The sequence below is a fragment of the Sus scrofa genome, chromosome 13 (assembly GCF_000003025.6).
Source record: "Sus scrofa isolate TJ Tabasco breed Duroc chromosome 13, Sscrofa11.1, whole genome shotgun sequence".
NCBI lineage: Eukaryota > Metazoa > Chordata > Mammalia > Artiodactyla > Suidae > Sus > Sus scrofa.
In genome coordinates this window covers 131,087,231-131,158,377 of record NC_010455.5, presented here as the reverse complement: position 1 = coordinate 131,158,377, position 71,147 = coordinate 131,087,231, and the positions used below count along the sequence as shown (strand labels likewise).

At 49.0% G+C, this 71,147-nt stretch overlaps 1 protein-coding gene and 1 long non-coding RNA gene across 11 annotated transcripts; one reads left to right on the top strand and one right to left on the bottom strand.

Annotated features, from left to right (window-relative positions):
- Nucleotides 20,513-22,408, bottom strand: HES1 (hes family bHLH transcription factor 1). The gene is given in 4 exon segments (NM_001195231.1): nt 20,513-21,067; nt 21,710-21,797; nt 22,051-22,146; nt 22,294-22,408. Coding segments are annotated over 4 exon segments (843 nt in total). The 5' UTR covers nt 22,402-22,408; the 3' UTR covers nt 20,513-20,516.
- Nucleotides 22,799-61,398, top strand: LOC102164131. Of its 10 annotated transcripts, XR_002337824.1 has the most exons (10): nt 22,799-23,866; nt 25,385-25,524; nt 26,040-26,153; nt 26,330-26,428; nt 27,539-27,609; nt 27,680-27,756; nt 28,280-32,957; nt 55,595-55,841; nt 57,633-57,742; nt 57,873-61,398. It is a non-coding gene; the product is annotated as an uncharacterized LOC102164131 (long non-coding RNA). The 10 variants fall into 10 exon arrangements; XR_002337820.1 differs by lacking the exons at nt 26,040-26,153; nt 26,330-26,428 and adding an exon at nt 47,388-47,406; XR_002337825.1 differs by lacking the exons at nt 26,040-26,153; nt 26,330-26,428 and having other exon boundaries at nt 27,691-27,756.

Sequence of the window (71,147 nt, the reverse complement as noted above, 5' to 3'; positions counted from 1 at the left end):
CCTTAACTGTACCCAGGGACACTCTTCAGAACTAAGAAGACTAGCCTCCCACAGGACAGAAGGAAAGGGGACCAATCCTACAGAAGGGTCACTGTCCAGACCCACAGGCCCAGGCTGGCCACTCTGTCCATGGCCCGGGGGGAGGGGAGGTAAGAGGGAGCTCCCTGACTCCCTTGAGGTGGGTGACCTCCAGGTCTGAGCCTACACTGGATTCCATAACAGCCTCCCCCAGCTCAAAGAAATACAGAGCCACAGGGAGAGGAGAGAAGCTGACCCGGAGGTGGCAGGGAAATGCCTGCTGCTGTCAGGTCACCTGAAACCCAAAATCCAGTCACTCAGCTACTCACATTGTATGCACCTATTGACTCTCATTCAAGGGGGGGCAGGCCTCTGGGGAGGGCAATTCAGGGGATTTGGGGCTCCAAGTTGGAGGAACCCCAGGACCACATCATTCAAAGCTCCCATTTTACAGATAAAGAAACTGGAGTTCAGTGAGGGCAGGTGACATCGCCAAGGTGACCAGGAGTTGGAGCAGTGCCCATCTCCAGGTCAGCTTTGGGCTCCACCAGGCCCCCTCCAGGGAATTTAAAGAGGCAGCTTTTCCTGGACAAGGATTGACTCAGGGCCGTGACTCATTAGCACATGAAACCAGTCAGACCTGGTCCTTCTCTGCCTTCCCACTGGAAATCACACCCAGCCCTGGAGCCTCTTCTAACCTCTTCTCTTCTCCCTCTGCTCTCATCTGCCAAACTGCCTGGCATCCCCAGCCTTTCAAAAAAGAAGCTCTTAGAGTTCCCGTCGTGGCTCAGTGGAAGTGAACCTGACTAGGGTCCACAGTGGAAGTAAACCCGACTAGGGTCCATGAGTACCTGGGTTCGATCCCTAGCCCCACTCGGTGGGTTAAGGATTGAGCATTGCCGTGAGCTGTGGTGTAAGTTGTAGACATGGCTCTGATCACACATTGCTGTGGCTGTGGTGTAGGGCACCAGCTGTAGCTCTGATTTGAGCCCTAGCCTGGGAACCTCCATGTGCCATGGGTGTGGCTCTAAAAAGAGCAAAAAAAAAAAGCAAAAACAAAAAACTCTTTTTTTTTTTTTTTTGGCTTGAATCCACCTTAGGGGCCCCCTTTAGAAAATTCTTTATTTATACCTAAATTCTCCAGCGGTGGAGAGAGCAGCATCTCATTCATCTGTCTCTTCACAGTGATGTAGTACAGCACATAGTAGGTGCTCAGTAAGTTTAACGTTGGAAGTATGAAAAGATGGAGACCAGAGACCAGAACTCTAGGCAGCCAGGAGCCATGAGCTTTCGAGCTTCATTGGTGGGTTTTCTCAGAAAAGCCCCAGACCCTGGGGTCTGGCAAGGAGAAGTGCCTTTAGACACTTGATGTACCTGTTACACGAGCAGAAAGTACTATTAGGCCTTAATAGACACTCAAATATATGCAAACAGCAGAAGTAGGCTCTCAAACCAAATTAGAATCAAGCTGGATCAAGTTGATAGACAAGACTTAGGGAATGAGGACTCCAGCTGGAGCAGACTTGGGGGCCCCAGGCCTTTTAATGTTCATTTCCAGAGATGTGAGCACAGACTTCCTTCAACAGCAATTTATGACTCCGTTCACATCCAGTCTATTTCTGGAGGGAATATTTCATGTTCATAGTCAAGAGCAGTTTTGTGGACATCATGTGAATTTTGGTTTTGATGGCTCTTTTAGCATGGGGTCTGCAAAAAATTATGCATTCAGTTACTTAAATGTTTCAACCAAGGGGAAAAAGCAAAACATGAGAAACAGCCTTCAGCCCTACTTCAAAGATGGCAGCTCAGTAGCTCATATAACATCATAACCAGGATCAAGGAGGGTTTTACAGAAGCCCAGCCTGGGCTTGTTATAGCCTATAGGGTTTCTCGAAATTTCTAGTGATGTCATAAGTTTCTTAAAACACAGTTAAGTTGACTTTAGCTTAAATGTTAAACACACACACACACACACACACACACACACAATGATGTGTGATTACGTTCATTTGCCATGTATCAGTTTTGCTACAAATTGGCTTGTGGAATGAGAACTACCAAGCAATAGTAGGCAACTCATATCTAAATGTTGCAGGTCACTGGAATTGACCTTTTTTTTTTTTGCTTTTTAGGGCCCCACCTGCAACACATGGAGGTTCCCAGGCTAGGGGTCTTATCGGAGCTGTAGCTGCCAGCCTACACCACAGCCACAGCAACGCAGGATCCGAGCCACGTCTGCGACCTACACCACAGCTCAGGGCAACGCCAGATCCTTAACCCCCTGGGCGAGGCCAGGGATCGAACCCACAACATCATGGTTCCTCGTCAGATTCGTTTCTGCTGTGCCACCACGGGAACTCCTGGAATTGTCTTTAAAAGAAAAAGAAAAAATGTTGCAAAAGAAAAACTATCAAATAAGAAAACACTTTTGTACAGAGAGGAAAATGACTATTAAAGGAAAATAATAAATGGAAACCAAATCTTGAAAACGTTCTGTGTTCGGTTACAATCGTTCCATAGTGTTTATGGATATTTGGGGACACGAAACAACATGACTTTCATTCCTGGCACAAGTCATTGGTGCAGGTGAGATGAAGTGGACCAGGCTGGGGCCTGGGTCATAGCTGTGTTGTATGGGGCCAGTGGGAGCCACGAAAGATTGGAAGGGGAGAAGGGGGAAGTGGGAGCTGTGTTTTAGCACAGACATCAGTAGTCTAGTAGTGAGAGATGGTGGAGGGAGAGCAAAGGCAAAGAGCCTAACTCTGAGGACATAGCAATAACTGATGTGCAAAATATTGAGACACTTGAGCTGGGGTGAAGATGATGGGATAGATGTGGTGGTATCGGGAAGGAATTTTCTAAGCTCTGGATGAAAGATGATGGCAGGTCGATGCGGGGGGAATGGAGAAAGGAAAGACAGCTCTGAGCCTGGCAATCTGGGAGGACAGTGCTCATTAGACCCTTCAGTGCTGCTCTGGCCAAGATTATTGAGCACTTGAAATGTGGCTAGTCTGAATTAAGAAGTGTTGTCAGCATAACACAGACACCTATTTCTTTGCATTTTTTTTTTCTATTTTCGTCCACACCCGCAGCATACAGAAGTTCCGAGGCTAGGGGTCGAATTGGAGCTGCAGCTGTGCCAGCCTACACCACAGCCACAGCAACACGGGATCTGAGCCACGTCTGCACCATACACTGGAGCTTGCAGCAACCCGGATCCTTACCCACTGAGTGAGGCCAGGGATTGAATCTGCATCCTTGTGGATGCTACTTGGGTTCTTAATCTGCTGAGCCACAATGAGATTTCTCCAGACACTTATTTCAAAGACCGTAAAAAGAAAGTAAAGTATCCCATTAATAATTTTGCATATGGAGTACATGCTGAAATAATATTTTGAATATATTGGATAAAATAAGATGTTAAAATGAGTATTAATGTTTCTTTGTACTTTAAGAAACATGTGGCTACTAGAACATTTTTAAGTGCACATGTGGAATTCCTGTTGTGGCACAGCGGTAACGAACTCAACTGGTATTCATGAGGATGTGGGTTCCATCCATGGCCCTGCTCAGTGGGTTAAGGATTCAGTGTTTCTGTGAGCTGTGGTGTAGGTTGCAGCCTTGGCTCAGATCCCCCATTGCCGTGGCCATGGCATAGGCTGGCATCTGCAGCTCTGATTTGAGCCCTGGCCTGGGAACTTCCATATGCCACAGGTGTGGCCGTAAAAAGAAAAAAAAAAAAATTGCAGATGTGGCTCACATTTGCTCTCTGTTGGCATCACTGCTCCATGGGTTCTCCATTGCCTTTAGGGTCAGACCCAATTCCTCACCGAGACTGGCAAGGCCCTGTGCCACCTGCCAGCCTTTGTGGCTTCCGTGATGGTCACGGTCCCCTTGGTGAGCATGTTTCAGGCACGCTGGCTTTGCTGTTCCCAGGCACAGCAGTGCTCTTTCCATCAGGCATTCCCCGGCTGTGGCCCTGCCTGTCATGTTCTCACCTGAGAGCTTGACTCGCTGGATCCTTCCACCCTTCACAGGTCAGCCAGTGCCGACGTTCTCTTCAACAAAAGATTCCTCCCCCACTCCCCACCACACTATGTCATCACCTTATTTTATTTTCCTCAGGAGACTTTGTCAATAGAGAGCAACTTCAGCTCTGAGAAAGCTGGGACCCCCATTTGCATTCTTTTGCTTTGTACCTCCAGGTCTGGCACCTAATGGGTGTTTAATAAATATTGGATAAATGAGTGAATAGAGAAGTCGAAAACCATTGAAAAGCAGGAGGAGTGAGGAGTGTCTGCAGGAGTTCCTGATGTGGCTCAGCGGAAAGGCATCCGACTAGCATCTGTGAGGACACAGGTTTGAACCCTGGCCTTGCTCAGGGTGTTAAGGATCTGGCATCGTCGTGGGCTGTGGTGTAGGTCACAGACACGGCTTGGATCTGGCATTGCTGTGGCTGTGGCGTAGACTGGTGGCTACAGCTCCGATTGGACCCCTAGCCTGGGAACCTCCATATGCCGTGGAAGCAGCCCTAAAAAGACCAAAAAAAAAAAAAAGAGTGTCTGGATTGTTTACTGCTGTGTAACAAACCACCCTCAAACTGAGTGGCTTGAGAACTGAAACCAGCTGGCCCCACGATCAGTCTGGACACTGAACAGAAACCATATCTTATTAACATCCCTTTTACGTTGAGGTGACTTTGTGCAATATTTCTGTCTTCATTAGCAGGCCTTTATTATTCCTCTGTCTTCATCAGTGAGACTTTATTTCTCCAGGAGTCTCCTGCCAAAGAAAGTGGTTGGATTGCTCATTAAAGCAACTTCCCATCATTCTTAAATGGAAAACATCGACAAGCAGTTTGTGCTCTGCATTTCCCAACTGGAAATCCTTGCCCTGCGGTATCCGCCAGTTTGTGGATCGTGCAATGGTGATTTTTGCCCAGTTCCAATCAGGTTGCCTTATTGCAAAGCTGCCTTAAAACAAGCCTCCAATTATCACTAAGTTCTGACCTTCCCTTCCCTCTTTGGGGACACTGACAAAACTGCCAGGTGGTGGTCACCCTCACTGCGGTGAGCAATGCCCCCAGCTTTGTCACAGGAACAGCGTGCGTTGGTTTGACTGGGGAGCCAGCTCTAACAGGTCTAAAACAATCACCATTCTAGGATCCCTCATCATGCTGTGGGTTGACTGGGCTCAGCTCTGCTCCACGCGCTGCAGCTATTTCAGGACCCCACCAGCTGCAACACCCAAGGTGGTTCGCTCGCCTGCCTGATGCCTCAGCAGTGATGGCTGAAAGGCCAAGCTCAGCTGGGCTGCTGGGGTCGCAGGATCTCTCTCCACATGGTCTTGAGGCTTATCCCTCTCGGGGAGGTTGCTCCACCTGGTCTCCCCACAGCGCAGCTGATTTCTTTCTCTTTTTTCTTTTTTTTTTTTTTTTTGTCTTTGGTTTTTTTAGGGCCATACCCACAGCATATGGAGGTTTCCAGGCTAGGGGTCTCATCGGAACTGTTGCTGCCGGCCTACACCGCAGCCACAGCAACACCAGATCCAAGCCATGTCTGTGAACTACACCACAGGTCACAGCAGCGCAGGATCCTTAACCCACTGAGCGAGGCCAGGGGTCGAACCCACAACCTCATGGTTCTTAGTCGGATTCGTTTCCACTGCACCATGATGGGAACTCCCACACAGCTGACTTTTTACACGGCAGCTCAGGGCCCCCGAGTGTGCAAAAGAAGAGACTGCCCGGGCTTCTTAAGGTCGGAGCCCAGGACTGACCCAGCAGCCTCTCTGTTGCCTTCTATTCATTAAAACAGTTACAGGGCTGGACCAGAATTAAGAGGAAGAGGAAAACTCTGCTTCTCTCCTAGGGGGATGACAACAAATTTGCCTCCACCAAAATCTACTGGAGGGCTGAATTCAGGGCTTTAAAGATCCTCCTTAGCCATCAAGATTGGGAAGAGAGTGGAGCAGGGCGGAGATGGAGGGGAGGGTTCCCCTCAATCCTCAGGCTGACTTGAATCCTGTTGGTGAGCAGAGGAGCCCAGCAGTGTTTTCTGAGTAGCTACAACACGCCAGCAGGCCCTGAGTCATCTTAGCAGAGGCGTGTAAAGAAAAGCCTCGAATGTCTCTGGGTGCCGTGCTAACAGTGAGAGCCCTGACAAAGACTCTCAGGACCCAGGGAAATAATAATAATTAAATGTTGAGCTGATTGTACCAGTCATTAAGATAGCTGGCATTCAGGAAAGGGAGATATTTCCTCTAAGTTATTATCAAAGGCATTTTTAATGTATAAACATTGAAGCTATACACGTAGCATATTGGATTTCCCTCTGTGGTACAACAGGATTGGCAGCATCTTGGGAGCACTGGGTCACAGGTTCAATCCCCAGCCAGGCGCGGGGGTTAAAGGATCCATCTCTGCCACAGCTACATCATAGTTCGCAACTACAACTGTGGCTTGGATCGGTTCCCTGGCCCAGGGATCCGATCCCTCCATATGCTGCAGGGCAGCCAAAAACAAAAACAAAAGTAGCATAACTATTTGTGGAGTATTTGGGAAACAGGGAAAGGAAAGTAAAACCAGCCATATCCTAACAGCCACTCTGATTGTTCATTTCAGGCTGGTTCTGTGAGTGGGTGCTGTTGATGCCCTTGGGACGCTGCTAAGGAACAGGTGGCTTTATGGGGCTGAGCTGTGCTTACATGCAGGGTTACAGAGGTCTTCTCAGTCCCATGGGAAGGGGCTGGGAGAAACGGGCTTGGGCAGGGCTCTTTGGGGCTCTCCAGTGGCTCAGCAGGCTACGGTCAGTCTCCTGGGCACTTCGCAGAAGGCTCATATCGGTGAAGCCCTGGTGGAGCAAGCAGGTGTCCTGGGGTCTGAGGTCATGCCTGGATGTGGGAAAGGAAGGGACAGAAGGAGGGGAGGAAGAAGAGAGGGCAAGCAGAGACAAAGCTTGCCTCGGAGGCAGGGGTAGGTGACAGTCGCTCGTATACTTATTTGCCTACTTACTCAACTGAGCTTTACAGAGCCCCTACTGTGTGCCAGGCATTGTAAAGGTCCTGAGGATGCAGGGTGGCCTTAAAGGGCAGCTCACAGCCCGTGTGCTATGCGGGTCATGGGAGAAATACCAATGGCAGCATAGCACTCAGTGGAAACTCAACAGAAATATTCATAAGGAGGAGGGTTAGGCGAGGCTTCTGAGGAGGTAGAGTCCAAGGTGAGACCCAAAGGCTAAATATCAACCAAATGGATGGTGAGAGTGAACTGTACACAGGAGACATTTTTTTCCAGGTGAAGGAATAGTAAATTAAGACCTGAGATATTGGGGGAGTTCCCGTCGTGGCTCAGTGGTTAATGAATCCAACTAGGAACCATGAGGTTTCAGGTTTGATCTCTGTCTGGCCTCGCTCAGTGGGTTAAGGATCCAGCAGTGCCGTGAGCTGTGGTGTAGGTCGCAGATGTGGCTCAGATCCCACATTGCTGTGGCTGTGGTATAGGCCGCCGGTGGCTATGGCTCCGATTCGACCCCTAGCTTGGGAACCTCCATATGCCATGGGAGCAGCCCAAGAAATGGCAAAAAGACCAAAAAAAAAAAAAAAAAAAGACACAACAACAACAACAACAAAACAAACCGCTTGAGATATTGGGCGGGAGGGGGAAGAATCAAAGCAGAAAAAGCCTAGGACTGGAGATCTGGGGCCTGGGTTCTAGATCTGGCTGAGCCCCTGGCTAGATCCAGGTGGGGTCCTGGATGATTTTCAGCTCTTTGCCCTCCATGTGGTCCACATACCATGTCCCGCTCTAGAGGGGGACCTCCTTGAAGGCTTTCATATCTGTTCATCTCTGCATCCCCAGGGGTCATATCGTGTACAAGGTGAAGCTCAGAAGACAGCTATGGAATGAACACATGAACACAAAGCCAGGCCGCACCACAGACCCCACCTCTTCTTGCAGGAAACAAAGGGATTGGACCAGATATCTCTGAATTAGCTTCTACTTTGAATATTTCAAGTGCTTCACAAACTGTAGAGAAGGTCTTAGTAATTGTATTGTCGTGAAACAGCAGCCAATGACACTGGTTCTCTGTGGCCCTGTACCACAAACTGTACCCAGGCTGGCCAGAGGTGACATTTTCCACCTTCACTGTCTGGGCCTGCAATATGAGGCTGGGCTTTTTGTTTTGCTGGCCTTGTTGGCTTCAGGAGTCACCGACTCAGTGAGACCTTCTGGGATCATCCATTCTAAATGATACCCCAGCCCCACTTCTGTCCCTTCTATCATAGCACCCGATTTTAGTCTCTTCATAATATTTACCATTAGCAGACGTTCTCTCCTTCATTTCTTTTCTTTTTTTATTGTCTTTTCCACAGTGGGATGTGTGCTCGCTAAGAGGTGTGGCCTGGTCTGTTTTGTTCATTGCAGAAACTGTGGTGCCTGGAACAGTGCTTTGAATGGAGTAGGTGCTACACAAATTCTTGGTGACTGACTAGGCAGCCCCGACAGAGAGCTGTTTTTTGTTTTGTTTGTTTGTGGGGTTTTTTTGTTTTGTTTTGTTTTTTGTCATACCCTTGGCATGTGGAAGTTCCCAGACCAGAGCTCCAACCCATGCCACAGCAGTGACACTGCCAGATCCTTAACCGCTGGGCCACCAGGGAACTCCCAGAGATAGCACAAGCTATATCTGGAAATTCAGCAACTGCTTTGCAGTGGCCGGGGGACACTGCAAACAGCTGTCCTGTATTGGCTGCTTTTCTGGATGGCCTTCCCAACATGGCTGGTGCTTTAGAACCCCTTGTTATACCCGTATCTGATTTTTTCCATTGGTTTCTATGGGTCACAGTGTGATTCATTCACCTATTAAAGAAGGACTCTTTCTCAAACTGGCCACACAACTAGAATCTTCAGAATTGGATAGAATTTATTTTCCCATTCTCTTTCTATGATTTTCGGTTCTGAAAAATTCCTGACAACTCATTTGTGCTGAGGATCATTAAGCTTTACATGTGAAAGAAGCTTGCCTTTGATTGCACTAATTTTTCTGCCACTCAGTGGACAGAAGGAGGGATGAGCCCTGCAGTTTTCACGCCCTGAGAGATTCCATTACACCTGCTAAGGTAGCCAAGCAGGAGTGGGAGAACGGATTTCCAGCTCCTCCAAGTTGGTTCTAGTTATGTATGTAGCGAAAGTGCATGGACCGCAGAGACTCAATCTAGGTTTGTTTGCTCTTGGCCATCATCAGGGAAGGGGTACTCGTGCAACCATAGAGATGGGCTTAGGGAGTGGGGCTCAGTCTCGTCCATTTCTGCAGAGAAAGAGGGAAGTGTGGCACTATGGCCAGAAGATGTGGGTTCTGGAGAGACCCCCCCTGTCACTTTCCAGCTGCCACCTTGGCCAAGCCATCTACTCTCTTTGAGACAAATTATCCACATTTGCTTTGAGGCTAACATTTCCAGTCCTACTCACCTACATAGATTGCTTTGGGGATCAAATGTGAGAAAGCTTGTGAAAACATTTTTTGTGCCTTAAATAAGCATTATTCAAATATGGGTTTTTATTTTTATTAATATTCTCCTTCTTATTACACTACTAACATATAGCTTCTTGAATGACTCCTATGTGGCTGGCACTGTGCCACATGCTGGGAGTAAGGAAAAAAATAGGTTGTTTTTTCTGCTAAAACTTGCACAGTCTGGGTTAGGGAGACAGATAACCAGGCACTATAATCCAGTATCATCAGTGCTATGTTAACTGTTCCAGGAAGGGGCGAAGGGACCGGGAGGTGTCTGAACGGGGATCTGACAGCATCAAGATGGGCTTCTGGAACCAGGTGAATTGAACAAAGCCTTGAAGGACATATCTGTAGGAGATCCCTGGATGGAGAAGTGGAGAAGGAATGCTTCCAGCACAGGGGCATTGTGGGCGAAGAGATGGAGCCCTCACAGCGCTGGTACAGTTCCACGTGCAGGGGAGACACAAACGAGATGCTGCCTTCTTGGAGGGAAGAGGGCAGGACGGTAGGCCAGGAGCAAAGCCTGCGAGTTTCTCCGGTGGTAGAGGCAAGAGGAAGGCTTCGGAAGTTTTCGCTGAGACGTGGCTGTTTGGAATGTGATGGGAATGAGGTTGACGGGCTGGAAGGAGGCAGGACTGAAGGTGAGATCAGTCTGGAGGAGGTGAAAGAAGCAAGACCCACGAAACTCCTGCACAAAGGCAATGACAAAGGGGGTTGAGACTTGTGCAACAGGGAAGGCGGATGGCTTCTGGCGCCCTGTGCAGGATGGAGGGAAGAGACAGGTGGTAGGGTTGAGGAAGACACCTTGAGCCTGGGAGAACAGGGACAGGGACAGGCAGAGAGGGGAACTGGGATCATGACGTGAGTGTGACACCTACAGACTTTCACGTGGAGATAGCCTGTGAGCAGCTGGGTCCAAGGTCTAGAGCTCAGCAAAGAATTGGGCATTGTGGATAGAGGATTTGGGGGGGCTTTTTCATGCTGATGCCAGCTGCTGCTGAGGGGCATGAGAAAAAAGGACATGGCTAGACTTTTCAAGGACAGTGACTTTCATGGGGTTGGCTGAGGGAACAAATCCCATGGCAGCTGTTGAGAAGTTGCCAGCGAGGTCGGAGGAAGTCAGGAGAAAGAGCTGCCACAGGGGCTAAGGAAAGAGGGAATTTTAAGGATGGAGTCTGCACATGGTCAGGACCTCACAAATGTTGACAAAGGAGAGGGACCATCTGCTTTGTTCACTGAGAAAGGGGCATAGAGAAGCCTGGCTGCAGAGATGGCGGTGAGAAAGTGACAGAGATTCCAGGATCCTGGGTGAGAAGGGAGATCAGTCACAGATAGAGGGGTGCAGGGTTGATAAGATGACTTTGAAAGATGGTAGAGAGACAAATGTGTTTCCAGACCAAGGGAAAAATTAAAAAAAAAAAAAAGGTAAAGGAGGTTGATGGAGTGCCTGCTGTGGAGTAACAGGACTGGTGGCATCTTGGGAGCACTAGGACGAAGGTTTGATTCCTAGCCTGGCTCAAGTAGGTAAGGGATCTGGCATTGCCGTAGCTGTGGCTGAGGTCATGTCTGTGGCTTAGATCTGATCCCTGGCCCTGGAATTCCATATGCTACAGGGAAGCCAAAAAAGAAGAAGAAAGGTAAAGGAGGTTGAAAATTAAGAAATAAAAACTAATGTTTTGGGGGCTACCTCCCTGATGAAAGGGAAGCGGAAACAGAGCACTCTCCCTGAGAAAGTAGGGGAGGATGGAGCTTGGCAAAGTTAAGCTTAAGGGGAGAAGCTGGGACCATCATAACGGGAGCCAACTAGGACCAGATGACTAAGGAGCAGAAGAGCTGGGTGGCACCAGGGACAGATTCTTACCTGAGAAGGGAACAGTCATGGATGGTTGGGTAAGGGAATGGGAGAGCAAAGAATACGTCCTCACTCCCCAGCCCAGAGGCCCACACCCCTTAGACTCCTACCCTACTTCCCACCCTACTCACACCTGGGGTGGGCAAAATGATGAGTCATCAATCCAATAGGCTCAAAAGAAAGGTAGAACCAGGCAATGAGGGTTCCTCCTGAGGCTGCAAGGAGAGGGGCATTTATTTCAAAGAGAACAAGTTTTCAGAGAGTACAGTGGAAAGGCTGAGGAGGGACCCATTCAAATGAGGGAAAGTGCAGAGCTGGGATCTGGACCCGTGGCTGGAGATTATATGCTAAACATGAAAACTTGACTTTTTAAAAATTAAGTTGATGGAAGTTCCCGTCGTGGCGCAGTGGTTAACAAATTTGACTAGGAACCATGAGGTTGCGGGTTCAATCCCTGGCCTTGCTCAGTGGGTTAAGGATCCGGCATTGCCATGAGCTGTGGTGTAGGTCACAGACGTGGCTCGGATCTGGCATTGCTGTGGCTCTGGCATAGGCCGGTAGCTGCAGCTCCGATTGGACCCCTAGCCTGGGAAACTCCATATGCCACAGGAGTGGCCCTAGAAAAAGACAAAAAGACAAAAAAAAAAAAAAAAAAGAGATTAATTTGGTGAGAAAACTCTAAGTCGAATAGATACATGTACCTCAATGTTCATAGCAGCACCATGAACATACAATAGCCAAGACATGAAAGCAACCTAAATGTCCACCAACAGAAGAATGGACAAAGAAGATGTGCTACATATGTGCAATGGAATACTACTCAGCCATAAAAAGAATGAAATCATGCCATTTGCAGCAACATGGATGGACCTAGAGATTATCGTACTAAGTGAAGTAAGTCAGACAAAGACAAATATGTAATATTGCTTATTTGTGGCATTTAAAAATAGTACCAGTAAACTTCTTTACAAAACAGAAACAGTCTCACAGACATAGTAAACAAACTTATGATTATCAAAGGGGAAAGGGGTGGATGGATAAATTTGGATTTAGGATTAAAATATACATGCTACTATATATAAAATAAAATAGACAACCAACAGGGACCTACTGTATAGCACAGGGAAAGATACTCAATATCTTGTAATAACCTATAATGTAAAAGAATCTTTAAAAGAATATATATACATATATATATATACTGAATCACTTTGCTGTACACTTGAAACTAATACATTGTAAATCAACTATATTTCAATACATTTTTAAAATAAAAATAATGTTGAATTTCAACATCAGGTTTGCAACCAGTTGCTATATCTCAAGGCGACTGGTTGAAATCCAACTTCTATTTTTAGACCAGTGTATGTAGGTATATACGACTATGACCTCAGGTTTTTGATGTAGGAATTGTGTCAATATTTGAGGCAAGAACAACATTTTAAATTATCCTTTATGAACTTCTCCTAGAATTAAACTGTTTCAAAATGTCTCTTCTTTGGATGGATAATCCCTGTTTTGAACTTAAAGTGAAATCGAGGAGATCACAGTGGTTTCCAGCGTTCTCTAGATGATCATATATTATGCTCTTTTCCCATTGTGACCATCCCCTCAGCTCCAAAACAAGAAAACAAAAATAATCCAAATGAGTCTTTGTTTTCAGAAGTTTTTAGAGGCTAGTCTCCTCTGTAAGGCATTAGTGGCCGGTTCCACAATTACTTTGTCATGTAGGGTTTTAAGGGAAATATCTCCTTGATCCTTCAAGGTTCTGTTTGTATGAAAATAATCATATGGGTCCTAATTATGGAACAGACACAGAATAACTCTGTGTGTTCAAGAGTATTCATTCTTCATAAATCTAGGGTGAGGGAAACCTTTCTTTATGGTTTATATCTTATCCCCAACCTCAGATATCTATTGGGTAGTCACTAAAATGAAGACACGCCTTGAGTATTTTTACTCCTAAATGTCATATATGGTACTTGCTTCTGCAACTGCTTTGACATGGCCTTTACCTTCTCCTGGCCCCCTTGAAGAATAATATTCCTGTTTGACAATTTGATGCCTCAGGGACAAATTTTATGGCTAAGGGGGAAAGCTGATAGAAGAGAAATGATGGAGCAGAGAACATGAACTTTGGTGTTTGTCAACAAAAGGAGAGTTTCTCTGGGCTGGAGTTTTTTGTCAGCCGGACTTATAAATTCCATATCTCCCATCGATGACTAAACTAGCAGAGTTAGTTTAACATGAAAACAGATCACATTTGTGAATAACAAAATAGTAAATTACAAATAATACTCCTTAATTAACATCATGATCATTAAGTGATACTTGCAATTCTGGAGGGGGGAAAAATACATCGATCTCTGCTTTACAGAAGGCAAATTATAACTGGAAACATATCCGGACACAGAAAGAATAGCTTCAATAAAGCTTTATTATTAATTTAGACTCTAATTATTTACTTGGGCTACAATCATTGGCTCCTCTTATTCTTACTATAAAGAAAAATTTACAGTATAAATAATATTGGGAGTTCCCATCATGGCACAGTGGTTAACGAATCTGACTGGGGGTGGAACCATGAGTTTGCAGGTTCGATCCCCGGCCTTGCTCAGTGAGTGGGTTAAGGATCCGGCGTTGCCATGAGCTGTGGTGTAGGTCGCAGACACAGCTCGGATCCTGTATTGCTGTGGCTGTGGTGTAGGCTGGTGGCTACAGCTCTGATTAAACCCCAAGCCTGGGAACTTCCATGTGCCAAGGGAGCGGCCCTAGAAAAGGCAAAAAGACAAAAAATAAAAAAATTTAAAAATAATAATATTGCAAAAGCTATATTTAACCTGCTCAAGAGAATACAGTCTTTAAGTGACTTTAATGCATTCATTTTATGAAAGCAAGGGCTTCTGTAAACTATGAATTCAGACTCACCACAGGTATTTGCCAAATTTACTGCCTTTCCTCTTATCGGGTATTTAAAATTCAGATTTTTCACTAATTCGGACTGTCTTCACTAATTCACTCTTGCTTAACCAGACTGATTCAGTACATTTAATTACTTCAGGAAGTGTACTAAAAACTCTAGCCAGTTGGGGAAATATGTTTCCTAAATGGAAAGAGTCTGATATGCAACAGATCACATTCTCTTTTCAGAAAAAATGTGGGGAAGTGAAAGGGATTGGGTGAGACAAAGTGTTTAGGATGAAGAGGGAAAGTGATGGCATTTTTAACTCTTGCTGTTGTTTTCCAAGTAAGATAAGACACTATTACAGTAAAGGATAGGGTCTCAAGTAGCTGCAGCTGCAACCTATGCCACAGCTGTGGCAATGCTGGATCCTTAACCCACTGTGCTCAGCAGTGCGTCCATGCTGCCACAGAGACAATGCCAGATCTTAATCGCTGTACTACAGCGGGAATTCCCAGGATGCAATCTTCCTTTGACGGGTAATGCAGTGAACGTGATTTTCACTAACATGGCAGGTCTCCAAGAACACAATGAGTGGTCTATTTTCCTGCAACAGTGGAGGTACAGTGCCCATCCTTCGGGTCTGTTTCCATGCCTTTAACTGCAGATGAAAATATTTGGTAGTAAAATCATCCCAGGACCTTGGCTGAATTTTTTTTTTTTTTTTTTTTTTTTTTTTTTTTTGTCTTTTTAGAGCCGAACCTGTGGCATATGAAGGTTCTTAGGCTAGGGGTCCAATCAGAGCTGCAGCCGCCACCTGAGCAATAGCAATAGCAATGCAGGATCCAAGCCAAGTCTGCAATCTACATCACAGCTCACGGCAACGCTGGATCCTTAACCCACTGAGCAAGGCCAGGGATCAAACCTGAGTCCTCATGGATACTAGTCAGGTTCTTTAACCACTGAGCCACAGTGGGAACTCCTGGCTGAAAGTTTTTAAGTGTGCTCCATATACATTCTTGTAGTCACAGTGTGTGTGTCAAAACATAGAGGCACATGGAAGCACACTGAGGAGAGAACCACAGACCGTGGACTTGAGAAGGACTTCAGAGACTTCCGGTCTAACCTTGTCGCCTTGTCAGTGAGGAAACCAAAGACCAGAGACGTAAGGGGACTTGCTCATCCTCTCATAGATGGTGGCCAATATGGAACCAGGATTCCTTGACTCCCAGTCCATTCCTTAACCATATCAAGGTGACTGCTCATTCAGAAGATATTAGTACGTAAAATGATTAATCTTGAAATTCACTATTTGACAATAATTTTTCTTGGGTGGAATCTGATGTGTTGTTTATTTACTATACCAGCACTTACTATGGTCACAAAAATTTATGCAAAGACTCATCATCATTCAGAGGTCCAAAAAGTTAACTGTTACAATGTGTCACCTTTTGTATCACCAGTATACACTACTTCTCTTTTATGGTATTTAACACAGAGCCATTAAATTTTTTTTTTTATCCGTCTGTCTGGCCTATTAAACTGCGAGCTTTATAGCTACAGAGATCATGCCTTTCTTCTCCCTTTGTTTCCATGGTGCTTGGTTCAATAATTATTGAATGAACACGTGAAATTCAGAATCTAGGGAAGAAGCAGTGGTGTTTTCACATGGGGCCTGGTGCAATTACAAGCAGCTCCTGAAATCACTGGGCAAAGGCCAGGCCTGGCTTTCCCGTTTGGTTAACCTTCCTCACCGTGGTTTAGGAATCATAATAGCTGACATGCATTGAGGGCTTATGTGCCAAGCGCTATTCTGAATGCTTTGCCTGCATTCACTCATTTCATCCAAACAACCCTATGAAATACCGTGAGCCGCCGGATACAAACGAGGCACAGAGATGGGAAGTAATTTGCCTGAACTACAACCTAAGTTTCCTGAAGCCAGATCATGTGCTTTTACCCTCTGGGTACTCCAAGGACTGAAGCAGACAACATGGCCCTCAACTTTGACCTCTAAGCTAGTTTATATAATTGAAATATTCCATACAACCATGGCAAACGTCTTGAAATTCCCCCAAACTGGACTTACATATTTACCTCTCTCCGTGTCTTCCCTCCCCTTTCCTTCCCATCTCTTCCTGTTGCACCCATCCTTCGCCAACTCTCTGAAAACTTTACCTGGTTTCCTTTCAAATCAGAATCTCTCTGTTCTTAGGTGCCCTTTGTTGAAACTTCTTTTTTGGCACTTGCCGCATCATGTGGGCATGAGTCACTTGCATGTCCAACTATCTCCTCAGCTAAACCGAGAGTTCAGAGTCACTTGCATGTCCAACTATCTCCTCAGCTAAACCGAGAGTTCAGGGAGGGCAGGAGCCCGGTGAGACTTAGGAGTTTATCTTTCCAGCGCTTGCAGTGGCTTGCCCGGCACTTAGTAGGTGCTTGGGATGAGACTCATTTTTTTAGGGAGTCCCCAGCGGCTCTCTGGCGGCTCGTTTTAGGGGCCAAGGCCGTGGGCTGAGCCGCTTCTGCCCCGCTGCCCCCGCCAGACCCCTCCCTCCTGGGCCCGGCCTGACGCTTGGCAGGGCTCCCACGGCCGCCGAGGGCCTCTGCTGCCCCGACACTGGCCTCGGCCCAGTTTCCCGGCTTCTAAATGCGGCCCGGAGCTACCGGGGGAACTGGAAAAACACTGGCAGGCGGCCCCACCCCCGGGCCCGGCGGGCCGGGCGGCCGCCTTTCTGCGGCTAAGGGCCTGCTGCTTGGGAGGCGCTGGGGCCCCGGGCGGGGAAGCGGGGGAGGAGGCCGGGCGCGGGCGGCTGCCTGCCTGTCAGCGGGAGCGGGCGCGGGCTCGTGTGTCAGCGGCTCCCTCCTCCCTCTCCCCCAGCCGCCGCCGCCCGCCCGCCCGCCCGCCGGGCCTCCCGGCCTCCCGCCGCCGCCGCCGCCGCCCGCTCCCCCCGCGGCCTGGCAGGCTGCCGGCTGCACAGGCGGGGGTTCGCGCCGTTCTCACGACCTCTCAGGTTGCCTGAGCTCATCTGGGAGCTATTCATTTCCTGCCAGAAAGCAGCCGGGCCTGCTAAGCAAACCACCTTGGCCGCAGGGCCGCCGGGGCTGGCCCGGCGTGGCCGCCCCGGCCTGCTCCCCGCCCGGGCCGCGGGCCCCGGCGGCCTCCCTGAAACCCCCGGCGGCCTCGGCGGGCGCGCGGCGGGGGCAGCTCGGCCGCCCATCTGGTTGCACTTAGGAGCCGGGGAGGAAGCTAGCAGCGGGTTGTTACCGGCCAAGGGGTGTGGGAAAAGTTAATTGACTTTAATGACAGGTTTCCCGGGTCGGCAGTGACGATGAGGGGGTCCGGCTTAACCCCTGGGTCCCCACTCCAGCAACACGAGGGTGGAATGGGGCGCGCCTCCCAGCCGCGGCATTACCGCCAAGAGAAGGCTCCCGTCCACACCCAGGAGAGCCCCCCTCTTCCAGTTCAGCGCCTTTCCAGCTCCGGATGCTGCGAAGGGCGGCGGGGCGCCGGGGCCCCCAGGGTCTCCATTGAGAGGCTAATGCGCCCCGTGGCTGAGGCCTGCGGCCCGCATCCGGACGTGGAGCTGGGAGCCGCGCCTTATCTCCCGGAGCCATCGGCACCACCCGGGGGCGGGGGAGAGGGGCAGCTGGGTGCTACCCGAGGCTGTGTAATTAGTTCAGGCCCGCCAGAGGGATCCGAGTGGGGACGAGACTGCAGCTTCTTTCCCTCAACTAATTACTGCAGAAAGAGCTTGGGTGCAGGAGGGCACAAGACCTTAGATATAAACGCATTCGTTTTAAGGACTTGAAAATGTCCCAGAGAAGGGAAATGACTCATCCAAAGTGACACAGTCAATTCGGTGGCAGAGCTGGCACAAGAGCCTGAAAATCCCCATTGGGGCCCCAATCTCCCCTTTCTTTTTATATTGTACAGACACACCTCATCTACTAGCTTTAAGCCAAATTTCAGGAAAAAAGACCATTTATAAACCACCAATTATTTTCAAATGAACAAATGTTTACTTCTTTTCCTTTATCACCCCCCATATCTGTGTACTTTTGATGGTATTAATAAAATCCATTTTTCCAGTTGTTTTCCTTCAGAACAGGAAAGACAAAGATTTAGTTTTGAGTTGGTCTTGTGATTTCAATTTTTAAGAACATGAAGGCACTTTTATAAAAATGAGCCCCTGATGTCTTCATTATTTCTGCCAAGACCCTTTCAGTGCGGCCAGAGGACAGATTTACCAAATGAAGCCTTTGAGCTTGGGTTGAATGTCTTAAAAGAGCAAACGTTAATACGTTTGTGTTTAAACAATAGGGAAATGGCAGAAAAATGATATGATAAAGAAGGGTGTGTGTATGTGTGTGTGTGTGTGTGTGTGTGCGCGCGCGCATTTCTTGGGGGGTAGGGGGAGTATGTTGGACAACTTTCATAGACATAAAATGAGGCGAGTAGGAGCCACATTTTTAAAAGCATCTTCTAAACCTCTCACTCTGGGTCTGAAGCTGGGTGGAAGGTATTTGAGTAGAAAACTGACTGCTGTCTGCTAGATCATTCCTGTGATAGAGCGGCTCTTCTCAGTGGCCTGTGGGAAAGGCCAGCTAGGCGGGGGAGAGGTAAAGCTTTTGAAACAAGACAGAAAATCGTTGGCTTTATCTTTGTTAGGAAGGCTTCAAAGATTGATCTCTCCCGCCTCATCCTTCTCCTCCCAGAAGCCCTTCCAAAAGAAGGGGGGTGAGGGGAGGCCGAGGGAGGGGCCAGGGCCGGGAGGAGGACCGGTGGGCGGTGGGGGAGGAGGGAGAGCCCGCCAGACCCACAGCGCGGCTGATGTGTCTGGTCTCGCAGGGCTCGTGGTTTTCATTTCCCCAACACCTGGATGCAGTCAAACACCTGGCCAAATCTGACAAAATCTGACAAGCCTTTGTGATGGGATTTGGAAGAAATTCCCTGCAGATCCTGGCACAGTTTAAAGCTGTCCGCTTTGAGTTAGGACTTGTTAAGGAGGGTTATGTGAGCTGAAACCCGAGACAACCCTTTTGCTTCTATCTGGAGCCCACATCTTGCCTGGAAATGGGGCATGACCAAGCAAAGGGGTCGCTTGCTGTTTGTATTAAAAGGGGAAGATGGCTTGTGTGCTTGCCAGCACGGCCCCCACATGCTTTCTCTATTAGAGCCAAGCACAGAAACTTATCAAAAACATATGTCTGGTGTTAATCATCTGGACTCAGGCTCCACTTGGGAGTCTAACTAGCTGTTCCTTGGCAGAAGGAATCTGTTGACCTTCTCAGCTTGCTTGAAGAGGGTGCAGAGAGGCATTTCAAACCTTTAGCTGCTGGTACAGGGAATGTCTTGCTGTACCTAAGGGTTGACTACTTAAAGGGAGACTCCAACCCCTGAAGGCTGGAGGCCACAGTTATTAAGAGTGTTTTACCTGGGATGTTGGTCAGCTACCCCTGCGCAGTAGCACTGGAGGAGCCACCTGCAAATGTGCAGTGAACAATAGTCCTGGGTTGATTAACTTCAGGAATTCAGCCCACAACAACCTTCCTCGGGAGCTAGTATGAGAACCAGGACTGAATGACTTACCAACTGCAACTAAAGAAGTTTTTCAAGTCCTTGAAGAGACTGACTGACCACAAACTGATCAGAGAAGCCGTATCAGATGAGTTCTTGAAAATTAAATGGACTGTTAGTCCAAGGAGGACTGGTAAAAGGTTTGATGGATTTAAAAAGTGTTCTTTTAATAACAAAAATAGCCAATTCCTGAAATCTCAGATTACGTTATCCAAATTCTTCCCAAGACTTTCCTTTTTCACATATTCTGAAATAATCAGTTCTAAGACATAAAAGCCTTGACTCTTTTTCTTTTATTATATTTTCTCAAATAAACTTCCCCAAAGGAAGATATTTTAAGAGCATTTTCAAACATCTTTGGCATCACATAAAAAAGAAATCTCGTGTAAAAAACGAAATGTCATCTGAACTTTTATAATACAAAGGCGCAATCCAATATGAACATATAAAATATGTACAAATATAGTGCATGGTCAGTCACTTAATACATTTCTCTACAAAAAAAGTAACTTTAGAAATTAAAAAAAACCCCAAAGTAACCAGTTAATCACAAAAGTCCTCTCCCCTCTCCCAGAGTCCAAGTTCCTGTTTAGTGTCCCAAGGGAAGAGAGGTGGGCTGGGGAGTTTGGGGGGAGGGGTGGCTTGAGCCCCTCAGTTCCGCCAAGGCCTCCACATGGAGTCCGCCGTGAGCGAGGGGCCGCTGGAAGGCGACACTGCGTTGGGGCCCACGGAGGTCCCGCTGTTGCTGGTGTAGACTGGGATGACCGGGCCGCTGTGAGCGAAGGCCCCGTTGGGGATGAGGAAGGCAAACTGGCCATCGGGAGCCGGGACCACCTGGAAGCCGCCGAATACCTTTGCCGCCTCTCCAGCCGGGCTGCCCAGCTTGCAGGGCGCGCCGCCGGGAGGGGGCGCCGCACCCCCGGGGATGGGCACCAGTGGCGGTGGCGGCGCGAACGGCGCGTGCTGCGGACCTCCGGGTCCTGGCGGGGGCGGTGGCGGCGCCTGCAAGGCTGGGTGCGGCTGCCCAGGGTAGGTCATGGCGTTGATCTGGGTCATGCAGTTGGCCAGGTGGCCGAGCAGCCGGGTGCGCACCTCGGTGTTAACGCCCTCGCACGTGGACAGGAAGCGGGTCACCTCGTTCATGCACTCACTGAAGCCGGCGCGGTACTTCCCCAGCACGCTCGGGTCTGTGCTTAGCGCGGCTGCGGGCCAGGAGACAGACGGGTCACCGAACGTCCCTGGCCCCGAGGCCACCTCCTCCGCCCTGGGAGGTCCCCGCAGTGCGCCTCCCTGACCACCCGCCCGTAGAACTGCCTCTGGCTACTAGGATGGGCTTAGGAAAAAACAATCGCTTCTCCATCCTAGCTTGGCGACCAAAGCCGAGACGCTCCCTCTCTGCTCTCAGTCGCTCCATTTAAACCGATCTCAACCTCAGATCTGCCTCCCCCTAACCCCCGCGCGATTTGACCTTGGATAATGCCCTTCCCCCCTTCTCCACCACCAAGCCTTATTTTTCCTTCTGTAGTGGAGTGCTAAACCAGATGACCCCAGGCTCCGCGCAGCTTAAAGACCGCCACGCTTCTAAGTCTTTTCGCCCCCACCCGCTTCCCCCTGGCCAAGCCGCCCGCCGCCCTCGCCACTACAACCTCTCTCCCTCCCTTTCCGGAACAGTAACAACTTGGAGTTGTGGCTATAAATAAGCCCCAGACCGTGGGAACGCAAGAATGAGCCAAGGCAGTAAAATGTAGCTGAATGCCTCTCACAACCACGGGCGGAAGTCTGGAAGAAATCACCGCGGGGCGAGAGGGACGCCCGCAGAGGGGGACGCGGCCAGCCGCCCTCACCCGTCATCTGCGCCCGCTGCAGGTTCCGGAGGTGCTTCACTGTCATTTCCAGAATGTCCGCCTTCTCCAGCTTGGAATGCCTCGAGCTCTGCACAGAAAAGGAGGCAAGGGAGGAACGTGAGAGACTGCCAGCGGCCTCGGAGTGCTGGGGGTGGGGGGTCCCTCCTCTCCGCCGCGTCGCCAACATCCCCCAGACCCCGGGTAGAGTAGACCCAGCCCTCCCGCCTAAGGGAACGCAGTGCAGGCGGGGGAGATCTCGCTGACAAAGGGGTTTGGTTCTTAATACCAAAGAAATAGTATTTCAATTTTTTTAATTAAAAAAGGCAATATTACCCACTTACATCTTTTTTAAGAGCATCCAAAATCAGTGTTTTCAGCTGGCTCAGACTTTCATTTATTCTTGCTCTTCGTCTTTTCTCCATGATGGGCTTTGATGACTGTAAAAGGGGAGGGGGGAGGAAAAAGAGCCCTGAGTTCCCATGAGACTTGACATTTCACCCCAGGGTTTAAAGGGAGAAAGGAGCCCCCACCCATCCCGACTTAATCTCTTAGGGGCTGTGGAGAGATACAGGTATTGCCCTTACCTTTCTGTGCTCAGATGCTGTCTTTGGTTTATCCGGTGTCGTGTTGACACTGGCTGGGGTAGCAGCCACCGGGGACGAGGAATTTTTCTCCATTATATCAGCTGGCATTTTCTGTTTTTTTTTTTTTTTTTTTTTTTTTAATCCCTAGAGAATTTTATTTTTGGAGTTCTTCACACCAAAAAAAATTGTTTTGTTTATGTCTCTTTTACTTGAGACTTTCGCAAAGCTACTGAGCAAGTGCTGAAGGTTTATTATATCTTATGGCTACTTGGTGATCGGTAGCGCAATTCCAGGACCAAGGAGAGAGGTAGACGGGGGATTCCGCTGTTATCAGCACCAGCTCCCGGATCCAGTGTGATCCTCAGGCCCTGGCGGCCTCTATATATATCTGGGACTGCACGCGAACGGCTCGTGTGAAACTTCCCAAACTTTCTTTCCCACAGTAACTTTCAGCCAATGGGAGGAGGAGACACGCGGCACCGCTCGTGGACCGCGCCCCCCCATTGGCCGCCAGGCACAAGGCCTGGCGGCCAATGGCGCGCGCCTGAGCCCGGGGCACCAGAGGCTACAACGTCAATCAAAAGGATTTTAACCCTTTGTTACTCTCCCTACTGGGCTTTGCTTTAGAGAGGATTTTTCTGCATTGGGTTTGATCTACTCTAGTTTATTTCTTTGGAGGCTGGGGTCTTTGCTGCTTATTTCCATTCGCGTGTAATAGAGCTGCTTTGACACTAATAAGTTCACTTGAAATATATTTTTAAAAAGGTTTAGAAGGACAGGGATAAAAGATTATAATTGCATGGTTAAAAGAAAAAGGGGGAACATGTGCAAGGGTGTGACTTACAGAAACATCTAAGTGATTTCCCGCTCAGACTCCGCACATTCCGGGGGTGGGGGGTGAAAGTCGACCATGCAGAAAAAGGACAAAATTCCTTTCTGCATGCAGAAAAGGAAAAAGTGCCTCCATCTTACTTACATTTGCAGGTTTTTCAGAGCAAAGTGGTTTTTGATCCCCGCCCTCCACCCCTACCCCAGCCTGTCTCTCATTTCTGTTACGGAGTTGAGGCCTTGAACCTAGCGCTTCCCCAGGAAACAATCAGAATAATTTCCAACTGAGCAGAAAGGAAATGGAATTTCAAATGAAAGATGAACAAGGAGGGCTTTGATGGCAATGCCTCAGGGACGCGCGCGCGTCCTGGCCACCCTTTCCCTTTCCACCCGTGGGCTCTCAGTTTTGCTGCACATAGAGGTGGCGAGCCGAGTGGCAGCCGCTCCCTCCTTCTCGCCCCGCGAGCGACCAGGGCAACCTCGACACCCGTCGCGCGCGGGCCCTTTAAGAGCTACACCAGCCGAGCTGCAGTTTGACATCAGCCGGCCGGCGAGGGCGCGCCTGGAGCCGAAGCACGTGCCAGGATGTTTTATTGCCGCCGCGGCTGCGGCCGGGCCGGGAGGATGTGTGTGTGCGTGCGTGTGTGAGTGTGTGTGCGCGCGCCCCGGGGGCAGGGAGGCGGGGGGCGGCGGCGGGCGGCGGAGCGCGGGGGCTGGTTCCTGGTCCCCGGGAGAAGCCAAGAAGGTAAATAGCAGCTGCTGTGCTCGAGCCTGGGAAAACCCCGCCCCCAGCGCCTGGCCGGGGCTCATTGGCGCGCGCTGCGTGTGGGGTGTGTGTGTGTGTGTGTGTGTGTGTGTGTGTGTGTGTGTGTCCGGGGCCCCCCCTCCTCCGGCCCCCGCCGGGCCAGGAATCCGAGGGGGCGGCGGGCGGGGAGCCGAGCCCCGGCGCTTACCACCCGCCCCCCCCACACCTCCCCCGGGCCAAGGTCAGCCCTTCCGGGCGGGGAGCGCACGCCCTGGGGTGGAGAGTGGGGGATTATTCCAACCCCCCCTCCACCCTTGATTTCGGGCTTGGGGTTTTAACTCTGCCCAGGGCCTCACTAGCAACAGCCCGGGGGAGGGGGAGGGGCCTTCTTGTTTGCTCCTTGCACCCGCCCTCCCTCCCCCGCGGGGCCCCCGGCGCCCGCCGCGGTCACGAGATGCCTGACCGCACTTAGGAAGCGGCCGGGTCAGCCTCCTGCCTCCGCTGGGCGGCTGCGGTTAAAGCGGCTTCGCTCCACCCGCCCCTTCCCCGGGTCCAGGGCGGCCGGGCAGCTCCCCCTCGCTGCGCCCGGGAGGCCGCCGGCGGGCGGCCGGGAGGAGGCGGGCGGTGCGGGCGGCTGCGTGCTGCCGGCTGGCCGGGCCGCGCGCCGGGAGGAGCCGCCGCCGCCGCCGCCGGGTGCCACGTGGCGGGCGCCGGGCCGGGAGCGCCAGGGCTCTGGCGGCGGCCTCCCTGGGGGATTTGCCGCGCGGGGCGGGCGACTCTCGTACAGCCCCGGCCGGCCGGCCGCCGCCGCCTCCCCCTTCCCTTCGTCCCTCCTGCCCGCCTGCCCGGGTCGCCGGCCTCCTGGCCCCTACCCCCTCCGCCCTTCCCGCCTCCCCGGAGCTCGGCGCGCGTCTCGGGCGGCCCGGGGCAGCCCAGGAGCCGAGCGTCTTGTTTGATGTTCCACCCCCACCCCCCGCCCTCCGAGGCCTAGAGGCCGCCGGAGGCCTGGCACACGTTTCTCAGTCACTTCATTCCTTCCTTCCTCTGAGTTCCCCACTGAGATAATGTTATAAATGATTTCACCAGCTTTCGTCCCGGATGAGATTCAGCGGTTCCTGACTCTGGGTGACCTTGGCCAAGCCCTTCTCTTCCTTTCACCATGGAGTGTATGCTCTGTGCCAGGCCCTGTGTTAAACCTTCGGATTGCCACTGGAGATACAGTGGCAGCCTGCAAGGAGTTTACCTCCACTCTGCAGGCAGACTCTGATTTTCTGATTGATGACTGGTCATTCCTGTATTATGTCTTTCTCTTGGGGCTTGGATAATGGCCCAAGAGATCAGGAGAACCTAAAAGAAATGGGGAACCACACCTGTGTGGGTCGCACTCTTGCTGGTCTGCGTGGGGAGTACAGGGATGAATACAGTAGTCATTGCCCTCAAGAAGCCTACGGCCTAGAGATACTGTACTCAATAAATACTGCTGACATCTACCTATCTCCCCATATGTTCCTTTGGTAGGTCCTGAGTTCAAGAGAAACAGGTGTCTAAACAGAAGTAAAATCCTGTGGAAGTTTAGGATAATTGAATTACTCGCAAATTGGAGTATCCTGGAAAACTTCCTGGAGGAAGTGGCCTGTGCTTTGTATCAGGAAAAATAGGTAAGACCGGGGCATTGGAAATGTGGTGAGACATGGGCTGGGGAGGATGGCAGTAGCCATGGCATCGAAAGCCTAGACTCTGGAATTTGAGGTCCTTCCTTATTCAGGGGACATGGTCTGGAGCCCAGAGTGTGTGACAGACAGGAGTATAAGAAGGGTCTGGAGGAGGAGGAGGAGGCTTGAGGCCCTTTAAACAGCCTGCTAATTGACTGAGGATTTAACTTGAGATAATAGAGAGCTGGGAAATGCTCTTGAACAGAGGAAGGACATTGAGGTTCTCCTCTAAAATGATGGCTTTGGCCAAAGCATGGAGAGTGGTTTGCAAGATTTGGTGGCAGAGGGCCCAGTTAGGAGGCTCAAGCCAGTAGAGGAGGTTCCTAGGTCACAGGTGTAGAGTGACACTCACCCGGAAGCACCTGCCTAGAACCAGCTCACCTGGGCGTTGACCGCACATTGTCCAGTGATCCAAGTTCCACAGAAACCTGCCTACCCTTCACTGCAGTGTTCTCTCCCAGCCTGGAGTCCAACTAAGGAATCATTGTGCTTCTGACCGAATTTACCTTCCAAGCCTCATTTCATCTTCCAGAACAGCCTTCAAGTCTGCAGCCAAACCTGTACCTCATGGCAGGGTGAGTTTACTCACTCTCACCCCTCAGGCTGCTCTCTGGGATTTTTTGTGTTTTCCTAACACACTGCACCGTAGGCTGTGCCCTATCATGTTCTGAAGAAATGATGAACAATGCCTCCTTTGTTGACCTGTAGCCTGGGCCAGTGGGGTAGGACTTTGCTTTCTTATTTTCAACAGATGGAAAAGTGGTGATGACAGAAAATTGTCTGTTGCTTTTGGAAAAGAAAGAAAAAAAAAAGTGACGTTTCCCTGTGTTTGACATCCTCTTCCTTAAAGGTGATGAGCCTATGAGGTTACCCTGCTTTCTGCCGTGCCAAACTTTGCAAGCTTCTTAAAATGCCTCTGCTCAGCATCTGACTTTTGAAAAACTGCATAAATACTCTGACCCAGATTCTTCCAAGGAATGAAACCCTTCCCAGGGAAGCTCATTAACCCTTTCCAGGTTTCCTTGGAATCTGTGCAAGCCAGTGACATCCTCCATTAAACTCTGCCTGGATATTGACTGCTGTCCACTCTTGGGTCCTAATTAACTAGCTGGGTATGCCACCCCCTGTCCCTTCTAGCCCAAGAGCCTTTTTTTTTTTTGGTCCCTGACTCTGTCATCTCCTCAGGGTTTGACACCCTGAAGCTGCAGGGAGAATGCTGAATGCAGTCTTGGTCTCACTAGGGTGCCTGAAACAGCCTCCTTGGTCAAATAGTTAATCAACAACTCATTTACTGCCACTTTAGGAGTGCTTAGGCTGGGAGAATGAGCAAATAGTTTAAAACACACACATACACACACCCACGTATACTCACATTTTTGGATAGACTGGGCTTGGTCAAAATTTTGCCATAAGTTTGTATCTGGGCCAAACCAACCAACCAACCAACCAAAACCAACCCTTAGAATCATCAGCCTTCCATCCTGACCACTCAAGAAGACAGTCTCTTTGCACATGTGCTCGGAGACTATTTTTTCAGCATCCTTATCCTGGGCAATGAGAATAGCACACCCAGGGGACACCCTCTGCATCTTCTCAAATGGGGAACTAAGCTCCTACCCCCCTTTTGGATTTGGAAAGCTTCTCTTGGAGAGGCACAGCGCTTATTTTTGTCATCCTATTGCCCTCTGTCCCCTGACCCCACCCCAAAGCACAGAGAAAACTGAACCCTGTTCATCAGTGGAGGTCACTTCTTTGATCCCCCTGTGAGACCAGTGGAACACAAGGAATGTTTCCCACTGTATCATGTCCAGTAAATACAACCAGGGGCTTCTGTGTTTTGTCTCCTTCCCCCTTTCTTCCCCATGAAGGGTGATTTTTCTCCATCTTATTGCGTCACCTGTTTGCTTTAAACTAGAAAACAAATAACCGCATCTCTAGTGAGCCTCCCCTTTGTCCCTAGGTATCAGAATGGTGCGTGGGTTTGGTTTGAAGCTAAAGAAAGGAGAAAGAGCCAGAGAAGAAGAAAAAAAGGTATTTTGCCTGAGGACTTGAGGCTCCCCCCCCCAACTTTCCTCCGCTTGACTGACTTTCTCACACTCAGATTCCCTGCAGCCTGCCAGGGACGTGGTAACTGCCCTGCCAAGAGTGATCCTGGGAGAGCTATTGAAAGAGCTCTGAGTAAGTACACACTGGGCGGATTTTCCCTCCCCTTCGTACCTGCTCCGCACCTGTACAGGGAGCAGTCCCACACATATCACCTGATCGCAGCCCTTTCAGAGACCGTGAGAAAAATAAAGTCCAGCATAGAAGAGATGTTTGTCTCTGCAGGGCTGCAGCCAGCTCCCCACGGTCCGGGTGCCCAGAAACAGCACATTCCTGGCCGGGTGTGCACGCGTGTTTGCCCACACGCGCGTGCTGGGTGGGGGCACCAGCAGGGGAGGGGAGCCGGGCATCACCTGCGTAATAACTGCTTTGCTGCCTCCATTTTTGGGCATCCTTCCTGTCTGGAAGTTTTGTGATCCTCTACTAGAATCATTATTATGGTCCCTCTAGACAAGAGTCTGTGTATGCTCATCACAGCTGAATGCATCACCAGGATGTCAGACATTAGGGTTCATGGATGAAACGCCCTGGGGCCTCTGAAGCCCTTGAAATGGACCTTTAGAAAGAGCTTCTTTTTCCCCCGTGTTTGTCTTTTTAGGGCCTCCTTGGCATATGGAAGTTCCCAGGCTAGGGGTGGAATCCGAGCCACATCCGTGACCTACACCGCAGCTCACGACAACGCTGGATCATCAACCCACTGAGTGAGGCCAGAGATCAAACCCGAGTTTTCCTGCACACCAGTTAGGTTTGTTACCACTGAGCCGCAACAGGAACTCCCAGGAGCTTTATGAGTGAATGAATAAATGCATCATTCCACCCCCACCTCACCGCCGCCACCCCGGGGGAGAGAGTCTACAGCTTTTAGCAGAATCTCAAAGTTTTTTGTAACGCAGGAAGGTTGAGGAAGCTGATCCAGGCAATCTCGATGTATAAGTGGGTACTCTAAGGCCCAGAGAGGGCCAGGGACTGGTTCAGGCAACATAGGGCAGAGTGGGGGCCAGAAGCCAGCTCGGAGTCCTTTGTACCATTCCCCAGTGCTGTGGATCTTGGGAAATTTAGGGTGGGGTTTATGGAGTTGGGATCACCGCTAGAACTTGGATTTAAAATAGACACTTTAATAAAGGTCCTTTGAGTCTCCAGAACTTTGTTTTCTTAATTTGGGGGGTACTTGAGCTGCTCTGCACGCAGCATTTGGACAGAGATAGGATGGGGGAAAGCCAAGTGTCTGCCCATAGAAGAGGATTCAGGAATGCTTGGAGCAAGAGTCCTGGTTGCCATGCAGAGGCATTAGAAACGATCACAACCCTGCATTCCATCTTTGATAAAAACCAAGTTGCTACTTTGGAACAAAACTGCCTAGTTGGTTTCTGGCCAAGCTGGGACCTTGCACTGCAAACTGGGGGCGAGGGCAGAAAACAGAAGCTTTCAACATTGGCTCATAGCAGCCTCCCCTGACCCCTCCCCTCCCTGCCCCCCTGAAAACTTGACTAGAGCCAGTGAGACCAAGGGAAAGTGCACTTTCCTAATGGTCCCTGAACAGGATGGTTGCCAAGAAGGCCTTTCCTGATGGGGCGGGGGCAGGGCACCGGAATGCCTTCACTCCCACATTTGGCTGGCCCACAGCAGCCTTGGAGGGCAGGGTCTAAACGTGCTGTCAGCTAACCTCTAACCCTCTGAGCAAAACTGCGGGGAGGCCAGCCTGCAAGCCCCAGGTTGAAGGCAGGTGCTCCCGCGAGATCACATGCCTGCTGGCTTGCACACTTGTGGTGAATGACTCGAAACAGTGCTGGGGCTGGTGCCTTTGGGAGCTTCTGGGAAGTTCAGGAAGGTGGGTGAAGCCTTAGCCCCTTTAAACCCAGACCATGTTTGTGTTTGCTGATACCTGCTCAAATTGTGACATCGGGTCACGTTTCTCAAAAAATCAAAAACAGAAACAATTCAGCTAGCCAAGAAAATCAGTTGGATAAACCTTAGGACCTGACATTGATATAGGATGAATGTATCTGGCATCTTTTCAATTAAGATTGCCATCATTGTTACCTTGCTTATTATCCTCAGCCTATAGGACAAGGATGGGGGGAGGCAGAGGATGGGACCTAAGAGGTGGCCGAATGGGTCCATTCATTGAATGCATTGGAAAACTGAACCCAGGGAGAAGCGACTGGCCCAAGGTTTAACAACTTCCCCAGAGAGGGAAGAGCAAAGCCAGAATTAGGCTCAGGTTTTCCACCCACCAGTCCAGTAACCCTCCCCACTGTGTCTATGAGAAGAACGCTTTGAAATATCATCTGCAGCAAGTGACTAACGTTACCAACAAGAAGGGTTTTCCGGTTAAGAACCGGAGCTACCTGCTGGTAAGTGAGTGTGGCAGTGTGACACACCATGCCCAGCATAGAGTGTGGTTAAAGGCCAGGCTTGCTGCACTGTGATTCCCTTTTGGATTTGCTGACTACCCTGTAATCTCTGGAAAAGAAGGAATCTTGGTTTCCAAGTTCCAGAAGACAGGAAGTCGCTTGCAGAGGCCATACAGAATAGCAGAGGGAGAGGTGAGAAAGAATGGATTTTCCAAGTGGTAGGTAGATGCTATTTGCATGTGAGCTGTATATGTTCCTTTTAAATAATCAGGCTTAGGAAACAGGAAGAGACAATCCTGGCAGCTGTCACAACTGCAGCTTAAGACTCTGGTGGGTTCCATCAGGTCTGGGAGCTTCTGGTCTCTTTCACAGAGGTACCTGTCCTGCTGCCTTGTAGTATTTGACGGCTGACAGGCACTTTTTAGTCCATTACAGCACTTCGTCCTCATGTGTAGCCTTATAATCTTGCCTGGAAGGACTTTGGTGAAAGGCCCAGGGAGGGGAGGGATGATTCAGGTGACCAGTTCAGGAGGCTTTTGGCTAGACCCTGGGCTGTTGGGGGCCCAGAACATAGGCTAGACAAGCTTTCCAGGGGAAAAAAAAAAAAAGTACCTCTAGAGAAACAGGGCAGGGATCTTAGAGGCCAGGAGAGAACTGACTTTCCTTTCTTGGCCACGGGCAAGAATAAGATTTCCAGAAACTGGAGTTCCTGCTGTGGTTCAGCAGGTTAAGGACCTGATATTGTCTCCCTGAGGATGCAGATACAATCCCTGGCCTCGTTCAGTGGGTTAAGGATCTGGCATTGCCTTAAGTGCAGCATAGATCGCAGATGAGCCTCAGGTACTACGTTGCTATGACTGTGGTGTAGGCCAGCAGCTGTAGCTCTGATTGGACCCCTAGCCTGGGAACTTCCATATGCTGCAGGCGTGGTCCTAAAAATTAAAAAAAAAAAAATTGTTTTTCAGAAACTGGAACAGAGGGGAAATGGCAATGATTGTCAGTTTGATACAGTGCATCCGTGAGCCAGAGGGCACATCTTTGGTGAGGAGCAAGGAGGAAGGGTACTTTCTTGTGGCAGCATGCCAGGGTTGAGGAGGAGAGGGAAAGGAAGCCCAGTTAGCAAGAAGATGACTGAGCAGCCTCTGGAACGGACACAGGAAGGTGATGACCATGGTTTTCACGGGGCTGAGGCTGAGCTGCTTAGCTCAGCATCCAGGACCTTCTGAGAGGCTTTCGGGAAAATCTCGGAAGGGAGACAGGTCTGTGACTGAGGGCCCTTTAGAACTCTGGAAGCTACATCGCTTTCCTCACAAGCTATTTGTTCCATGCTGTTTGTATTGCTGTGATCATAGCATAAGATCCCACAGACTGGAAAAAGTTGTGGGATTGTTTGGGGTGGTGACAGTGAAGGGGGGCAGCAGGGAGACTGTATCCTGCTCTATAACCAGTCTGAGGGGTGGCAGTCCTGGAGACGAGGCATCAGGTGACCCAGAACAAAGTGGGGGGCAAGCGCATCAACTCCTCATAGCGCTACAGAAAGGACCAAGTTTCATCTCCAGCTCCCTGGCTGTGTGGGCAAATGCCCACAGGTTGCAGCACATCCTGGGTCCCCTCAGCTCTGCGGGAGGCATTATGGGAAGTAGGGAAAAGGATGTTCTCCTTTTGCAGGGTTGGGCTTCTGCAGGCCCCTTGGCTGAAATCCGAGAGGAGCCTGGATGGAGTGTCGGTTGGCACCCCCTTGCTGGTCCGCAGAGGTCTCTCCATAGAGTCCCAGAGTGTGGCTGGCTCCTGGAGCAAATTGCCAAGCTGTGCAGGCCTCAGCCATGTAGCCAGCTTGTGGCCTTTATCTCTCCAGGCTCCCCCAATTGCACTGGGACCCGGGATTCATGTTCAAGTATTTGAGCTGCTTGCTCAGGGTGGAGGGTGCTCTTCGACTGTTTACCCCCTCCTCACCTGCCCTCCGAGTCCTGGCAGCCAGGTCAGGGCTGGACTTGGTGTCTAGAACTCCAGGTCACCTTGATGGAGGGTGGAGTCCCACCTGTCCTCTCTGTATAGAGCTAACCTGTGTGGATGGTAGACAGACAGTCTGGTCAGGAGTTCGAACTGTCCAATCTCCATTTGCCTGTCTAACTTAACTCAGGTCAGGGACTATTTGTGAGCACCTGCTCTGCGGAGGACAGACCCGCACAGCTATTTTGGCAGTTACTTTCATCCCTGCTTGCTGTTCAGATGCTATTCTTCATCTGAGCAGAGCGGTAACATCCCAGGTTTATATGATAAAAATTGCATTTTCACTCCGCACATTCTTCACCTCTATTACTTCTCTGATAAAGAAGCAAAGAAACTCCTATATGAACATCTGGTGCCATATCTTTCCCAGAGTGGGCACCCCCAAGTATTTGTGGAATAAATGCATGAATGAACTTCGACGTAAAGAAATGTCTTACTGGTGATGCAATGGACCCCAGAGAGGGTCAGTGTGTTTTTCCCAATTTTCCTTGGTTGCCGAGTCCAGGGGGTGGATTGACTTTGACGACACTGGGCAAACTGGCTCTGAGCAGCCAGGACACTCCTGCGGACAGCTCTCCTCTGTTGCAATCCGGTGAACTGAGAGGAGTCTGGGGCTGTCCGTGTTTTCCCAGGCCTATCTTTATTGATGGTTATTAAAGACACACCACCACATGGCAATACGAAAGTACAAAGCAATTCCCAGGGTAAGGTACGTGGGAAGAAGGGAGATATTGAGCTCCCAAACAATTCTACTGTAATCGCGGTCTGCCCTATCTACCCATAGTTAATAAGTAAGATTTAAGCAGGCAGGTTCCACCACTGGGCAGCAGAGGGAAAGGAAAGAGGCCACAGGAGAGATCACCGGTCCTTCTGGAAAACTGGGAAAGCAAATGAGGAGGCTGCATGGGAAAGGTGAGTCTGGCTGGCGGGCAGTCCCCTGGGAGGCGCGGAAGCTACACCTGGTCCCGACAAAGGACCACTGCTTACCTGTTCTCCTGTCCTCCCTCTCCCTATGCAAGCTACCCCCTCCTGGAAGAGTTCACACAACCATGAAGTACATGGGAATCATGGCCAGACGCGCTGGGTAAAATAAGTGTAAATACGGCGCACAAAAACACCCGTTTTTATAGAGCACCCCAACACACCTGTTGTTTTACGATGCTGAGTGCTATTGATAAAGGGGGCTGTAAAGTCGAGGTGAAATGGCCTCTTATATTTAAATAGCAGCTTCCTCTGTGAACGTCAAGATTTTACAGCTGAGATTTGACTGACTGGGTGATTATTTCTGTTAGGAATGTTAAGTGTGAATCCCAATATATGTTCGGGAAAAACTAGAGCAGCGTGGCTAAAAAGCAAAGATGCTGGAGCCAGCCTGCCTTGGGTTCCTGTTCTAATGTATTCACTATCTAGCTATGTGACTTGACTGTTTTGTACCTCAATTTACTTAACTGTTAAATGGGGCGATAGTCATCGTACTTACCTGATGGGATTGTTATGAAGACTCATACATGTCATGTGCTTAGAACAGTGCCTGGCATATTATAATCCCAATAGAAGTTCTCAGATGGTTTTATCATTGTCGTTTTATATATATGCATATATATATTTATGTGTGAATATTTATATATATGCCATATATTTATATGCATTTATATATGTATATATATGACATATAAGATACTCTCGTTCCACTAAAAAATATTCAGAAGATGTTCATATTCGCAAAGAAATGGGCAGACAACCACTGTGGTAAACGGGTCCACGAGTATTTGATAAACCAAAAGCTTTAGCCAGTCTTTGATGAATCCCAGACTGTGGGGCCAGGAGAAACCTAACAAAATTAGCTGGCTCCTTCTCCTGTTCCAGGGAGGAGGGTCTCTGCCACTAAGCACTCTGGCTGTGGGTTTTTTTTTTTTTTTTTTTTTGTCTTTTTGCCATTTCTTGGGCTGCTCCCGCGGCGTATGGAGGTTCCCAGGCTAGGGGTTGAATCCGAGCTGTAGCCACTGGCCTACGCCAGAGCCACAGCAGCTCGGGATCTGAGCCTCGCCTGCGACCTACACCACAGCTCACGGCAACGCCGGATCCTTAACCCACTGAGCAAGGTCAGGGATTGAACCCGCAACCTCATGGTTCCTAGTGGGATTCGTTAACCACTGAGCCACAACGGGAACTCCCCGGCTGTGGTTTTGTTTGTGGGCAGATGTAGACCTTGCTGTAGCCGTGCCCGGAATAATGACAATGAGCCTCAGGCCCATGGAAAGGGGAGTTGTGGATGGAGGCAAGGGCGCCGGCTGGGGCCAGGCACACAGGATGTGTGGGCGACTCGATCCCTCCCCCGCAACAGGAAGGAATGGGAAGGGCTGCAGAGGGACACTTAATCCGAAAGAGTAAACATGGGCCGGCCCTCCCTGGATCCCAGGCACACTTCCATGAGATAAGGTGGGTGGGAAAGATGAACGTCTGAGACCTTTCCTGCTCTAGCAGGTTCTTGTAGATGGCCAGATAATTTACGGTCCAAACTGGAACCCTTTTGAGAGTGATAGCTAATGCCGTTAACAGTTATGTTGGGACAACTGGCATAAACTGGGACACATGGCCTTCCTACTTCTGTGGGCCTGCGATGACAGGTGCTAGATTGTTCATCTGTCTGTTCAGCTATCTATTATCCGAGATGCTTCCTAAGAAGAAATACCATGTTTAAGTCACTAACGTTTTAACATTTCTTTTTTTTTTTTTTTTGTATTTTAATGATTTTTATTTTCTCCATTATACTTGGTTTACAGTGTTCTGTCAATCTTCTACTGTACAGCAAAGTGACCTGGCCACACCCACCGACCCACCCATCCACACACACACACACACACACACATTCTTTTTCTTACATTAGCTTCTATCATGCTCCATCGCAAGTGACTGGATATAGTTCCCTTTGCTATACAGCAGGATCTGATTGCTCATCCAAAGGCAATAGTCTGCATCTATTAACCCCAAGTTCCCAGTCCATCTTAGTCCCCCAACAACCTTGGCAACCACAAGTCTGTTCTCCAAGTCTATGAGTTTCTTTTCATTTGTGCCATATGTTAGATTTTAGATGTGTGATATCATATGGTATTTGTCTCTCTCTTTCTGACTTACTTCACTTAGTATGCGAGTCTCTAGTTCCATCCATGTTGCTGCGAATGGCATTATTTTGTCCTTTTTATGGCTGAGTAATATTCCATTTATATATGTACCATATCTTTATTCATCCGTCAGTGGTCATTTGGGTTGTTTCCATGCTTGGCTATTGTGAATAGAGCTGCAATGAACATATGGGTGCATGTGTCTTTTTCGAGGAAAGTTTTGTCTGGATATATACCCAAGAATGATATTGCTGGGTCATATGGTAGTTCTGTATTTAAATTTCTGAGGCACTGCATACTATTTTCCATAGTGGTTATACCAGTTTACATTCCCACCAACAGTGCAGGAGGTTCCCTTTTCTCTACACCCTCTCCAGCATTTGTTACTTGTGGACTTGTTAATGATGGCCATTCTGACAGGTGTGAGGTGGTACCTCATTGTAGTTTTGATTTGCATTTCTCTAATAACTAGTGATGTTGATCATTTTTTCGTGTACCCGATGGCCATCTGTTTTCACATTTCTATGTCTTTGGCCATTGATCCACCTTCCATATAGGGAGGAGCCCCAGTTTTCAACCCTGGGGACCTTATTCGGTGTGTTTAGAGGAGAGAGGATCGGAGGAAGGCCCTGTTTGTGCTTAAGGATGGATGGCTTGACATGACTTAATTTCTTCTTTGATAGAGCAGGTGTGCTTCAAGCTTCCTCACCTGTGGGTCTGCACCCAGGTTATGGCTCCAGCATAGCAATGCTGCCAGGGACTCTTGCACTGACCAACCATGGCTGAGAACATCCACTCTTCCTGGACACGTAAATGTGGAAAAAGTGAATGCTGCAATTGGAAGCTCGGGCCATTGTTTAGTGGCTGAAGGAGGGCTCCAAAGGAAAGAACGGGACTATTTGCCCCTTTAGCCTTGAATTTGACTAAGCCTTTGGTGGTAAACACAACCCCAAAGCCCCCACCCCAAAAGCCGAACAAACACAAAACACTTTTTTTTTCTGCCTAAGTCAAACGCGAGGTTTGCTCTTTGTTAATTTCCTAAAAAAGACAGGAAGGTAAAGAAAAATGGCTCCCTTGCCCGAGCATTCTTATATGTGCCTATTTAATGATTAATGATACCTTGTGGGCTATTGTTTGATGTGGCCCCTGCTGGTTTGAACAGGAGAATACTGATTCACTCTTCAGGCATTTATGAATCACAAGTGTTTACCCTGAGACAATAAATGAAAGGGGGAGATTAAAAAAAGAAAAACACCCAAATATGCTGAGTTCTTTGAGTAAAAACTGGAGATAAGGAGGGCTTTCAGTCTTTGATACCCTGTGTGGGGCCCACCGCTTTCTCTCACAGAATGAAGATTGTGTGGAATGACCAAGACGGGGGCTTTTGAGTGTTAAGAGATTTTTTCTTTCACTCTCTGATAGGTTCGAGGCAACTTTCCCCCTCGGTTTCTATGTCCTATGCCTTCGTTTTCTTCCCACCTGTCTGGTCAACTCCGTCAAGCGTGTCTCTTTATGGTTTCCTAGGGGCACCTTTTCCCCAGAGTCTCACTTGCTCCCCTCTTCTGCTTCCACCTGCTGCAAGGGAGGCCCTGGCAGCAGAGAGACCGGCCTTCATTAAGGCAAGGGCTGGAGAGAGTGGATTCAAGAGATGCAGGCCATTTGACTGATGGGGCCACGGTGGGCAAAGAGGTCTCAAAAGAAGACACGCACATGCATGTCACTGGCTCTAACTGTGTAGACCCTTCTTCCACAATAGCACGCTTAATGACAACTCCTAGACTTTTCTTCCCTCCTCTCTGCCCCAAAGCCTGGAGTTCAGTGAAAAATAACTGCCAAATTTGATCCTGATGACCCTTGACATTTTTTTTTTATCTTGAGAGAATTTTAGACCTCCAGAAAAGTTGCAAACATTGTACAGCCCTCTTCTACCCTTTAACCAGCTTCCCCTGCTACCCACCCCACCATGGTGACATGGTTAGTTTTGTATCACCGTAGAACGATCATCAAAAAATCACCTTGGAAACTCTTACCACTGACTGAACATTCTTTCTTTCTTTTTTTCCACCAGTGACATATAGAAGTTCCAGGCTAGGGGGGAACTGGAGCTGCAGCTGTGGCATCCATAGAAACACTGGATCTGAGCTGCATCTGCGACCTACCTGCCCGGGCTTGCGGCAATACCAGGTCCTTAACCCACTGATTGAAACCAGGGATCATCACATCTGCATCATCACAGACACTGTGTTAGGTTCTTAACCCACTGAGCCACAACGGGAACTCCTGAATGGACATTTTTGGTAGTTCTAGTTGGTGCCGGAGAACTATGTAGCCCATAAAACAGAGCTAACACAAAGCATCTAGATGGATACAAACAATGGCAACAAAAATACTTCCTTTAAAAAGAATGTAATATTTCTTCCCTAAAGCCATGTCCTCTGTAGTTTTTATAAGTCAAAGACTGGTATCAGCATTGGAGAAATTCATTTGCATTCACTTGGGATGTTCACTGATAAGGAAGAAATACAATCAGACTGCGGATAGGGTCACTGTGGTCTTTGTCCTTGACCCTCTATGATTTACCGTAATGACTTTGGATCCCTCTGAGACTTCATGTTCCACCTTTGTGAAATGCAGGAACTGAACTAAATTATCTTATAAAAGTCTGTTTGTTACAGGTCTTAGTTATATAGAAAAAAAATAATCTTGGTTCAATACTATAAACTAAAGACTTGTTCCGAATTTCACCATTTTTTCTACTATATTTTTTTCCTGTTCCAGGATCCCATCCAGGGTCCACCGTGCATTTCGTCATCTCCTCTCTTTGGGCTCCTTCACTCTCTGAGAGTTTCAAAGTCTCTATTTGTGTTTCAGGACACTCATCGTAAGAGTACTAGTCAGTTGGGTTTAGGACTGTCCTCCACTGGAGTCTGTCTGATGTTTTCTCACGATTATATGGAGGAGCTGCGTCACTCAAGAGAAGGGCACAGAGCTAGGGCACCCTTTCCAGGGCAGCATTGTGGGGCTTCAGGAAGCTGCTCTCTTTCGCTGTCGTTCTTTTTTTTGGCTTTTCTAGGCTGCACCCATGGCATATGGAGATTCCCAGGCTAGGGGTCTAATCGGAGCTGTAGCCACTGGCCTATGCCAGAGCCACAGCAAAGAGGGATCCGAGCCACGTCTGCGACCTACACCACCGTTCACGGCAACGCTGGATCCTTAACCCACAGAGCAAGGCCAGGGATTGAACCCGATACCTCATGGTTCCTCGTCGGATTCGTTAACCACTGAGCCAAGACAAGAGCTCCTCGCTGCTGTTCTTAACCACCATCACCAGGTGAAGGTGGTTTCGGCCAGAACTGTCCATTCTGCAGTTAGGGTGTTTCCCTTCTGTATTTCCTAAATGTTTAGGAGGGTGATATTTCTAGACATCTCAAATATTCTGTTTCTGTGTATACATCTGCCTACCAATTTGGGGTTGGCTTATTGGTCTATGGCATCAGAGGATCTTGCCTGTGGCTGTTATTCCTAGGATAGTCTAATAGCGAATTTTTTCTTTCTTTCTTTTTTTTTTTTTTTTTGTCTTTTGTACTTTTAGGGCCACACCTGCGGAATATGGAGGTTCCCAGGCTGGGGGTTGAATCAGAACTGTTGCTGCCGGCCTACGTCAGAGCCACAGCAATGCCAGATCCGAGCCAAGTCTTCGACCTACACCACAGCTCACAGTAACACTGGATCCTTAACCCATTGAGCGAGGCCAGGGATCGAACCTGCAACCTCATGGTTCCTAGTCGGATTTGTTTCCGCTGCGCCACGACGGAACTCCCGAATAGCGAATTTTGATTTCCCTCATTCCTTTTACATCTATTAATGGAACTTTTATAGGAGGTGTTACATGACAGTACATGGTAATAAAGCAGAAGTTAAAAAAAAAAATCCGTATTCTTTTGGAGCCTATGTTTTAGATAGATAGGCAAAATAAATCAATGCATTAGTTAGTATATTAAGAGGTGACAAGTGCTAAAGACAGAAATCAAGTAGGGTTGGGAGATGGAAGTCCCTGGACCCCAGGAGGTCCAGGTTTAAATGGCCTGGTCATCAAAAGTCTTAGGAGATGGGTAGCAGAGGAGGGAGCAGCATGTGAATATCTTGAGGGAGGAGATTTCTAAAGTGAAGGAAGATCAAGTACAAAGGCTCTGAGGCAGGACTACACCTGGTCTGTGTGCTCCAGGAAAACTGAGAGGCCAGAGTGATTGGTTCCAAGTGAACAAAGTGGGGAGGTGGGGAGAGGGAGGTGAAGCAGAAGAGGCTGGCAGGGCGGGCTGGGGCAGACTCCTCCGGGCCATTCTAATGACCTGGCTGTGCTCTGAAGGAGGAGGAGCCACTGCAAGGGCTTGAGCATAGAGGTCACGTGATGTGCTTCATATTATTAAGTGATGGCTTTGACTGCTCTGTGGTAGGCGAGGATGGAGGCAAGGGGATCGTGCTTAGGAAGCTGTGACTTTCATTTGGGCAAGAGATAAAGGTGGCATGGGCCAGAATGGTAGCAAAGATTTGACTAGAGTTTGCATGTGGTTTTATTTATTTATTTATTTATTTGTCTTTTTGCCTTTTCTAGGGCTGCTTCCACGGCATATGGAGGTTCCCAGGCTAGGGGTCCAAGCAGAGCTGTAGCCACCAGCCTACACCACAGGCACAGCAACACCAGATCTGAGCCGCGTCTGCAACGTACACCACAGCTCTCAGCAACGCCGGATCCCTAACCCACTGAGTGAGGCCAGGGATTGAATCCACAACCTCATGGTTCCTAGTCGGATTCGTTAACCACTGAGCCAGGATGGGAACTCCTGCATGTGTTTTTGAAGGTAGAACTAACACTGCTAGGAAAGAGCTTCCAAGTGATCAGCAGCTTCCCGAACCCCCAGGGAGTGTATGCTTCTCGCTCTGCCTTGCAGTGGGACTCTAGGAACAAGTTTGCAAAGCACTGGCTGGCCAAGTTGGGTCTAAGCTCCACAGTCCCCCACTGGGGCCCTGCGCAATTGAGGTCCACCCTCCTTCTCTCTGCAGGGCAGCACACACTTCCCTCTGCCCATTCTGCTCAGGCCACCAACACTAGCTCTCAGGCTCCTCCCCTCAGTGCTCTCTGCCAATCAAGATCCTTCCCATCCTCCCAGGCTCAGCTCCACTGCCCCTGGCCCCACCTTCTGACCTCTATCCCTCTTGGTCCCTGGACACTAACTAGTCTCAGCTTCATAGAGCAGCCCCTGAAAAGAGACACCCCTGAAAACCCCGGCAGCCTCAGGGCCCCTGAAACTCAGCACCCAGTGCCTCATCAGCCTGTTGGTTGGCTTGTTGGTCTATGACAAAGCGTAAGAATAAAAATATTAGGTTTTCCGGAGTTCCCGTTGTGGCGCAGTGGTTAACGAATCCAACTAGGACCCATGAGGTTTCGGGTTCGGTCCCTGCCCTTGCTCAGTGGGTTAGGGATCCGGCGTTGCTGTGAGCTGTGGTGTAGGTTGCAGGCGCGGCTCGGATCGACCCCTAGCCTGGGAACCTCCATATGCCGTGGGAGCGGCCCAAGAAATAGCAAAAAGACCAAAAAAAAAAAAAAAAAAAAAAGGTTTTCCTCTTAATCATCCAAGAACATTTTACATTATACTCCACATATATTTCTATTTCTATCCCTATTTAATCTAAAAATAGTTTTTCTACTCCCTCTGCCCAATCCTTCAAGTAAAATTGAATTCTAGATTTCCTCTTCTTGGGCCACTGTATCCCTGTGGGTCCTGTGTACCCCAGGTTGAGAAATCAGGAGCGGGGAGCAGGGAGAGGCGGGCATGACTGAGGATGCATTTGCTGCCAATGGATTTCTATCTCTTTGTCTGCAGATCGAGTTAACTGAAAAAATGCATATGGGTAAAACCATCACACAGCGCAAAGGGGTAGATTCTGAAAGTGACCCTTCCATTTGCAGTCCTCATCCCCCAATCCCATCTCAGGGGCAGTCACTCTTACCTGTCCCCTATACAGCCATCAGGAGATGGCTCAAGAACAGCTGCAGGCTGGTGGCGGCCGGTAGCTACCAACTGAAGGTAAAGTGCAGCAGTGTGAGAAGCAGCACTGCCCTGCCCTTCAGCTCCTAGGGCAGAAGGGCCAGTGGCAGCCATCACCACTGCAGCCAACCTGCCATCTTTGTGGTTGTCTTTGCAAAACTCAGCCCTTTTGCAAACCAAGGGCTGAGTTTGCAAAGACTCCATACTCAGTGGAGCCAGGGCATTTGGCGTACCCTCTTTGGCTCTGCGCCTGCACCCTCAGAAGGAGCTTCCTTGTCATCGAGATGTCTCAGGTTGTCTCTCCCTCCAGGTCAGCCAGCCAGAGGGAGGCGTAAGGCCAAGAGCTGTGTCGGGATGAAGGGCAGGTGGGAAAAGGGATGCAAGAAGCCAGTCCCTGAGCTGGGATGACAGCAATGCTGAGACACTTCTGGGGGAGATTTGTCACCCACCACCCCCACCCCTCCGTGGGCCTCTGAGGCTCACCTGAAAGGCAGCAAGCACTCTTGCTCTACCTTTCCCGTGGGAATTCAGCACAGTCAGCAGAACCCCTGAACTCTGCTGGGCCGCTGCCAGCAACTCTCAAGCCTTTCCCCCCGCCAGTTACAGTGACATGATGTCGTTTTTATTGAAGCAAGATTAGATTTTTTTTTTTTAAGTTTTCAAAAGTGTGGTTCACATGATCTCTAGTACTTTTCCTATTGCTGGAAGACCACGGAGCTGCCAATTTCAATTTGATTCAGCTTTTATCACTAGAAGAAGCTTAAGAGAAAAAAAGAAAGGGGAGAAAGGCCGGATGAAAATATTCCACTTGGCCCTGGTAGTGAGCTTGAGGGTGGCAGGGGACACACGCATTGTCCCCTCCCTCGTGTGTAAGTGGTGTGATAGGAAGACGTCAGGGGACCGGAGTCGGACCTGGCAGCTGGACAGCACACGGTGTCGCAAGGGTTTTCATGCCCCAGCCAGAGAGGAAAAGCACAACTGGAGTCATTCATGGAGTTGGGAGAATATCAGAGAGGATGCTGAGCTATTGGGAGATGGGTAAAATAACCCACGGAAGAGCGCTCCTTCCTCTTAATCCCAGTTTGACTAATTCCCTTCTTTGGAGGCAAGATTTCCCACTCATTCATGCATTTATTTATTCAACATATTTATCAAGCATGTGCTTGGGTCTGCCAAGGATACAGGGCGATAAGGCCAAGCCTGTGTATTCACCATCTTTATTTATTTCTATTTTTTTGCTTTTTTTAGGGCCACGCCTGTGGCATATGGACATTCCGAGGCTGGGAGTAGAATCGGAGCTGAAGCTGCTGGCTTACACCGCAGCCACAGCAATGCGGGATCCAAGCTGCATCTGAGACCTATACCACAGCTCATGGCAATGTCAGATCCTTGACCCGCTGAGTGAGGCCAGGGATCGAACCTGAGTCCTCATGGATACCAGTAGGGTTCATTACCACTGAGCCACAATGGGAATTCCTCATTCACCATTTTTTGAGGAAAATTCAAGAATGCCAATTTGCATGGATCATGGTTTTCCAGGTGCCACCTCAACCCTCAAAATGGGCCATGTGATGGAAACTTGTGAAAAACGTGAGACTGATCACGTGGTTGTGGCATCAAGTCAGAGAATGAGGTCTGGAGGGTTAAAGGACACGTTGAAGCAATCAATGTCTCCCACTCCACGGGAGTCTTAGAGTTGAAACAGCATCCCTGTAGTCCCCCCCCCCCCCAATCGAGAGCCGCTCAGATCCCTGCTGGTCTGGTCCTCACAACAACCTGGGACGTAGGGAGGGGAAACACTTACCGCAGCTCTACCTGACGCAGGTAGGTGCTCAGTGTTTGTTGAATGAATGTTGAGTAAACCCCCAATTTACAGGAGTGAGAAAGGTTTAGGAGGAATCAAGAGATTGGTCCCAAGTCACTAGCAGTAAGTACAAAGCCTAGACTTGAACCTAGAGGTCTTGGATGGGCATGTGAAGGCCCATCATTACTCCTACAGGCACTGCTCTTTGGAGATTTCTCCAAATGACTGCCCTTCCTTTGACTGGAAGGAAAGTGACTCTGGACTCAGTTTCCGTAAATGTTGCAGTAAGTCTTTGGAGAGTCATTTCCATAGGTGTAGGTCAAACTGACCTCAGGTGTGGACAGGGTACCTCAGGAAGAGAGCCTGTGTTCCTGGGAATTTCTCAGAGTTGAATTGGTTGGGCAAAGAACCTTGGGCATCGGGTACTGCTCCTTGAGTGTAGACTGCCAAACCATCCCAGCTGGAGTTGGACGTATCCTTGGAGCTCATTTCTTTTTAGAAACCTATGCATCTCCCCAACTCATTGTCTCTCTGCCAATTCTGTGCCTTGGGCTGGATTCAGAGCAAACTTGTGAAGAAATAAGTCCCTATTTGTATCTCATAAACCTTGATTTTCCTTTTCCATAAAAGGATGGAGTGGTGGTAAGTCCCGGGTAGCTTAGAAGGCATGGTCAAGGCTACAGGGAAAGGCAGCCTAATTGGAGCTGCAGTATCACTGGGCTAGAAGAGACCCAGAAAGTCATGGAGTCCCCTCCCCTGCCTCCAGGGGAAGAAGGTTAGAGCACATGCCCAAGGGCTGGTGCTGGACATGTTCCTGCCTGGAAATGCAATTGGGGACCAGGCAGAGGCCATAGGAAAGGAGAGTCTACCTGAATGAAAAGGGAGGCCAGAGAGTGTGAGACTCCACCATCTTGTCCCCTTCGTCCTGAGAACATGAAGTAGCATGGGAAGCTTTGCCTGGAAAGCCAGAGAAGGATCTGAGTTCTAAACCTGCCTCTCCTATACACTCATTTCCTAAACATAACGTTCATGACCACTCCTCTGTGCCTCAGTTTTCCCCATCTGTAGTCTAATGGTTCTCAGACAGTGCTGGGGAGGCTGTTCCTCCCAGAGAGCGCTGGAGCCTGGAGATGACTCTGAGGGTGAGAGCCTCTCCCAGCCCTCTTGTCCTCCTCCTACCAGAAGGATCTGGCTTTTGCCTGTTCACCATTGTGTGTCCTTGTACAGTTTTTGGTTTGTTTGTTTTTTCTTTTCAGGGCCACACCCGCGGCTTATGGAGGTTCCCAGGCTAGGGGTCTAACCAGAGCTACAGCTGCTGGCCTGTGCCACAGCCACAGCAAAGCAGGAACCGAGCCGTGTCTGCGACCTACAGCACAGCTCACGGCAACACCAGATCCTTGACCCACTGAGCGAGGCCAGGAATCAAACCCAAGTCCTCATGGATACTAGTTGGGTTCATTACCACTGAGCCACAATGGGAACGCCTCCTCGTACTTTTTTTGCAAAGATGTTCTATTGTTTTTTTGGGTGGTCAAGTTTGAGGCCGTCAACTAAGATGGTCTCAGAAATCCTCTCCAGCTTGAAAGTCTTATGATTCTTCCCTCAGGTCTCCTGGGCTTTTGGACGTTGCCTCCTCTATCCTGTAGCACATGATCTTTTAACGATATATATATATGCTGGTTTTTCTCTACCCCAAAGCTCCTGGGTTGTACCCAGTTCCACGTAGGATAATGAGTATGGGGGAGCTGTTGCCCAGGCTGCCGCAGGCAGAGTCCTTGTCCCTTAAATTGCTCACAGTTCAGTGGGGGTAGGGTGGAGACAAGGGAACCAAGAGTGACAATACTACCCAGTGTCTTACTTCTAACATTCACTACTAATACCTGGACCCAGTCTTATCTCTCTCACCCACAGCCAGCCTATGTGGGATACTTGGTAGGTGCTTAGTGAATATTTGCTAAAAGCCTTGATCAATGAATGGCTTGTTCCCTCTTTCACCCCAATCCAGATGTATCTGTAGGTGGAGGCCTTTCCTGGACTGACTGGAGTGCTGTGGATGCCGTGGGCTCTGTGTTTTCCTTTAAGGAGCTGGGCTGATGATAGCTCTTGGTGATCATCACCTGTTGTGGGTTGAGCTGTGTCCCCTAAAAAAATGTGTTCAAGTCCTAACTTCCTCAGAATGTGACCTTATTTGGAAATAAGGGTGGTTAGATGTTCTCTCTCTCTTTTTTTCTTATGGCCACACCCTCGGCATATGGAAGTTCCTGGGCCAGAGACTGAATCCAAGCCACAGCTATAGCAACCCTTTAACCCACTGAGCTGAGCCAGAGAGCCAAAGCATGCCTCTATGGCGACCCAAGCTGCAGCAGTCAGATTTTAACCCGCTGCACCGCAGTGGGAATTCCAAGGGTTGTTAAAAGTTTGCTGCTGATGTCATTAGCTCAGGTTGAGTCATACTGGAATAGGGTGGGCCTTTAATCCAAAATGACTGGTGTCTGTCTAAGAAGAGAAGAGACACAGGCCTGAGACACACAGGGGAAAGGTGACCACGTGACAATGGAGGCAGAGTTTGCTGCGATGCGTCTCCAAACCAGGAACACTGCCAAACACCCGAAGCTCAGAGGGGCAAGCATGGATGCTCTTCTGGGGTTCTCAGAGGGAGTGTGGTGCTGCTGACACCTTGATGGCAGACTTCCAGCCTCCAGAACTCTCACAAGGCAATACATTTCTATTGTTTGGTTTGGTTTTTTGGCTGCATTCGAGGCATATGGAAGTTCCCAGGCCAGGGATCGAAGCCATGCCACAGCAGCAACCTGGACTGCTGCAGGGATAACGCCGGGTCCTGAACCTGCTGCACCACAAGAGAACTCCCCATTTCTATTGTTTTAAGCCACCTAGTTTGTGGCACTTTGTTTTGGCTGTCCTGGGACGCTAATAAAAAATCACACCGTCCTAATAAAACAAAACAAAACAAGACAAAACAAAAAACTACGACCTCTTTTTTCCTTCGACCTCTAGGAAATGGTCACAGGAAAATATGTTGGGTTTGAGCTTACTTTTCTGAAGCATGAATTACAGTGTCTCATCAAAATATTTCATGTCTGTAAAGCTCTAACACTTTTGTCTGTTGGGTCTTATGTGCAGCATGGGTTGGGTAGTAAAATAAACAAATCAAAAAGCAAACCACCTCTCCCCAAGCAGTCAATAACTGCCTCCTCATCTTTTTTTGGGGGGGCTTTTTAGGGTCACACCAGCAGCACATGGAAGTTCCCAGGCTAGGGGTCGAATAGGAGCTGAAGCTGTCAGCCTACACCACAGCCACAGCAACGCTGGATCCGAGCTGCCTCTGCAACCTACACCATAGTTCTCAGCAATGCCAGATCCTTAACCCACTGAGCAAGGCCAGGGATTGAACCTGCAATCTCATGGTTCCTAGTCGGATTCATTTCTGCTGTGTTACGACGAGAACTCCCCTCCTCATCTTTTCAAAAACAAATTTGCTGAGGATCATCTGCTTCACCTGACCTGAGCGTTTGTACATTTGTTCAGTCTGGGGGTGAGTTTCACTTTCCCGTCTAGGAGCATGGAGTCCATGACTGTCTGGGTTAAACATGATTCAGGATAATGATTCATGTCTCCGCAGAAATGATGCTGCTCGCTTCTGAGTGTCTTTCCTGCATCTCGTTTCATCCACCCATCCTCCTGGCAGCAGGCAGGTTTCTAGCTCTGGCTTTTCCCCGGTTGCCCTTGATCCAGGAAGCATGGCTCCTCCCCCTCCATCCCCAAGGAGATTCAGGAATTTGTGCGACTCACCTCATTCTGGTTATTGAATAACTGGCGGGGCATCGAATGTCAGGGCTGAGAAAACAGACCAGCCTACCTGTTGGACCAAATGACCTCATAGCTCCGGCTGTTCTCATGGTGTCAGCTTGCACTGTCTGTCAGCGGCTCTTTCATCGCGAGCTGCACTTGCATCAGACTATTCTAATCATGGTCACCGTGCTTCCAAAGGCAGTGAAGGACAGCAGCTTAAGGTTCCGATGAAGCCTGGGCAGTCTTGCCAAGGGGGATGGAGTCTTTTTTTTTTTTAACCGATGTGTGGTTGATTTACAATGTTGTGTTAGTTTCAGGCGTACAGCAAAGTGATCCAGTTATTTATTTTGTAGATCTATAAATGTAGATCTATAGATAAATTCTTTTCCAGATTTGTTTCCATGATGGGCTATTAGAAGATACTGAGTATAGTTCCCTGTGCTACACAGTAGGTCCTTGTTGGTGTTCTCTTTTATGTACAGTAGTGTGTATCTGTTAATTCCAAACTCCTAATTTATCCTTCCCCTACCCCCATCTTTTTTTTTTTTTTTTTTTCCAGCCTTAAGAAAGAAAGGAAGGTGAGAATGGGGAAGGAATAAGCGGCTTATTGTGTTTTCATTCAGAATTCACCCCTGGTCTCCCCACCTGGATTTCCAGCCCCAGGCTTCCCTGAGAGGTAGATGTGGAGAAGAACAAACCATTGTGCTCCCCCACCCTCGCCCCACCTGACCTGGCTGAGGAGGGCTTCCCTGCAGGGGGACGAAGCCTCTGGAGCCATTTCTCCTGCTCAGGGACCACAGCAGCAACACCGTGGATGTCTTTGATCCACAAATCTTTGATGTGGAAAATGATATTCTCTGGGCCTTAGCAGAGGGCCTCTCTTGGTTTGTATTTGTGGAACTCTTCTTCTCCACTGGTGGTACCTTCCCAGTTGCGGCCTCTGAGAGATCCCCCCCCCCCCCGCCCGGACAAGGAGAATGGAAAATGACCTTTTCATGATGAGTGTGATTATTATTACTATTTATTTATTTTGCTTTTTAGAGCCGCATGTGTGAAATATGGAACGTCCCAGGCTAGGGGTTGAATCAGAGCTGCAGCTGCCAGCCTACCCCAGAGTCATAGCCACATGGGATCTGAGCCGAGTCTGCAGCCTACACCACAGCTCACGGCAAGGGCAGATCCCCCACCCACTGAGTGAGGTCAGAGATCGAACCCCCATCCTCGTGGATATGCGTCAGATTCCTTTCCGCTATGCCACAACGGGACCTCCCATCCCTGTGATTATTGTTAAATTTAAGATGAACTTGTAAATAGGTTGGCCTTAATTATTTTTTAAAAAATTTCTCCTAATGTTTTTTTAAAAAATTTTAAATGATATTTTCTTGATGTATAACTGATGTATATTTGATGTATAATATTGTATGTAACAGATATATAATATGGAGTCACAATTTTTAAAGGTTATACTCCATCTATAGTTATAAAATACTGGCTATATGCCCATGTTCTACAATAATGTAGCCCTTATTTTATTTTATTTATTTTTTAAATTTTTGTATTACTCAAATGAATTTATCACATATGTAGTTATCTAATGATCATAACAATCCAGTTTCACAGGATTTCCATCCCACAACCCAAGCACATCCCATATAGCCCTTATTTTATATCTAATACTTTGTCCCTTACTCCCTTGCACTGTATTGCCCCTCCCCCTTTCCCTCTCCCCACCCCACCCCCAACCACCTGTTTGTTATATTTTGTGAACAGAAAATGATCCTGGATAGAAAGACATTATTTCCTTCAAGTTAGAGTCGGAAAAACTGGGAGGAGACAGAAAGGGAGGTGATTCTGTGGTGATATTAAATTTATTCACTCATTCATTCATTCACTTATTCACTCATTAATTCAACAGACATTTTCTGAATGTCTGTTCTAGGCCATGTACTGTGTGATGAGCTGGGGATGTAAAGACTGCGTCACCAGTATGACTTGTGCCTGATGGAAAGTCTGCCTGGGAGGCTGGGAGGGTCACGGGAAGAAGAGAGCTCAACCGTAGCCCAGAGAAGCAGGGAGGAGAGTTTTATCCTGGAGGAGAAGAGCGTTTTTCAAAACAGAGCCCTAGGCTCTTGACATCTGAGTCATCTGGGAGAGTTTGTTAAAATGCAGATTCTAGGCTCCCACCCACACTTGCTGCTCCAGAATCTCAGCACTGGGTCCTGGGATCTGCATGTGTGTTCTCAGGTACTAAGTTGGAGAATATCCGATTTCGGCTGCTGCATCAGAAGGGATGTTTCTGACAGCTCCCATTGTCGTGCAGCAGAAACGAATCCTACTGATATCCACGAGGATCGGGTTCATCCTGGTCGTCAGTGGTTAAGATCCGGCGTCATGAGCTGTAGTGTAGGTTGCAGACATGCCTCTGATCCCATGTTGCTGTGGCTGTGGTGTAAGCTGGGAGCTACAGCTCCCATTTGACCCTAGCCTGGGAACCTCCATATGCCGCGGTGCCAGCCTGAAAAGCAAAAACAAAACAAAACAAAAAAGACGTTCCCAATGAGAGCTGGAGCCAGTGAACGCACAAGGGAGGAAGGAGGTCTGGCCTGGGCCCAGAGCATCATGTCTTACACATGCATTTATAGCCAGGACTCAGGCTTGACGCAGAGCTGAGCAAGGCACAGCCGATGACACCTTTTTGCAAGATTGGTTGTCCTTTAACTGATCTTGCCTCAAAACTTTAGGGAATCTCCTTTCTTTTGCCATTTGCTCCTGCCTTTTCTAAGGGAATCATTTGTATAGGAAGTTTAAAGACTACACCCCAAGGACATCATTGGGTGACTTGTTTCCTTTGTCTGTTGCTCGGCAGAAGTTGGCCATTCTCCTCTGAGGCTCCTTTGGTCCAGGGCCTGCTATGACTCTTGCTTAAGTCACCAGGTCATCTTTAGTTCAGAAGAGAAAGCCCCTAAGCTCCCCACAGTTCTCTTCAGCTCTTTTTTTTTTTTTTTTTTTTTTTGTCTTTTTAGGGCCGCACCCGCGGCATATGGAGATTCCCAGGCTAGGGGTCGAATTGGAGCTATAGCTGCCGGGCACAGCCACAGCCACAGCAATGCCAGATCCGAGCTGCCTCTGCAACATACACCACAGCTCACAGCAATGCAGATCCTTAACCCACTGAGTGAGGCCAGGGATCCAACTTGTATCCTCATGGATACGAATCAGGTTCTCAACCCACTGAGCCACAATGGGAACTCCCTCCTTAGCTCTTCATGAAAGCCAAGGAGGAGTGTGCTGGTGGCACAGTGGGTTAAGGATCCACTGTCGTCACTGCTGTGGCCCAGGAGATCACATATGCTCTGGCGGCAACCAAAAAAAAAAGAAAAACAGAAGAAGAAGAGAAAGGAGAGTGAAGGGCAGGCTGCATAGCACTAGATGCAATCAGCTATGGGTTCAGTAAGTGATCACAGTTGGAGGAAATCAAAACCCCCAAATGGAGTCCCCTGCCACCCCTTCATTCCTTTAGCAGAAATCTCTTGAGTCAGCGTTGTACGATTGCTGGTGTTTGGGGTGCATAAGACAGACACAGCCCTTGCCCTTATGCGTTTGTGCCCTAGAAGAGAAACAAGTAAGGGGTGGATGGCAGTGTATGTGCTGAGGGTTATGCCAGTTCTTCCGTGCTTCCTTCTAGGCCCCAAGACTGCACCTGGCCCAGGCCTGGGTGGCTTGCGGGCATTCGCGATCTCCTATCCTGTGTTCATTTGTCCCTTCCTTTGCGAGCATTTACTGAACTCCTATGATGTGTTATGCTGAATGAATTAGGTCCTAGACTCTGTGCCAGTAACCTTCGTGGCAGATTTAATACAGAATGAACAAAATGTAAAACCTGGTCTCAGGAAGCTCAGAGTCGCGTGAGAGAGACAGACAAATAAACCATGGGCCGTGGCTCAATGTACAGTCAGGGTCTCTGCAAGGCCACAAGGGAATGCGGGGGCAGGGTGGGCAGAGGGGTCGGCCAGGACCCCTGAGCTGGACCTGGAAGCATATGTAGAAGTTTTGTCTTTTTTCAGTACTTCCCAGACAAGTCACTGATGTGTATTTCATCATTCAGTCTTTCCATATTGATGGACTGAGTCCCTAAGATGTTCTTTGCAAACCAGTGAGACAAATTATTAGATTAACCAAACAAACCAACACCTCGTTGGTCCCCTAGCAGGTAACAGCCATAGTCAAGTCCTTGGCACTAAATCAAAGAAGTGGAAACTCTGTCTCACAGCTCAGAGAGGCCACCGCGGAACTGAGATGGTCAAATGTGCCTGGTCACCTCCAACCCCTCTGATTTAGATTAAGGTCGATCCTGCCCCCCAACAACAGTGAGTTTCCTTCTGGGTAGAAGTGAGATGGCCCCTCACCTGGGTGAGGCAGTAAGTAGAGCTCTTAATTTTGGTAGCAGAACATCAGCTCTGTTACCTGCAGGGCTGGTACCAAAAAATAGGAGGATCTGTGGACAGTAACAGAGTAACTGCTATATTTACAGTAACAATAGAGTTCATCTTATTTTGTTTCCAATTACGTTATAATACATACTCATTTCAAAAGCAAAAACGTCCCTTTGTGGCTCAGCAGCAATGAACCCAACTAGTATCCGTGAAGATGTGGGTTTGATCCCTGGCCTGGTTCAGTGGGTTAAGGATCCGGCGTTGCTGGGAGCTGTGGTGTAGTTCGCAGACGCGGCTTGGATCTGGTATAGCTGTGGCTGTAGTGCAGGTCAACAGCTGCAGCTCTGATTCGACCCCTACTCTGGGAACTTCCATATGCTGCGGGTGTGGCCCTAAAAAGCAATAAATAATACATAATAAAACATACATAAGAAAATAAAAAACAAAAATACAGAAAAGGTGAAAGAAAATCACCCCTGTTATTTGATTTTTTTCTTTCTATTCTTTCATGATTTTACCTGATTACGATGATTGTAACACACCATTTCATAATCCACTTTTGTTATTTAACGTGATAGAAATAGAAATTTCAGTTAAATGACTGCATAATCTTTCATCATTGAGGTACCATGATTTATTTAATACATTTAAGCATATAACTTTTGAAAAACGTATCTTTCTCAAGACAAATTCCCAGAAGTGAAATTGCTAAAAAGAGGAGCATTATTAAGCATTATTAATATCTCAGTATATATTACCAAATTACTTTCCGAAGGGTGATATTGATTTTTATTTCTGTAGTATATTGGATGCATGAGTTTAATTCTAAATTATCTGCTGTTTATCTCCTGCCAAAAATATGGTTGAGATAATGAATTAAACCCCGTCCTTGAATCTGACGGGGTCAACACAAAGAAATAGGTTTGAAGTGCATTAGTGCATTTATTTTACGTTGAATTATGAATTAACTCACACGCTTAGCTTTTGTTATGGGTGATTTCAAAATAAAAAAAGACACTTCTGGCATCTTCTGCTGAACCGTCATTGACAGCCCTCTATTGTGTTACCCAGGGTCCCTATGTCAGGACATATCTTTTTTTATCTTCAGCCCTAGTTCCATTTTTTTTTAAATCAAATAATAATGATACCTAGGCTATTTCTTAATAGCCACATTTATGTTAGCTGGCAGTAAAGGCTCTAAAACCATCTCTCCTCCTCTTTGGGGGTGATTGAGAACAGGTTCCAGGACCACCCGCCGAACGCACATCATGGTATCAACTTCATTGATGGCAAAATATGCTGCCAAACTGCAGGTTCTCTTTTAACCTCTGTATCAGGGAACGGGGTGGAACTTCCTCCTCCTCCCCCAAGCCTGACTTTGGACCCACATGTTCTTTCCAGTAGATGCTGAGCCTACTTATTCAAGCTACTGCAAGGAAAAGATTGTGGGCCTGCTTCTAGGGCCTGCGGAGTAGAAGCAGCAGCAGAAGGGTGACTGAGGGGTGGGGGCAGTGAGGAGTGATTCCCTGTACAGGTGGCTTGTCACAGAAATCCAAGGCGGAACAGAGAGCAGGAGCCCGTTCTGCTCCGATGAGAGTGAGGAGCACAAGGAGGCAGTGACTGCATCACAGTGCCCCTGAACTAGTGCCTCCTCCTGGTAAAAGTGACCCTCACCCATCCCGTGAACTACTCTTTCCCAGGAGGAGAGATATGGGGAGGTTCCAACCTTCCCCTTTTGCGCACTAAGGCATAGAGTCTCTCCTGCACAGAAAAGGGAAGAAGGGAAAATGGGGATTATCCCCAAGAGGATGTAACTGCGGCAGCCAGCTTAACCTAGGCGTTTGACATAATTGTCCTTTTCTTCCCTCAGTGGTGTTTCTAATCCCCCCTCCATTTGTATCTTGAGATTTGCTGTTATAAATGTGTGTGTGTGTGTGTGTGTGTGTGTGTGTAGTCTTTTTAGGGCAGCACCATGGCATATGGAGGTTCCCAGGGTTAAATTGGAGGTGAAGCCGCCAGCCTATGCCAGAGCCACAGTGACTTGGGATCCGAGCTGTAACTGCGACCTATACCACAGCTCACGGCAATGCTGGATCCTTAACCCACTGAGAGAGGTCAGGGATGGAGCCTGTATTTTCATGGATGCTAGTCAGGTTTGTTAACCACTGAGCCATGATGGGAACTCCTAAATATATTTTTTAAGTGTAAGCAAACTGAATCTTTGTGTTATATTATATACAAGTAAGTGACTATGGGTTTGGAGTTCTAAGGCTAACATGTACAAGACACAGTAAACAAATCAAGGCATTTTACGGGTGAGGCCTTAAAAGCTAGAGTCAGTGAGACCTCAAGTTATCAGGCGTGACTTCGATGGGTGGCAGGGCTTGAGTTGAGTTTGACCAGAGTCATCAAAGGCTGTGCTGGAGGTGAGAACAATTCATGACTAGCTATGAACAATTGTCATTCCTTTTGCCCTTTACAGTTTGTAAAGTACTTTAACCTCCATTATATCACTTAATCCTCATGCCAACCCTTCGAGTAGATTTTATTATCGTCCCCATGTTATCTACGGGGAGCCAGGCTCTGAGGCATCCAGTGGTGGATCTGGGACACACATCTGGGCCTTCAAAGTTTATCTTCACCTCTAAGTGCTGCTCTGCACTAACTGAGCTGGGTCAGGAGACCAACTTGATTAAAGGGGTTGAAGTGCTGTAGAGCACAGTAAGGAGCTCTGGTGTCGAGTTGAGCCAGACCGAGGAAGACCCCTGAGAGCCAGGCAATGCAGATTTCATGCAGAGGAAATAGGGAGCCATTGGAGGCTTTTGAGCAGGAGTGTCACAGGGCGCAAGGGGTAAGATGCATCAGTGTGATAGCTGGTGTGCACAGAGCACTGGGAGGCGGAAGGAGGGAGTATGAGAGTCGAGATGCTAGTGAGGGGGCTTCTGGGAGAATCCTGGGTCTTCAGATTATATTAGGACCTGGGATGTAATTGCCTTCTTTCTTGGAATTCATCCCTGTGCCATGGAACAACTGAAATATTCTGTCATTCACTCTCATTACAAATGAGCCAGCCTCTCTGAGCTTCGGTCCATGTTATTTTCAGCCTTTCTGCTTCACCTCACCTCAGGGCCCTCTCTACGTACGGTTATGATCAAAACAAAGCACTGACAGTGACTGTGGGTTGGAGCAAACATGGCTTGACTTTTATACTAGTTAATGAATATTTACTGAGGACCAGCTCTGCGCTTGGCATCGTGTGACATTCCTCTGTTGGAGAGACAGAAAGAGTGGCTCGCGGGGCCGCTGGTTCAGGTGCTCTGGGCGCAGGCGGAGAGGAAGCTGGGCCAGAGAGTGTGGGAGAGGGCGGGACAGGCGGTTAGACAGGGACGCAAAGAATGCAGGAGAGGGTGACCGAGGCTGGCTGATTAGGTACGGGTCCACCTGCAGCAGCGACTCTCCCACTCTGAGGGTGGCTCTGTCGTGTGATCAAAGGCTGTCTCGGAGACCCCAGCAGCCCTGCATCTCTGGGGCCCGGCTCCTTTCGGCTCCGTGGTGACCCTGACAGGCCCTCTGAAACTGGCTGCTCCAGAAGGGCGAGTTGGGAGCTGGCCTCCTCCCCTCCCCCACCGCACAGCTACTCCCTGGGGGTCACAGCGGGGAGCCCCACCCACCCTCCAAGGGGAAGTCTGTGCTGTGAGGTGCATCAGGACACCTGAGGCCAGCCCCACTGACTCACTGTGTGCCCCCGGGGCAAGCTATTTCTTCTCTTGGGTTCCTTCCTCTTTCAGAATTGGAGCAGCTTCTTGTAGCTCTGAAGATGTGAGGGTGATCACAGCCGAACTGCCCAGTGTGTGTGTGTGTGTGTATGTGTGTGTGTGGGGGTGACTTGCTGAGACAAGCAGCAGGGTGCTAAGATAGCAGGGGGGCAGTCTCTCCCACCCCCCAGCCCCACACGTGTGGCTCTCATTACTGTCAGGAGGCCTTAAGTTGGCCCCACGGAGATGAGAACAGACCCCTTAATTAGGCACCGTTCCCAGAGCCAGAGCGGGACCAGCCTGGGCCTGGCTGCCCTGGCGTCACGGGGAGCCGGCCTGCAGGGCCGCGGGGGAGGGGAGGCTGCGCCTGGGCATCTGAAGGACTCAGCAGGTTTACACTTCGCTGACCCGATGGCTGAATGGGGCCCTGTCCACCCCCATGGGGGCCTGGAATCTTCAATTATGGCAATTACATCAACGGGTCGGAAGGGCAGCTCTTTCCACTGAAGAGGTTCGGGGCTTAAAAGAGAAATCCTAAAGCCACTGATTTTTTTTTTTTCCCCCTCTTTCTTTTAAAGGGATTGGGTTGATGGAAGAAGACCCCCATCTGCAGTCTAATTGGGCTGTGGGTAGGAAACAAAGACCTGGCACATTTGGGGGGTCAAATCTGGCTGCCACGTGCCCCCCACCATTGCCTCTGGATCTCCGGGCTCTTCTATCAGCCTGCTTTGTGTGACATGTCTTGGTGCACGTGCATCTCCCATGTCGTCTTCCTGAGATTGAACGTGGTGCCTTCATCTCTGAATGCTCCTCGCCCAAAGCGCAGTAAGTAGGAGGCAGCCCTGAACTGGTGGCAGAAGGGCTGGAGGAGATCTTGGAGGAGGCACTTAGTCTCTCTGCTCCCCAGTTTCCCTACCTGTCAAATGGGCACAATGCTGTCTATCCTTCCTCAGGTTGGAAAGAAGACTCTACTTCCTGCCACATACTCAAGCTGATCGGGTGTCTTTTTTCTCTCAGCCACCCTGGGACGTGGGTAGCACTCTAGTGGGGACTTTGCATCAGCAGCTTGGGTGTTGCTTGTTAGAAGTGTAGAATCTCAGGCCCCACCCTAGACCTGCTGAATCAGAACCTGCATTTTACCCAGCTTGCCAGGAAATTCCTGTGCCCCTTAATGTTTGAGAAACACTATTCTAGATGGAAACTTGCACACAATAAAATATGAGTTAAGTGAGTGAGTAAGAGTGAGCCTGTGGCCTTGTTCCCATCTGTAAAATGGGAATAATAATCTTTGTTCTTTCCCATATGAAGGATGCCACCGTGAGGATTAGTTAAAGAATCATTTAAAATTGTAGATGGTGTTATCCAGTCATTACTGAATCCATTCACGGAGCAGCTTTAAAGCAGATTGGGGGTTTAGAAAACACATTCTCTGCCTAGGAAGAATTTGAAGTACTCTAAAAGCCTGATTTTTTTTTTTTTTAAGATTTTATCTTTTTAGAGCAGTTTTAGGTTTACAGCAAAATTGAGGGGAAAAGTACAGAGAAAAGACTTGATTGTTAAAAGAGCTCAGTACAATAAAATGTGGTGAATGTTGTCCAATAGCTATGATCAAAATTGGGGCTGCTAAGGGGGAGAACAATCAGTTCTTCTTTTTTTTTGGTCTTCTGTCTTTTTAGGGCCGCACCCACTGCATATAGAGGTTCCCAGGCTAGGGGTCTAATCGGAGCTACAGCTGCTGGCCACAGCCACAGCCATAGCAACACCAGATCCGAGCCGTGTCTTCGACCTACACCACAGCTCACGGCAATGCCAGATCCTTAACCCACTGAGCAAGGCCAGGGATCCTACCCTCATGCTTGTGGATGCTAGTCGGGTTCGTTAACCACTGAGCCACGACGAGAACTCTGGGCACAATCAGTTCTGATTGAAATTCAGGGCTGGGCAGGTCAGCAGAGTCTTTGCTGAGACTTTGGCATCAAGCTTATGTTGGTGTGAGGCAGGTGGAGGAGGGAGAGAAGGTCCTTCTAGACAGAGGCCTTGAGGTATGAAAGAGGGTGGGGGGTAGGGGCGGGCCCTGAGTTCCCCAGTCTAACAAGAGCAACTAGAGTGACAGTGTGTTTGCAGATGGCCCCATGATTTGAGCGGTAAGTGTGGACAGGAGAGGTCTTGCTTCCTATTTTGCCTCTTTGGGAGCCTATGGGCTGGTTTATTTCAGTCTCCAGTTCCAGGTGAGCAATTGGCCTGAGAGTTATTATCCTGCCTACGCTGTCAGTTGCCTCAGGGGAAGACACCGGGTTTTGGGGTGTTTTTTTTATTTGTTTGTTTTTCTTTTTATTCCTCATCTACTCTGGTGGGTGAGGTTTGTTGCCAACACTGAGGTCCTATATCCTAAGAGTTTAACATAACACTGAGTAGTGGGGATTTCCTTAAGGAAGGGTAGTAGGTTTCTAGATCTGTCATTTATTTTTACGACCCAGTTGGAAAGGCAAGTTGGCACTTATGGTGACTGAGGATTGAGTTGTCAGCATGTTTAGGAAATGGCCCAACCCCTCCACCAGCACCACTGACATCTCTCACTACCATGCTCTCCCCACTGCCACCCCACTGTGTCCACAGCCACAGAGGACACAGGCTCAGGGAGGCATGGCTCTTGGCCAGCGCGCAGAAGACAGAGGTCCAGACACCACCGAGGCCCAGTGATACATCTGGGAGAAGCGGCTCCCCAGGTAATGAAGCAGAAGGTATGGGTCTCTGGGCTCTGCCTGGTCACACCAGTGAGACCAGGAGTGAGCATGTGGGGACGCCGGGTGGCGTGTGCAGAGGCCGGCTTGGCATGGGCTCTATGTTCTCTTGCAGGCCAGCAGACTTTCAGCTTGACCTGAGGGCTGAGCTCGAACCAGCTTACCCCGTGCGTATACACCAGGCCTGACTGCAGCCCCGTGATGGGGAGGGGAAGGGCCCCTGGGCAGGGCTCCTCAGACTGGGAGGAGAGAGGCCCAGGGGATGTTCAGACTCCATTTGCAGAGCTAAGAAGCCAAAGGCAAGGACTTTGTCTTGCTTGTTTGGGACAGCGCCCGTAGGTCTCGAGTAAATATTTAACTAAACTTGCAAATAAGTGTTATCTGTCTCTGGCAAGGACATTGGGGCAAAAGGCTTTCTGTACCTCTGCCCTTGGTATTAGTGTTTATTCTCTTAACAGCAAGAGAGGCTCTTTCCTTTTCGCTGGCCCTGTTTTAGTTGTCTGTGGATGTAGGTGGCCAACGTGTAAAAGCTGTGACTCCAGGGTGGGTGTTGCTCTTGGTGGAGCTTCATTATAAATTGGAAAGAGCGTGATGCAGAAATACCCTGAGAGTAGCAGCCAGGTTGCGCTGGATTCCAATCTGGGCTCCTCCACTGATGAACTGTGATGCCAAGGAAAGGAACTTCACCGCTTCACGCCTCAATGTCCCCCTCCAGTCCTTCTCAAGTGACCTGCCCTCCTTGCTGGGTCTTGAGGACCGAAGGACACAGCGCAGTGACAGCTGCCGTGCGGGCGGGCTGGCTGACTCGGAACCTGCAAGTGGCCCAGCCCTCAGGGGTCTAGAAATGGAAACTCCGAAGGCTTTCAGTTCACAAGACCATTTCAATGTCAGAGCTGAGGCGAGCAAAGGAACTCGCGTCAACCCTTCATCAGCCAGGAAAGGAAACTGCAGCCAGGAACGCCCCACCCTGCGGGGCCCCTGTGGCCGCCACGCCTGTCCTCAGACCCACACAAACACCACCGAAGAGGGAGCCCCAGTGCCCTCAGGTTTCCTGGACCTATTCTCAGCACCCACCCTCCCTCCACCTGACCTGGCCTTTGTTTTCCTAGCCCCGGTCGCGTTGCCTTTTGGACTTGATCCTTGCCAGGTTCTTGCTGTGGCCTTGAATCCAGTTAAAAGTGCGGCGCTCTCACAGCTGGTGCATTGGTTCTGCTGCCTCTGGCACACACGCCTCCCTTTTCAGTGGGGCCAGGAGTACCGTGCGTCAGAAGAATGTTCCCCAGTCTCCTGGGGGCTGGCTTAGTTTCCGGGGTTGCATTTCCTTTCTCTCTCTCTCTTTCTCTCACTCGCTCGCTCTTGTATTTTTTTATAGCTGTGGGGAGCAGTATTTAAGGACTTTTTGGGTGAACATGCCATATGCCTTCTTTATCGAGCAGTAGGAATCAGCAGGAGGATAAAGGATGCTCTTAAAGTGACAGGAAGAAATCAAAAGGGCTCTCAGCCTCCCCGTCAGGGGGAAAATTCTAAGCAAGTTCCTGCCATCGATGACCGAATCTGCATCCTCTAGATGCTATGGGGTGTCCTGAAACATTCATTTCCCTGCTCTGAGCCTTCGTTTCCTTTTCGGTGAAGTGAAAACAACACTCCAATCTTGGCAATGTCGTCAGGTTGCTCCCTGGACCAGAGCAGATACTGGTTGAGGAAGTACTTGGGACGCTTGGGAAGCCCTGTGACCTTGACACAGGGCACCCATGTCGGTTCTCAGCCCCATCTGGGTTGGGATCTGTGTATCCTCCTCTGGGTCCATCAGTCCTGGTTGTGTTCAGCCGCCCCCTGCAGAGGCTTCTCCGTTTCCAGGATGAGAGAACAGCAGCCGTGAGTTCCATCTGCTCCTTCTTTCAGGCTCTTCTCCCAGATGAGTGTGACTTGTGGGTGGCAAGGAAGCTTAAGGGGGTATCAAGAGTTACTTTTCTGGGAGTCTCCAGGTAGGATCTCCCCTGGCAAAGATGCCTGAACTGAGGACCCTAATTCCCATCACCCCCAGTTAGAGGTGGCAGAGTAGTGTCCAGAGACATTACTGCGGGGGCAGACGTTGTAGGCAGGAAAAAACATCATAAAGGGCAGCCTTTTCCTATTGCCTAGGCAGTAACCTGGACACCAGTGGCATCTGCATAAGGCATTTACGCTCACCGTGAACGAACCAGGAGAAATGTCAGTAACTTCCTTAGAGAAAGCACTATCCATCTGGAAGTATTTACTCATTCATTCATTTGGTCGTTTATTCAGACATCTGTGGATTCTTCCACTGTGAAATATTTATCAAATACTTACTGTGTATCAGAGCTGTACTGAATCCTACACCCTTTGGGTCTCATTATTAGTCAGGATAAGTTAGGTAATGCTGTGGTAACAAATAACCCCAAATCTCAGTGGTTGGAATCAACACAAGTTTATTTCTTACTGGCAGTACATTCTCATTATAGCTCTTTGGGGGCTGTTCAGGGTTCAGGGTTGCCCACCCCATGGGTGCCCCACCCTCTTCTGATGCCACGATTTCGGCATGAATCCTTAGGGTTCACTGCAGCAGGGCGAGAGAGCAGGCACCAACTTCTAAGTGATTCTGTCTAGAAGTGACACACATCACTTCTGCTCATGTTTCACTGGCCAGAGGATGCCAGGTTGCCATACCTAACTTCAAGCACAGAGTGAAGAAGTGTAATCTTCCCTGGGCCAGAAAAGAGAGGAAATGTGGAAATAATATGAATGCTGCTCATTTCTACCACATTGCTAACCCCCGCCGCAACCCTGGACATGGTTATTATTCTGATTTTACCTATGAAGAAACTGAGGATAAGAAAGAGATGTAGGATTTGACCTTGGGACCATCTGGCTTCAAAGCCTTTGCGGGTTCCTTTCTATCATCCTGACACACACACACACACAATCGGCAGGTAGAAAATTTCAGCTGGTGGGCCAGAGAAGAATGTAGTTTTCATGTAGTTTTCAAGGAGGGAGAGGTTAGTTTCAGTTGGGGAAGTCCAGGAAGCCTTCCTTGAGGAGGTGACTTTTTGCCTCCAGATTGGAAGGAATGGACTATATTTGGACCTTCAGAGATATTGATTCTTTCAATCAGATATTCATTCTGTGTGCTACGCTCCCATCTGGCAATCTTTACAAAATCCATTTAGTTCACACCCTGAGATTAGTTCACCGTCATTCCTCACCAGAGAAGTCCTAGAGTGATGGGAATGGGAGGGGAAGGAGTTCTGAATGGATTTTGACTCAGGAACTTTCCTGGAACAGGCCTTGGGGAGAGATCGGATGCAGTGGTTCCATGAAGAACTAGAATTTACGGCGGATTTATGGCAGCCGCCCGCCCTCCCTCCCTCTCTCCCTTAGGCCTGCTCCCTGCCCAGGGCAGGGCTGAGGGCTGGGGCAGGGGAGGAGCAGCCAACTCTGACACAGTTTTTGGCTCCCCTGGGAGTCTCTGTGTTTGGTGATGGGAAGGATAAAGTTGCAGGGCCTCAGGGTCCCCGTGTTTGCCTAGAAACTCAAGATGAAGCCCCCAGTATGAGGCCGAGTGACCCATTGAGGGGTGTTTGTAACTGGAGTAAAAGAAAATAACCCAGCCATCCGGGGCTGGGGGGCGGGGGTGGGCGGTGGTGGGAGGAGAAGCTGCAGGGCTGTTGAGAGGCATTGAATGAGTCAGGAGCAGAGTGCTGCTCCTGACTGGGGCAGGCAGCTGGGCCCTGGGGCTCACCCAGAGGCCGCCACCACACCTGGCCTTGCCCACAGCTGTGCTCCAGCCAGTGGCCCATTTTCATCCGTGTCGCCAGAGCAGAACCTATCTGCTTCACTGAGTTCCTTCCGCCTGTCACCGCCTCCCTCAGGGAGAGCGGGCTTCGAGGATAGACCTCTCTCTGCCTGCATCATGGCTGGTCCAGGTAAAGCGAAGATGAGAGATGCTGGATGATGTCTTTGCACATATGTTGCGCTTTGGCTGTACTGGCTTCCCTTCCAAGAGTCCCAGGCCACCAGCGAAGCCCCTGAGTATCCTCCTCGGGGGAACTCAAGTTCACCCTGCAGGCTCTTTAACAGCATCTGCATTGCTTCTACCTCTAGGTCTCTTTTTCACCATCAAAGGACCCAGCCCCGGAAGAATCGCAGAGGGTCTCTTGGCCAGTGGTTGCCAAACTGCTGCTTTTCACCTGGGCAGCTCTGAAAAGCACAAGCTGCCAGGCTCGGAGCCCAGATGTTCTGACTCAGGAGGTCTGGGCCTGGTCCCGGTCCAGCTGTTGATTTTGCATGTTCCACGCTCCTGCGCCCCGAGAGCACTTCCCCTGCCTGTGCTTGGCAACCAGCCTCTTGCGAATTTATCGTTCTCATTAAGGGAATGGCTCTCCAAACCCGTGAGAGGACCAACACTATTGTGCTCCTGAATGCCAGGCTGCCCGGCCAGGAGAGGGTTTCTGCTCTGGCTCGGTTCCATTTCATCAAGGGGAAAGGGCCCCTTCCGTGGGGAGGGGGCGGGAAGCAGGGGAGCCTCGGTGTCAGTCACAGTTGCCTTGAGAAGCTTCCTGCAGCTCTGAGCCCTGTGCAGAGCCGGTCAGCCAGAAAAACCATCACCAGGGCCGGGGAGAAGCACGGCTGACTGGGCCCTGCCCCGCTGGAGCTCCCCACACACCCTGCTACTGAGGAGCAGCCTGTCCTCTGGAGGAATTGAGACCTGGGCATGTCTCTGGGAAAAAACTTTACTTTTCATTTCTCAGCCCCAAGAAGGGCTTAGCAAAAAGATGACCGTGCTTTTGTTCCCTGTGCCTAAGACATGTGGGCTCTCGAGAGCTCCCTGTAACTGCCTTGAGGGGAGAGGGGACATGATTACCTTCCCACCAGGAGCCAAGCAAGGGTGTGGGGTTCCGAGGTATTTAGCCGTTAAGGCCATGGTGTATGTCAGGTACCCTCAAATTGTTCAGAAAGAAATTGTGTGTGTGTGTCTATATATAAATACACACATGCAGATATATATATATATGATATATAGAGAGATATCATGTATATAATATATATAGAGAGAGGGAGAGAGAGAGAAAGAGAGGGAACATTGATAAAATAAATGAGGTAAAATATAACCATAATGAATCATCTGGGTAAAAAACATCCATATATTTTCGTACTAATTTTATTTTCACACCTTTTTGAAAGTTTACATTTATTTCCAAATAAAACATTTATGTAAAAAGGGGATGTGGTGGATTCCCATCATGGCTCAGCAGGTGAAGAATCCCACTAATATCCATGAGGACGCCAGTTCAATTCCTGGCCTCCTCAGTGGGTCAGGGATCTGGCGATGCCATGAGCTGTAGTGTAGATTGCAGATGCGGCTCAGATCTGGTGGCTGTGGTGTAGGCTGGCAGCTGTAGCTCCAATAAGAACCTCCATAGGCCTCGGGTGGGGCCCTAGAAAGACAAAACAACAACAGAATAGAATAGGATGTGGTATATTCAAGGACACAGAGCATGTTAATAGGTGACCCCTGTTCACGTAAGACCCATGGGTCACATCTTATCATCTCTATATTGTATGGATTTCTTAGACTCACCTTAAATGCTAGTTCTCAAGTGGACATTCCCTGGTCTCCTAGATGAGATCAGGTGCCCTGATTTCATGTACTTTTCCTTCCAGTAATGCAAGAGATAGGAGTAATTTATTTTTAATTTAATGTCTGTTTCTCCCACTGGACTGGAAACTCCATGAGGGCAGGGCCCCATCTGTCTTGTTCCAGAGTAGAGGAGATACCCAACGAATGTTTGTTGATGTGATGAATGAAAGAGGGAATAGACACTACAGATGAACATAGGTGGACACACACGTGTGCACACTGGCCTATGCTCTCTTTTCTTGTCCCATTGCTCTCTGTCATATGCAGGCTGGAGTTGCCAGGATTTAGAGGGCAGCTGGCAGGGTGGCATCTTGCCTCTGGAAATGACATCTGGGAACGAATGACATCCCTCCCCTCCCCATCTCGAGCCCAGAGGCTCTTCCAGGGGAGGAATGATGCACTTGCAGCAGGTGGTGAAGGGACCCCAGAGGCCCTGGGCCAGGGGAGGGGGCAGGGATGCAGACTGGAAACCACTGCTTTTTGGGAAACAAAAGGGCCCTTTAAAGTCACTTGATAGCATGTCTTCCTGCTCTGGGCCTCTGCCAAGCTCCCTCTTCCCATTGTGGGGCAGCAGAAACACCAGAGACCAGTTCTTGCCCTTCCCAATGCACTGCACGGGAAGGGGACTCGTGCTGTGTTGGGCTCGAGGGCCCCAGGTGTGCCCCTTAACCAAAGAGTTTTCACCCTTTTTTTTTTCTTTTTTCTTTTTCTTTTTCTTTCCTTTCCTTTCCTTTCCTTTCCTTTCCTTTCCTTTCCTTTCCTTTCCTTTCCTTTCCTTCCTTCCTTTCCTTCCTTCCTTCCTTCCTTCCTTCCTTCCTTCCTTCCTCCCTCCCTCCCTCCCTTCCTTTCATTCTTTCTTTTGCTTTCTAGGGCTGCACCTGCGGCGTATGGAGGTTCCCAGGCTACAGGTCTAATCAGAGCTGCAGCTGCGGGCCTACGCCACAGCCACAGCAATGCCAGATCCGAGCTGCATCTCCGACATACACCGCAGCTCGCGGCAATGCCAGATCCTCAACACACTGAGTGAGGCCCATCCTCATGGCCGCATCCTTAAACCACTGAGCCACAACGGGAACTCCCTGATTTTCATCTTTGCATAAGTTATATATCCACATATTTACAAATTCAAAACCTGTAAACACACAAGAGGTGAGAGCCCCCCCCCCTCCCACCTCTGCCTTCCATCCATCCAGTTTTCCCTATCGATGTTTTTGGTTCTTATGGATCCGTCTACAGGTAGTTATGCATCTTCAACCAATGACACCTACTCCTTGCAGTGGTAGAATTCCATATACAGTTAGTATCTTGCCTTTTTCACTTAATGAAATATCTTGCTGGTCTTTGCATCAGAATCCAGAAAATCATATCTTTGGGGGTGGGGTTTGGCTACATAACAGTCCACAGAGTCAGTGTCCTGGGGAAGATGCCCAGGAGGTTGGAACCGCATCCTAGGAGCCATGCTCCAGCCTTCCCTTGCCATGCCGTGTGCATTACTTGCTCACTTCTCTTCCTGGAATATGCTGAGCAATGAGAGTTAGAGTGGCGAGAACTTAATCTGTGCTGTCCAGTACAGTGACCACTGGCTTCATGGGGGTCTTGAATCCCTGACCTATGACTAGCTGAATTGAGATGTGCTGTAAATGTCAAATACACACTGGATTTTGATGATTTAATTTTTTAAATGTAAAATAGCCTATGAATTATTAATTTTTTTTGTCTTTTTTTTTTTGCCATTTCTTGGGCCGCTCCCTTGGCCTATGGAGGTTCCCAGGCTAGGGGTCTAATCGGAGCTGTAGCTGCCAGCCTATGCCAGAGCCAGAGCAACACAGGATCCGAGCCGTGTCTGCGACCTACACCATAGCTCACGGCAACGCCGGATCGTTAAGCCACTGAGCAAGGGCAGGGATTGAACCCGCAACCTCATGGTTCCTAGTTGGATTCGTCAGCCACTGCGCCACAACGGGAACTCCTATGAATTATTTTTTAAAGTTATGACAAGTTGAAGTTATAATTTTTGAATATATTGATTAAAGTTTATCATCACAACAAATTTCACCTTTAAAAAGTGTTTTTAAATGTGGCTACTGGAGGGAGTTCCCTTGTGGCACAGCAGGTTAAGGATCTGGTATTGTCCCTCCAGTGGTTTAAGTTGCTGCTGTGGTACAGTTTCTATCCCTGGCCCAGGAACTTCTGTGTGTTTCAGGTGCAGCCCCCAAAAATGTGGTTACTAGAATTTTAAAGTTATATATGTGGCTCACATTCATGGCCAGCATATTTCTCTCAGACCAGGCTTCCTTGGAGACTTGGAGCCCTCAGAGAGAGCTAGGGATGGGAAGGAAGGAAATAGAGCAGAAAGAGGGAGTTTCTGCTGTGGTGCAGGGGGTTGAGGATCTGGCGTCTCTCTGTGATCCCCGGCTTGGGACCGTGGGCGAAAATGACCCAATGTTGCTGCAGCTGTGGTGTAAATCATAGCTGCAGCTCGGATTCCCTACTTGGTCTGGGAACTTCCATATGCCGCCATTAAAAAATAATAAGTAAGTAAATAAATAAATAAAGCAGGAAGGAGCAAACAAAGGAATAGAAACAGATGAACCACAGCAGCCTGTTGAAAGCGCCAGGGCAGGGGGTCAGCACTGGGTCCCCGCCTGTCTCAGCCGCTTCCTGGGAGCCCCCAGGACCAGCCCCCTCCATTCTGAGTCTGGGTTTCCTCCCCTTGGTGCTAGATGATGACTGGGATTCGAGAATGTTGCCTCCAGGAGGGCAGGGATCTCTCTGGGCTTTGTTCTCTGCTCTATCCCCAGAGCTAGAATGGTGCCTAGCACAGACGAGGTGCTTGCTCGCTGAATGAATGGAAGTAGGAAGGGAAATGAAAAATTAGAGTTTTCCTTGCTTTTTTTTTTTTTTTTAATATTTAGCCCCTTTTTTGTGTCTGTAATTTTCCCTTTTTCGTTTTTGTATTCTTTTATTTTTATATTATTTTAATTTTTTTTGCTATTTAGGGCCACACCTGTGGCATATGGAGGTTCTAAGGCTAGGAGTTGAATCGGAGCTACAGCTGCTAGCCTACGCCAGAGTCACAGAACGCCAGATCCTTAACCCACTGAGCGAGGCCAAGGATCGAACCCGCAACCTCATGGTTCCTAGTCAGATCCGTTTCCACTGCGCCATGATGGGAACTCTGAGTTTTCCTTTCTAGGCATGTGTTAGACGCATCAAAGTAGCAGGGATCGAAGGCCTGCAGACACCTTAGGATGCCTCAGACGATGAAGCCAAGCCTCAGAAGGCAGGAATGACCGAACCAGGACCACCTCCCATTTCTTCCCTCCTACCACCAAAGAACCATCCAGAAAAAAAGACTGCAACAAATCAGCATCGCTCTTGGTGATGTCTGCTGCCTCTGAGGCAGCCTGGCCTCAGCACCCCTCCCCCCGCCCCAGGGGTTCAGGCTGTGGGGTGACATTTCCTGCTCCTGTGAGGCAGAGGGCCTGAGGAAGAACAAGATCAAGAGGAATCCCTGGCTCCAGTGTTTTCCAAAGCCTTTCAGTCAGAAAGGCCTTGCTTCAGCCTGAATCCGAGGCAGAGGCCCTGTCATCTTCCCCCCAGCCTCCCTGCCCCAGGCCGCTGGCCCGGAGAAGCTGGAGGCCAGCCCCGGGGCAGTGAGGAGCCAGCAGGCTGCCGTCAGAGGCGAGAGGGCCGCCTCTAAATCAGTCGTGCTCCGGTGGGAGGGCCGGGCCAGGCTCGGAGGGGATTTTCCTCGATTATATTGAAAGCATGACAATGGTGAGGGAAAGGAGCCGAGTTCCCACAGAGTGTCCGGTCACTCCTGTGGGGGCTGTGGGAGCCGGGCCTGGCTGCCTTTTTCTCTCTGGGCAGCAGCACACACAGTTTTTAATAATTAAGTAACTTTAATTGTCCTGGGAAAGCAGAGCTCGCCTTGGGGCACGCCGCACCAACTCATAATTAATGTTACCAAGAGAGATTAGCAAAGGAGAACTGAGAAATGATTCACTTTTTAAAAAGCGCCTCACTGTTAAGCCTTATTATACCAAGTTTAGAACCTCATTTATCTGCTTTGAGGAAAAAAAAAAAAAAAAAAAAAAAAAAAGAAGACCCAAGACCCAAAAATGAATGCATGTGAAATGAAAACTCCATGCCTTTGTAATCTGGTTTTAAACCATCAGATGGGAAAATGTTGCCATTTGTTGATTCCATTCTGGTGATGGAAGGAAAATTTAAGACAGAGGAATATAATTAATTTATGATAATGCATTAATAAGAACTCAAGCTTCTTATGACTGTTTCTGTTGCTTAGAAATTGTTTCATTCCGAGTTCCCACCATGGCGCAGCGGAAATGAATCCGACTAGGAATGATGAGGTTGCAGGTTCGATCCCTGGCCTCGCTCAGTGGGTTAAGGATCTGGCGTTGCCGTGGCTGTGGCATAGGCTGGTGGCAACAGCTCCCATTAGACCCCTAGCCTGGGGACCTCCATATGCTGACGGAGTGACCCTAAAAAAGACAAAAAAAAAAAAAATTATTTCATTCTAAGATTTTTTTTTTTAATGTTTTTTTCTCTCTGGCTTTCTATGAGGGACTACCGAATTCTGTGTAATTTTCAATGATTGTTCATGTGAGATGAAACTGGTGGAGTGTTCGGCATGTCAGTATTTGGTACACGTTGGATGAATTAATGAGTGAGCCAGCACGTTCATGCAAGATGGCAGGACCCCAAAGAGGAAATGGGATAAATCTGGCGGCCATGCTCCAGCTGGGGCGCAACTAAAGGGAGAGAGAAGACTTCAAAGTCAGGAGTGGGTGTGAGAGTGAGAGCAAGGGTGAAGGCCAGTGCAGAAGTCAGGGCCCCGTGTGGGCTTTATGCATAATGACTCGTCCATAAATAGCATGCCACGGGTGGCCTTAAACTGAGGGTATTTCCTCACAAAGTCCTCATGTCTCCATAGCACTGCCCTGCTTTCTTCTTCCACTCAGACAAACGTCTGTATCCTAGAGGATGGGGGCCCCACCCTTTCCAAGCCTCATTGTGGGGTTTTCTTCCATTTAGTCAACTAACATTGACGGAACGCCTACTAGGTACCAAGACTGTTTTACGTGGACACAAATGGAAACGTCTGGTGTGCAGACAGGGACCTGGCTCTAAATCTATGTATATGGTTCCCTTCCTCTCTCTGAGCCTCGGTTTCCCCAGCCACAAGGTGGGGATGGCAGTGCCGGCTTCCCTGAAGGTCTCCCGAGGGTGGGATGGCAGCTCCTCCGGAGACGGAGAGATGACACTAGCAGTTCCTAGAGCCCTCTTTTCCAGGTGACTGCAGATTTCCTTCTGGCTTCTCTGCAGCTTCCATCCCACCCAGGGAATGTTCTGTTCTGGCCACACACCCACCGGACTGGTCCCTCTCAGGGCTGGTCCCTCCGGACTGGTCCCTCTCAGGGCTGGTCCCTCATCCCTTCCCCTTGAGCAGGAGCTGGATTTGTCCCAGGCAGCCACCTGCAAGGACCCCTGGGTCCTTCCTGAGACCCTGCTGTGCCCTGGATGTCCGTTACTCCCTATTGAGGGCCTGGCGGGTAAATGACAAGGTGGTGACTGAATTCCTCTTGAGGTCTCTTCATATAACCACACAACTCGCCAGGAAGGAACGCTTTCAAGACATGAAGGGAAGAAGCCATTCTCTTCCTGGTGCTGCCCCTTTGTCACCACAGGCACCAGAGTGCTGAGGGGACAGAGGCTGGGAGAAGCCTTTAGATCTGCGGGTGGAGAGGAGGGTGAAGGGGAGACAGGACTTTTCAGGCTCTGTGGCAATGAATAAGGAGTCACTCTTGGGAATCTGACTCATGAAAGGCACTGGTGATGGAGTTCCCATCATGGCTCAGTGGTTAACGAATCCGACTAGGAACCACGAGGTTGCATGTTCGATCCCTGGCCTCTCTCCGTGGGTTAAGGATCCAGTGTTGCCATGAGCGGTGGTGTAGGTCGAAGTCATGGCTTGGATCTGGCATTGCTTCGGCTGTGGTATAAGCCAGTGCCTATGGCTCCAATTAGACCCCTATCCTGGGAACCTCCATATGCCACAGGTTTGTCCCTAAAAAGACCAAAAAAAAAAAAAAAGGCAATGGTGAGAGAAAACACACACACAAAAATAACTGGTATTACCAATAAAAACCACAGTCCCTTAACCTATTCCAAACATGAGAAATTATGACGTGCTTTCCCATACATTATCTCATTTGAGACAATTCTAGGAAGGAGATACTACTATTTCCATTTTGCGGGTGAGGAAACTGAAGTTTCTGAGATTTCAGTCGACCAAGGCTTTGAGCCCAGGTTCTCAGACTCCTACCACTGCTTGATGAGAAGCTGCCCATGATAATCCTAATTTTCTTTTTCCAGCTCTTAAGCACTGTGATCTATATTCCTAGTCTTTTCCAAAATGTGACACCATATATTTAACTGTTACCTGGGAGCTTAGGAGAAAACAGACACATTTTTGTTCATTCACTCCTCTTTCAATCATCAGTCTATTATTTAGCTTGTATTTCTAGAGAACCTATTAAGTGTTAGAGCTAATCAGGATCCCTGACTCCAAGTCTTGGGCAAAGTGTGATTTTTATTTATTTATTTATTTATTTATTTATTTATTTATTTTGCTTTTTAGAGTTGCACCCCCAGCATATGGAAGTTCCCAGGCTAGGGGTCAAATCAGAGCTGTAATTGCCAGCCTACACCAGAGCCACAGCAACGCAGGATCCGGGATGAGTCTGCGACCTACACCACAGCTCACGGTGACACTGGATCCTTAACTGACTGAGCGAGGCCAGGGATTGAACCCACAACTTCATGGTTCCTAGTCGGATTCGTTTCCATGGCGGGAACTCCCAAAGTCTGATTTTTAAATTTGAAGTGGGTTGCACAGGCCCATGTCAAACAATCCAAGTTGTAAGAGAAAAAAGTAAAAAAAGTAAGCCTCTTCCCTCGGATTCATGATATTCTCTTCCCCAGGGCCTTTCCCGGATTCAACTCCTGTCACTAGTTTCTTGAGTGTCCTTCAGAGATAGTTCATGCCTATGCACACATGTCTGTGTGTGTGTGTATAAGTGTGCTTCCTTTCTTGCAAACAGTTCATTCCATAAGCTGTTTCTATAGCTTGTTTCCTTGCTTATAAAACTGTATCAGGGAGCTAGCTCCATATCGGAACATAGGGAGCCGTGCCCAGCTTTCTAAATGGCTGATTAGCATTCCATGTTATTTAGCCTACATTTCATTTTTAAAGCAACTTGCCTACTGGTGGATATTTGGGTGGTTTTCATTATTTGGCCATTCACATGTTTCTTTAACATCCAAGCCTTCACATTTGTCTTGGCGTCATTAATCTTGGCCTAATCTTGGAGTACAGTGGAAACTGCTGGGGACAGACGATTGAGAGATGGGAGTTTCAAGTTTGTATTTTTTTATTTTATTTTATTTTATTTTGTCTTTTTGCTATTTCTTGGGCCGCTCCTGCTGCATATGGAGGTCCCCAGGCTAGGGGTCTAATCGGAGCTGTAGCTGCCATCCTACGCCACAGCCACAGCAACGCGGGTCTGCAACCTACACCACAGCTCACGGCAACGCCAGATCCTTAACCCACTGATCGAGGCCAGGGATCAAACCATCATCCTCATGGTTCCTAGTCGGATTCATTAACCACTGAGCCAAGATGGGAACTCCTTAAGTCTATAT